Source organism: Lagenorhynchus albirostris, chromosome 21, assembly GCF_949774975.1.
Source record: "Lagenorhynchus albirostris chromosome 21, mLagAlb1.1, whole genome shotgun sequence".
In the NCBI taxonomy this organism is placed as follows: domain Eukaryota; kingdom Metazoa; phylum Chordata; class Mammalia; order Artiodactyla; family Delphinidae; genus Lagenorhynchus; species Lagenorhynchus albirostris.
In genome coordinates, this window is record NC_083115.1 from 8988891 (window position 1) to 9060979 (window position 72089).

A 72089-nucleotide genomic window follows, 5' to 3' on the forward strand; every position below is an offset into this window, starting at 1 on the left:
GCTGTGCAGACAAAAAAAAAAGATAGCAATTAACTAGAGCTCAAGCCTTCATTTATTTGGGGGACTACTTCCAAATAGGGTATTCTTGCTTACTGAGTTTAACTTAGGACGCAATGTAGTTTTTCTTTCTGTCTGTAGTATATGATGTGATTATCCCTTATCCGATAGGGCAAGGCACCACTTTTGCTTTCTCAGAAGCAAAAGGTATAGATGAAAAGTTCATTGCCCTGGGAATCTGCACACCACTCCCAACTTGCTGTTTACTCAATACTACAGTCTTGCGTAAATCCACTGAACACATCTAGCTCACAAATATCGGCAAAATCCCTGCTGTTAGAGACAGCATATCAAAGGAAACTTCCGGCCTCTGATTCTGCAACTTACTAGGAGGGAATCGTAAATTAATCATCTAATACTATCAAGAACTTACCATTTTGTTCAGTATCCTAAAAGGTAAAAATAGAAAACATTTTTAAAGCAAATTGTTGCAGTGGTAATTTCTATATTGTATTCTCCTGAAATGTGTCCACGTTTGGGGGCGGGGAGGGGTGGGGGATGAGGAGGCAGGTATTTTTCTCAGTACAGGTTCCTCTCTGATTCCTAGGGATGCTCTGATTCCTAGGGATTCTCATGTATACAGAAAACCAAGCAGAAAACCTCTGAATTCAGTTGCCAAGTGTTCTGACCCTTCAACAGCAGATCCTGATACTGTATTGGGCCCAAACTAGCACTCAAGCTGCATTTTCTCTTGAACACCCTCCCAGGACTCAGTACAAGTCTTCAAAACCATTGTACTCAAACCTTTGTTTGAACAAGGTTGTCTTTTTCCCTCATTCAGTCCGCAGTACACCGTCGGAGTGAATCCTGCTGTTAGCAAGAGAGGGGTCCCACGAGAGGCCATGTTGGGTTCTGTATGTTTAACTTTTTATCCTTTGTGTCAACCAGTTATGTTTCTAAAATATTTCCAATCCCCTGGCTTTGCAGAAAACAAATAACTCTGCACAGCCCCTCTCTTCCGTCATCTCTCATACATAATCATCAAGGAGGAGGATGGCCATAGAGACAGAGCCTGAATGCTGAAGAGGGTGGTGTGGTCAACTTCAGTTCCACCTCGGAGAATCATCTTGCAGCTGGGCGGTGAGACTTTTCCAGTGTGATGGGAACAATGGCATGGCAGCAATACTGCTGCAAGTCAAGATCCTGACTGTGTCATAGGAAGAGCTCAGGGCTTACCATCCTAGCCCAAACTCTGTGAAATGTTTCATGTATGATTTAGATGAGCTAAGATAATTACCTCTCTGGACCTCAGTATCTTTGTCTATTATGAAGCATGATGGTGGGGCAGTTAAATACATGGCTTTTCAAACCAAATTGCATAGTTTTGAATCTGCGTTTTGCCACTTAATAACCATGTGACTTTGGACAAATCACTTCATTTCTGTATTAGGCAACTTATACTTGTTTATGCTGCACAACAAACAACCCCCCCAGAATCTCAGCAGCTTGTCAAAATGAAGATCTGTTTCTCACTCACGTCACCTTGTCGCTGTGGATCAGCTGTGGTCCTGAGGCTCTGTGGCTCTGTTCCACGTCTTCCTCATCTATGGATACAGGAGGAGATATAGCCTGTGTCTTGGCTTCATAACAGATTATAAGAAAGTGATGAGATTGGACGTGTTCAGGGTGGTATGGCCACAGATTATGGAGAACAGTATGGAGGTTCCTTAACAAACTAAAAATAGAGCTACCATATGATCCAGCAATCCCACTCCTGGGATCCAGAGAGAATCACAACCCAAAAAGATACACGCACCCCAATGTTCATTGCAGCATTATGTACAATAGCCAGGACATGGGAGCAACCTAAATGTCTATCGACAGAAGAATGGATAAAGAAGATGCGGTACATATATACAATGGAATATTACTCAGTCATTAAAAAAATGCAATAGTGCCATTTGTAGCAACATGGATGAACCTAGAGATTATCATACTAAGTGAATTAAGGCAGACAGAGAAAGACAAATATCATATGATATCACTCTTATGTGAAATCTAATTTAATAATGATACAAATGAACAGAAACAGACTTACAGATATCAAAAACAAACTTATGGATACCAAAGGGGAAACACAGTGGGGGGAGGAATAAATCAGGAGCTTGGGATGAACATACACACACTGCTGTATATAAGATGAATAACCAACTAGGACCAACTGTATAGCACAGGGAACTCTACTCAATATTCTGTGCTAATCTATATGAGAAAAGAATCTAAAAAGAATGAATATATGTATAACTGAATCACTTTATTATACACCTGAAACTAATGCAACATTGTTAAATCAACTATACTCCAATAAAATAAAATAAAATAAAAGCAATGACCAGACATGAGATGGCTTTTAAAGAAAATGATTGAAATGAGCCTACGGTCTCTTCCACTGACATTTCATTGGCCTAAGTGATGATATCGTATCAATGTGCAAGGAAGTCGATTCCTACCATAGGGAGGATAAGCAAGTCAAGTAGCAAAGGGCAGGGATCCATAATTTTCCTACTTGGAAGGGGGTAAATAATTGTGTACAAAATATAATCTACCTTCTGCATCTCACTTTCTTCATCTGTAAAATAAAACTGATAATAATAATGCTTACCTTAAAGGCTGTTAGAAAGATTCAATGAGTTTTCATATGAAAAAAGCATTTAAAATGGTACCTGGGACTTCCCTGCTGGCACAGTGGTTAAGAATCCGCTTGCCAGGGGCACGGGTTCGAGCCCTGGTCCGGGAAGATCCCACATGCCGTGGAGGAATTAACCCGTGAGCCACAACTACTGAGCCTGTGCTCTAGAGCCCACAAGCCACAACTACGGAAGCCCGCATGCCTAGAGCCTGTGCTCCACAACAAGAGAAGCCACCGCAATAAGAAACCCACGCACCGCGACAAAGAGTAGCCCCCGCTCGCCACAACTAGAGAAAGCCCGCGCTCAGCAAGACCCAACGCAGCCAAAAATAAAATAAATAATTTTTTTAAATAAATAAAACTGTACCTGGAATAGGGGAAACCCTCACTAAATGTCTGTTATTATGATCCATCCAATAGGAATAATATAACTCTTCCTACCTCACAGAGATGTTTGCGGACCCTGTTATTAGTGGGTTTTTTATAGATACTATGCAAGATAAGATAAGCATATTAAATAGCATATGAAAGTCAGAAACTTTATTACATCAATTGCAGGCAATAATGCAGATGTGTACCCTCTACTCATCTCCATGGAGACGTTCAGTGAGGAGGTTTCAAAAAGGATTATTAACAGCACAGTATCTCTTGGAGACATCATCACCATCAATAGCAGAGTATATCATTCATGGAGCCTCTATTATGCACGAAGGATGATACTCAGCACAAGAGAAGTAAAGGTAAGATCTAGCCCCCATATGCTTACAGCCCAGCTGGAGAGACCTTCTTTATTTATCTGCCTTAACTAAGTATACCACATTAGGGCTACCTGGGTGGTGATGCAGGTCAGAGATGCTACAGGAGGTCCGAGGGGAAATGATCCTGAAGGCTGCAGCTTGGGACAGACTTTTCAGATCGCAAGATACTTGAACTAGCCCTTTAAGAAAAGTAGGATTTGGGTAACCAGACCAGAGAAGGAAAGGAAAAGGAGAAAAGCAAAAAAGAAGGTAAAGACAGTTTCCCCATTTTCAAGAAAAATTTTGTGCAAAAGATGTTGTCAGTTGAAATAGTGGAAAAAAAGGAGAAACTTAACAAAATCAGGTTGGCCCTGGCTCCTGGTACTGGGTCGGATTTTCCCCTGGACCCGTGATTTCTTTAGGAATATTTCATCTTCTGCTCATGTATTTGATTTCTTTCTCTCAAGACCCCATCTTTCTTCCTCCATCTGTCTTTTTGCAAGGTTATGTAACACGTGAAATACATTTTAATGCAGTTACTTTAATAATATTTATCACTTATCAACATCTATTATGTGTCTTTTAGAGACACATAATAATCCTCATGACACTCAGTGAATTATTTAATATAATCCCCAAAGTCACCTACTATGGGGCCAAGCCAGTATCAGACCCAGGTGTTTTGGCCCCAGAACTTGTGCTCTTTTCCATAACATTATACCCTTTGCCTTTAAAAGTGTGTGTATGTGTATGTGTATGTGTGTGCGCACATGTGTGTAGACACATAAGCATGTGCTGGACATGTATACACAGAACTTCACATTTGCCTGCTTTAAGGTGGGCACAGGGCCACAGAGAAAGGCCTTCAGCTGATCACATGATCAAATGCTTGGCAAATGCTGGTGTGTCAAACCCTAGTTCTTAACCTTGTTGATTGATTACAAGTTGGTTGCTGACTCTGAAGAATACAGGCAACTGTAAGTGCAATTTCCTTGTTAGTTTATTTTAAAGCAACTTGTGATTGTGCATCATGGTCACATTTTGGAGGATAATGAGCCTACGTGATCTAGGCAAGGGCAGCGGATTACAGGCAGCCTCCTTGGAAGGTGTAGAGAATCGTTAAGTCTCCAGTGTTTCATCAGAGACAACAGTGAATACCCCAATCATACGTGTGTCAGAGGTTCAATCTCTCTAGTGAGAGCAATTTAGTAACAGCCTAGTGATTCTTGCTGTCACACAGCTGCCTTGTGCTCATACCTGGCCGTTTAACATGAACCCAAGATCAGATGGGAGAAGACCCGAAAGTCATTTTTAATATGATTTCTTTATTCCCCATCTCCTTCACCAAGTTCTCAGTGCACATGGGAGTGTGCACATACACACACACATACGCAAACACAGTCTTCCATAGATTTCTTCACTGTACCAAGACCTCATAAAGTCATTAAGAGCATGACTCTATATTCACCAGATCTTGTCATACAGCACCTGATTTCTAATTGGAACCTAATAGAAATCTGTGAAGGGGAAAAAGCAAAGAGGGAAAAAAGAACTAGCCAGGCTCTAGAATTTGAGAAAAAATTTTAGAACCCAGTGCATGAGCTATGCTGACATTTTTCATGTAATTTCAAACTCCTCTACTTATGCAATTTTCTCTCCCTCCCCCTTAGACCACTGCAAACCTATCCATTTGTTTTCATTTGGATTATCACAAAAGCAGAGCCTGATGCAAGGATGTTTGTATAGGCAGTTTATCTGGTAGGTAAACCAAGAGAGGTAGAGTGAGAACCTGGAGAGAGTGAAACAGAAAAGTTAATATAAGGGTGCTGTATCAAGGTCACTCCTGTGGGCAACGGGAACTTAATTTTGCTGGGACTTTCTGAGAAACATACAATTGTCAGAAGTGTCAACTAGAAACACAATGGAGCTCCATTGTCCCATTGGTTAATGATTGTCCCAAAGGATATTAATTCAGAAGGCAAGTCCAGGTTTTCAGAGGTACCAGAAAGGCTGAATAGGTTCCTTGTAGAATCCGCATGACAGTAGCAGAAAGTCCTAGGGCAGAAAGTAAGAAATCCACAGTGCCGTTGAAGCTTAATTAGGCCATATGAGAAATAAATTTAACAAAGATATCTATCAAAGAAGTCTAACACAGTTTGCCCCTTGAACGACATGGCTGCACTCATGCCCTACATAAATTCTTGCCATCATACAGCCTTCAGGATGGTACTAAGTTCAATCTTTACAAAATACTCAATATGAAATGGTTAGTGAAACAAACTACAGTCTTTGCTGCTGCAACTGGTCCCAAATCCATAACTTACATTCATCGTCTCCTATCTCCACCATCCATTCCAAATATTCCTTACACTCAGCCAGAACATTAATGGATATGTGTGTTCTTTGTTAGGGTATCACAAACCTTTATTCCTGAGAAATTTCAGCCTTTGATCACCTTAGACTTGCCAAGTCATGGTTGCTACACTGTTCATTCATCATTCTCACCAAGTATGAAAACACCAAGAGACACCCCAGTAACCACTGAGTTTCATAGAATATCCTCTCTGCCACCCTATATAGTAATGAAGCTAGGTTCTCTTAAGATTCGGGGTCAATTACAACTCACTGGAAAATTTACTCATCCCCTTGTGTAAATGTTTTCTTCTCTGGGAACCAGGACCTCTAAATAAATAATGTCTAAAGATGCATAGATCAAAAGACAAATTTCACAAGTGGGTCACGGGGAACGATTGTGAGAGGGACCAGTACAACTTTCACCCCATGATTTCTTGACTCAGGTTTCTAATTACTGGGGACATAACATCAGGTGTCAGTTCTTGGTTCAGTGCATAAACTGAATCCTGGAGGAGGGTACTCCAACCCCACACGGTTTGTCCCCCAGCTGTCAACTTAACTGACCTGTTAATAGGCCATTCCATCCTTCCGGGAGGCCATGGTGAGACCAGTGATTTCCATGGTCACGCTCACCTGTCACATTCCTGGGACTGCATAAATGGTTAAAAAGGCACACTGAATCCTAGGAAAATCAAATGTGGTTAGGTTGAGTATAAGAGAAGGCATGAGTTATCCTAAAAATAGATAATAATCAGATGAAACAGATACTATGTCCCTAAAAGTAAAAATTAGATGATAGACTCAGTTAAGGCAAACAACAAAGGTACTTCTGTTTGGGGAATGAAATAAGAGAATAAAAGAGAAATTTTAAATAGGCTTTTCAGAGCACACCTAACACCCACATCTTGGTTTCTAGCTTTACTTGCCAATAAAAGGAACCAGGGCACTTTGGAGCAATGACAAATTTTAAGACTGCAGCAGAAAATTTACAAGATGATCCTGGAGCATCTTGTCATGTAACACACAATGGGATATAACACACAATGATGGAGTTATGTCAAAAGAATCCAGAAAGCAACTGAAAGAACTCCTAATGGCCAGAGAAGAAACTGTACAAGAAAATAAAGTAGTATTGGATTATAACCCAAAGGAGAATAAACATCCTTGAGTCTTTGGTGACATAAATGAATGATTGAACAAAGAAATAAATGGGACAGAATAGACAAATCTCTTGTACAGAAAAAGTCCAAATAATTTATCTAGACACTCTGCCCTCAAGGAATGAGAGCATAAACTCCCCCTTCCTTCCACGTGAGCTGCACATAAGAACTTCCTTCCAAAGAGCAAAGTATGGAAAGTAGGAAAAAGAGTAACTTCATAGTGGAGAAATCTGATAAGGAAGCCTAAGGCATCATTGACCACTAAACATATGTGGTGCCCTGGATGGGATCCTGAAACTCAAAAAGGACATTAGGGAAAAACTAAGGACATCTGAATAAAGTGTGGACTTCAGTTAATAATAATGTACCATTATTGTTTCATTCATTGTAACAAATGCATGATACTAGCATAAGATGTTAATAACGGGGGAATCTGGCTGTGGGGTATATGAGAACTCTCTGTACTACCCTCACAATTTTTCTGTAAATCCAAAGCTGTTCTAAAATAATTTATTTAAAGAAAAAGAATTATTTTTTAAAGAGGTTTTTCACCAGAGAGGATAGAAATAAGAGGAAAAGCACCTGCATTTGACAAAGGATAACGAATGAGGACAAAGACAACTTGGCCAGATTTTCCTCTAAAAGTAGAGTGTGAGACCAAGACTTATATGAGGGCAGTTTATTTGGGAGGCGATTCTGTGGTGCAGGAGCTACGGATGGGGGAGAGGGTAAGGCAGATGCGTAGAAAAAGAAATCTCACCATGATTATTGAGAGAACTTCTCTGGGCAATGGAGTCTTGATTCCAACAAGGACTTAAACACATAAGCTCTCCCCAAAGTGTCTACCTGAGACAGAGAGCAAGGGAGTATTTTCCTTCTGGTTCCCATCTTCTCTTTGTCAAATGTTACCCAATGGGGAGTTAATGTTCCCACACTTCCAGGCGTGCACATGCGTCGGAATGGCCCAGAGAAGCCCCCACAGGTGTTAAACATGGTGGTGGCAAAGGATCTCCAGGGTAAAAAGGAAAACGTAGGAAGTACAGCTGAAGCAAAATCCTGGAAGTCTAGATTTGCAGCATTTGGTTCCTGTAGCAATGACCAGAGAAAAGACATGGGCCACAAAGATATAGTCAGAAGATAAAGAATATCCAACTCACCAGCATCAAAGTTCCAGATAAAATATCTCTCTTGGGTAGTTCAATGTGTGCAGGGAACCAGGACGTTTTTGCCAAGCAGTTCATGGCAACTGGGAAGACAGATGGTGCATTTTCTTGGACTGTATCTCCAAGAGAAAGACGAGAAACCAGTAATCATCAGTGGGCCAGTGAGACCCAGCCTTTATTCTATGTTCCTGTGGGAGGGTTAAGCAGAGACCTGTGGGAAAGAGCCTGAGGTTACTGCTACACTCCCTGTCTCTGGCTAACTTGGGTATGAACCCCGGGCACGATTTTAATCCATAGATATGGACAAACCATAAACTCATCCCTGAGAACCTGGGGAAAGCAAAATTAGAAAATAAGGTGGTAGCCAACATTTTTTGTTCACTGAACTCAGACACCAGCCTGTTCTTAAGACTTGTTCTGTTGGAAGTTTGCCTTCTCCACCTTTGGTTCCAGTTTTCCATCTAGAGCAAATGTCACTACTGCCTATGCAGCTTTGTTGTAGGATGATGTCTTTCCTTCCACTGTTCTCTTCCTCAAGCCAACACTTTCCAAAGACCAGAGGAAAACTCCCTGTCTCTTCTTGTTTCAAAGCATGCCATCTTCTTTGCCTGCCCCCTGAGTTCCTATTCCCCAATAGGGATGTCCTTCATGGAACAGAGATAACCGGTAATCAATGATCTCAAAGAAAAATCTAAGGTTTCACCCCAGCTCTGTTTATCACCCACTTCCCAGGCTTTTTTGGTGGAAACTCAGCACTCACAGGCATCTTTCTCCTTCCTTCTGACTGCTATTTCACGTGAGCAGCATGCTTCCTCACTTTTACAATATTAGAATTACATTTATAAAACTAACAGCCATTCCCAACAAACAGAATAGAAGGTCTTTCTCCCCCAGGACCAAGAGAGAGAGTTGTGGGCAGGGTCCCCAAAGGACCTTGCCTTGGATTGGTCCTCCAAGAATCCTTTAGGTCTTCTTGCTGCAGATTAATGGCCTCTTCAAAATACAGTCTCATTCCAGGAATCACAAACATAATTGGTTTATCTTACTACTTGATGTTTCCAGGCTTGCCAGCTCTGAGACTCTCCATCTTCACTCAACTCACAAATCTTTGGCTTCCTCTACTAGGGTCACGTGACCTCTTCCCGTGGCAGGCCCTCAGCCCAGCAGAGTAACTGCCTTTTGATATCAGCAAGGATCACTTTTGGAGACTCTCACAAGCTTACCTTTGAAAGTTCACTCTTCTTGTAGTTTCTGTAATCATTGTATCAAAAAGACCAGCTGCTCTTTAGTTTGCAGTCTCGACATCATGAAAGCCAAAGACTTCCCAAGTCTGAGGTATGTCAGTCAGGGGTCACTTAGAAACCCAACTTAACAAGATTGCTTTTCTCACGGCATGAGGTATTTAGTTCTTTTTAGCTCTGTTCTGCTGCTGACTGATTGGCAGACAGAATTGTTTCAAGGTTACCTCTGAGGGACTGTATATACCCACGTGCAGCGTGCTTGCTGGAAACCACATGTGAGAGAATTTTGGTTTAGTTCTTTTTTTTTTTGCATGTGCTAGACATGAATGTATATTTATTTATTATTTTTAATTTTTTTAATTTATATTGCAGTTGATTTATAATGTTGTGTTAGCTTCAGGTGTACAGCAAAGTGATTTATTTATACATATTCATATATCTATTCTTTGTCAGATTCTTTTCATTTTTACCCAAGCAGATATGAAAAATGTATCATTATATATCTGCATGTTCTTTTTTTAATTTAGCATCTTATGTTTTATACTTTCCATAATGCTATTAATTATGTACCTCCATTTTTTTCTTTTTTCTCTAGCTGTTTGCACCTTAAATGTTGGAGTTTTGCAAAGTCATATTTCTGTTCTGTTTTCTTTATCCCTTGGCATATTTCCTTTCTCTCTTGACATACTTCCTTTCTCCCTGTAAGTTTCCAGATACTCCCAGGACTTTAAGTACCACAGTGTCTGATGACTTGAAATCGTGATCTCTCATTAGATCTCTCACCTGAGCTATACCGTGGTACCTACCTTCTTATCTGGATTCTGTATACTTATTGTGTCTCAGGGGAACCCCAATTCACCATGAACAATGAACTCATCACCTTTGTATGCCCTCCCAACCCTCTGTACACCAACCTTGAACACCTCTCCCATCACTCTTGTCACCATCCCATCTGCCTGCTTCTCCTGTTCCCCCTGTGGTAGTGGGCACCACTCATAGTCACCAGTATCCAGTTGTCTTGTGGTTCCATGTGTGTGGAAGGTCACATGTCCCTACCCATTTAATAAGTGTGGCCATGCTATGGAAGTATGAGCAGATTAATGTGTGTCTGTCGCTTCCATGAAAACAGATTCAAGTGCTGATGTATAATTCACCACATTCTGTCCCTCTGACTTAGTACCTGCAGGGAAATGTTGAAATAGTGGCATCATAGTAACCTCCCTCAGTCTGGGTCCTAGTGACTACGATGCACAAATCCCCCTGCCAAACTGCCTAACAAGAAACAGACATTTGCTGTTTGAAGCCTCTGTGATGTGGAGCTTTTTGTTTGAAGCCTCTGTGATGTGGAGCTTTTTGTTTCTCTGACTGGTACACCTTTTCTGGTTAATGGGACCCCCTTAGCTAAGTGATCAAGCATCATTAACACTTTCCTTTCCTGGATTTTCTACATCCAGATAGTTGATAACCCCTAATAGTTCTCCTCCTAAATATCCCTTAAATCTATTTTGTCCTTTTTATTCTAATTGCCACTGTCCCTTTTGTAATTATTCACATTTTTACAAAACTTCCTAAATGGGTTTACTGTGTCCCCCCTGTCCCTCAATCTACACAAATATCCTTCACATGTCTTCTGGGGTATTTCAAAATAAAAATCTGATTTATTTACATTTTTAAAAAATTTTCATTGAAGTATAGTTGATTTACAATGTTGTGTTAATTACTGCTGTACAGCAAAGTGACTCAGTTACACATATACATACATTCTTTTTCATACTCTTTTCCATTATGGATATTGATATCTATAGTTCCATTGAGATATATATATCCATAATGATATTGAATATAGTTCCCTGTGCTATACAGAAGGACCTTGTTGTTTATCCCTTCTATACATACCAGTTTGCATGTGCTAATCCCAAATGCCCAATCCATCCTTCTCCCACCCTCCGCCTCCTTGGCAACCACCAGTCTGTTCTCTATGTCCCTGATTCTATTTCTATTTCATAGATAGGTTCATTTGTGTCATATTTTAGATTCCACATATAAGTGATATCATGATATTTGTCTTTCTCTTTCTGACTTGCTTCACTTAGTATGATCATCTCTGGTTGCATCCATGTTGCTGCAAATGGCATTATTTTGTTCTTTTTATGGCTGAGTAGTATTCCACTGTATATATGTACCACATCTTCCTTATTACTCACATTTTTTTAATTCCTGGAAAATCTTTATTTAGGGTTCCTTTCAATAGAGTCATCTATTTTAAGGACTAAGTCTTTGAAAACATCAGCTTTATTTTGTGAACAGACATGGCAGTCTTGGAAATCAAAGCATCTAAAAGCATATCCACAAGAAAAGAAACCTTATAAGAGAAAAGCAACTTCTCCCAGACCAATACTCTGAGAGGTAGAAATGCCCATCCCTAGTATCCCTTCCATCAAGAGAGAGATGGGGTGGGGAGGACAGGAAAAAAGGGAAGCAGGACAAGAAGATGACGGGACAGAAGGTTTCATGCCTCCCCAACTCTTTCAGTATCTAGAATTTATAACAATCTTATTTTCCAGAGTAAGTCTAAAAACCAATCCTTAGACCCAACCATGAAGCTCACTCTATTTTTCTCATCATTCTTCCATCCCTGTAGTTAACCACTCACTGTGAAAGCAACAAAGCAATGCTATTACCCTGATTTTTTTAAATATTTTTTTTAAAAAATGAGACAGAGAATGACCATTTAACTAGACCAGTTCTGCACATTTGTAACCCAGCAAGATCACTTCCCTGGGATTCTGGTTAGAGGTTAATTTCTCCATCCACAGGGACGGACTCTTACTGCTTGCCATTCCTTTTTGGTGTGGCTCTGTGAGTTTAGAGAAAAGCACGGCCAAAAAATAATATTACTAAGCATTATTTTTATTAGTTCTCCTTTTATTCCTAGGAGAGTTTCTCTAGGGAAGCCCATGTTACGTTTGGAAGACAGTAATGTGGAATACGCAAAAAAAGTACGTGAGTAGTGGCTGTACATTCTCCTAGCTGCAAAGCCCCCAGGGGTCTCACCTGGAACTCTATTTAAACTCACATATTTAAGTCTAGAGGATAATTTCTAATGTTGGATGCCCTATGTGATCTACTGACTATTCTATCACTTTAGATATAAATAACCAAGGGACAGGCAAAAGAAAGGAAATTAGCGCTGATACAGACTTTATAAAAACTAGAAATTGCTGAGATTATATTTTCCTAAGGAAAAATTTGATAATAATAAAGTAATATTAACAACTAGTTTATCATGGTTGTAATTCTCCCAAGATTGGAATGCACTTAGGCACCTAAGGATTTCTTTTGCATCCCTTTATTTTAATTGTTGAGTAACAATTGTCCAAAATTGGTAGCCATTGGGATTACATAGATACATTTTTTTCCAAGTGAATATCTTTAAGGGCATAGATTTAAAACGTAAGTCCCCACTGAAAATTTCCTTAAGAAAAAAGAAGTTTTTTCCCCTTAGCTCCCTCCCTCTATACCTCTCTACCTTCCCAACGTGTCCTCCCACAGGACCCTATATCTTGGTATGGGAGTCGTGATTGGGAAGGTATTGGGGGAGGGAGAGAATTTAAAAGATTAAGAGCAAATCACCCAGGAAAAATATCCTCTGGGAAGTGCTCCTCAGATGGGCCTGGTTGCTCTGGGATACTCAGAGTTAATGAGGTCACCTGGAAGGTTGCTACTAAAACCCCAAGAGATGCTCCTGCCCGGGTCCCAGACTCAGATGCATGGAATCAAAGGGCTCTGGCCAGGGAAACACAACCTTAAGTGCCACCAGTGACACAATGCGCTTGAAAATCCTTTGTCATTTGCTTGTATGACAGATTACTATCTGAGTGATGAATTGGGGACAAGCTGGTATTACTGCTAGGAGGAGGGAAAAAAACCTCGTGTCCCTGTCACATGTCTTCCTCTAGTCCATTTTGTCTTTGAGCACTTGGAAAGCGATCACAGCAGCACTGAGACTGACTTCCCTGTGCTTCAGAAAACGCTGCCCTCACATGCTGTACCCGGGGTCCCTTAGCCACCACTAAGAGCTCCTTTCTGAGCATCAAGTACCATCCTACGTGCGGTGTTGGCTCTAGTTACTGGCTCTGGTTGCTACTTTGTTGTCATTCTTTTTTTTTTTATCATAGTGTTGTTTCAGCCAAGGTTGTTTTCAGGTGTATAACTTTGGATAAAATATGAAGGAGGAACAGTGGAAGCTGGCAGCCAACAGAAGATAGAGCTATTTGGAAAATCTGGGCATGAGGAATTCAGAAATAATTATGAAGAAAACAGAGCAGAGGTAAGAGGTGAGCTGGAGACAGGAGTGAATATAAGGAACTTGGGAATCCCGCAGGAGGTAAAACCCAAAGGCTGAACACGGTCCTGATGCAACACGACCAACTCCAGCCTCCCCTCTGCTCATCCCTCCTCCTCTTGGTTACTGGATCGGATCACCTCAGCTTTCTCTCACTTTTTTCAAAATATACCAAGTCTGTCTCACCTCAGTGTCTTTGCACCTGTTGTTCTCTGTGCTTGAAATGCCCTTGTCCTTGCCCCTATATTATCTCATTTTCACCCATCTTTCCGGTCTCAGATTAAAAGCCACTTCTTTCAAGAGACCTCCCCTGAACCCCTAGTCGAAACAAGATCCCCTGCTTACATCCTCTAATGCGTCCTGCACATCTTATGCTCATCACAGCTTAGAGTCCTTCTCCCACAACCATACAATTACACACGAAATCTCTACTTCCTCACTTGGCTATCGACATCATCAGGTGTAGGGAGTCTGTCCCCTTTGCTAAAGAGTGAGGCGCTGTCAAAGCAGAGTGCTGGGCACATGTTAGGGTGAGTCCTGGTGGTTTTTGAAGAAGGGTGAACACTGAAATGAGGAACTAACAGCCTGGAAAAGCATCAGAGGAGATGATATTAACAAGCAAGAGTTAGCAGACAAAGGTTATTTTGGATGAAAGTAATAATAATCCGAGTTATGCGTTTACACCTTCATACTTCTCAACTAGTTTAGCATCCTTTATTTATGAAGACTCCAGTAAGAGAAGAAGCACGGCAAATGGAGGCAGAGAGGAAAGTGGCAGCTTATTGACCCAGCTCTAGAGATGCCTGTTGTGTTTGTGGTAAGGAGTGATTTTTAAGAACAAAACCTTGCATTTTGGTCGCATCTTAGGCTCTCCCACATGCTTTTCTTTGACCTTTTCTGGCATGCTCACACCTGAGACAGTTCCTCTTCTGGTCGCAGTTGGATTCTCAACGTTTCAGCTATAGGTTTTGCAGACTTTTCCAAGATTAATATCCATTCAGCACCAAAATTTTGTCTGCACGTTAGTTGAATCGACTCAAATCGAGTCGTGTCTCTTCTAGCAATACTCATTTTTCTTAACTTTGAAGTGATAGAAACACATGATTTAATTGAAAAGTAAAGGGTGAGCATGTGCATGCCCTATTACACTGACATTAAACATAGGTTTGGTTCTTCTGTAATTCCCCATCTGCTAAATCTTAGCCTTGGTCCTGGTCCTGCTAAGGTCTCATAATTATCCACACCTAATTTCCTCTTTTTATGTTTCTAATATTTCTAGAACCCTCCCCAAAATGTCCATGCACGCCACCACTGCATTTATTTAAGTCCACTTGGTAATATTTAAGACCTTCTGCTTTAGCTGCTATTGATCTTACCTTTTAGCTGTTATCGCTCTTATCATTACTCTTTTCCTTTTCATCCATCTCTGTCTCTTTGCACTTGCACCTCCATGCATTGTATTACAGCATTGCAGGGAAGAGCTGTCTTTCCGTCTAACCACCACACTCTCTGATGTACTGTGTGCACTTGGCACCTGGCATTTTCCTGTGCTGGGCTCAGTTTTCTGGCCCTGTAGTAACTGCTGAGGGATCCCAACCCATGCTTCCTTCAGAGTGCTCATCGCAGCCTTGAGAAGCAGATGATTCTTTTCAGTCTTGTTGGCCACCATGGCTGACAGGCCAGGGGCTATCATTGTACTGCCTGTCCAGGCTTCGTACTGTCACTCTTTCTGGTCTGTAGAGACTTTTGGATTTCAATGATCACTCCAGTTTGGTTGATCCTTGGTTCCCCAAGATTTTTATGATCTGATTTAGGATAAGAAGGAACAACTCATGGGAAAGGCACATTGGGAAGACTACTGTTTTCTCAGAAAAAACAAAAACATATGCTTTTTGTGTGTGTGTGGCTTATATAGTTTTGTCAATATGTAAAACTCTGGGGTATGCTCAAATTGCTGCTGTTCTAGGAGAAAAAGTCCTTTTAATTGTTTATTCTTTTCATTTTAACTCTTTCTGGAAATGCTGTATAATTGCATTTCCAACTAGATTAACATATTTGATATTTATATCCATCCTATGTTTCAAGCACAGCCATTACAGATAAGTATACTGAACTCAGGTTATTTAAAATGTCAGCGGTCATACAGCTAGTCAACAGAACTGAGAAAACCTAGCATACAACTTAGTCCTTCTGATTCTGATCTCAGTGATTTTTTGACAGCATTATGTAATCACAGGTGCTAGAAATAAAATGACTTCCTTTATCAATGCTTTTCTATGCATTTCTTCAGGTACCAGGCACATCTTAGGCTTTGGAAATATGGGTGGGTATACATGGGTGGGAAGAAATTGTCAGGACCCAAGAAGGAACTAGCGGTAAAAAGGTCAAAAAAAAGTGGTGACCATTTAGTAATGGATAGAAACATGGGATCACTACGTGGTGCACTTGTAACTAATATAGTGTTATAGGTCAATTATACTTCAATTAAAAAAATAAATAATAAATAAATTTTCAAGTTAAAAAAAAAAGAGGTAAAGGTAGTGGCTTCTTGCCATCTTGAGAACGGATGAAGCCGGAATTTTCCAATGAGCTAAAAATAGCATACAGCCTTCCAGGACTCTGGTTCTAACTCTGTCACTAGACAATTCTTCCCCTTCTAAGATTTTCTACTTCTAACAAAAAGAAAGGAAAGATTGTTTTTTCCTCCTCAGGAAATGTAGACATTAACGAGATGTTCTGAGCAAAGCTAGCAAGTCTTTAACATCACTGTTAAATCAATGACTTACTACGAAGCCCAACAGCCGTGAAACCATCAAATTATTCAACCCATCTTGTGTTCATCTCAAGAGAACTTATCACATACAATGCCTGTGGTCTTGAAGAGCTTTTCTGTTGAAGTGCCTTGTACTTACTAGCTACTTTTCTCTTTCAAGGCAGTTTCTTGGTAAGAGAAAGGGAATGGCAGTGGGAAAAAGTTGTGTTTGTTTGTTTTACTGTTTTTGAATTATTAGAATGATAGCTGTCACTGAAAAGGTGTGAGAGGGATAGATTGGGGGGGTGATAAACTAAATAAAAAACTAACATAAGACTTTAACACTGCAGTCATCTTGGGTAATATGTTTCTCAAAAGCACTCAAGAGGAGGACAGATCAAGTATTAGCAAACATCAAGGATCACCATCACCTCTCCTCTTGGGAAACACTTTAAAAATAGTCCTGAGGGGCTTCCCTGGTGGCGCAGTGGTTGAGAGTCCGCCTGCCGATGCAGGGGACACGGGTTCGTGCCCTGGTCCGGGAGGAACCCACGTGCCGTGGAGCAGCTGGGCCCGTGAGCCATGGCTGCTGAGCCTGCGCGTCCGGAGCCTGTGCTCCATAACGGGAGAGGCCACAACGGTGAGAGGCCCGCGTACCACCAAAAATAATAATAATAATAATAGTCCTGAGTGTGTGTCGCAAAGGTCAGTAAACATAGATTTACAGGTAGAAATGACACCATCGGTGTTTCTGATTCTTCAGATTTGGGATGAAGGACAAGCCTGCAGGTGTCTGTGGGAAGGTGATCAGAGACATCCCTGGAAGAAGCTGCCCTGGACATACGGCTCCTTTTGAGGAGTTTTACTGCACAGTATCTATTGTCTTGTATCGGCCACAGATTTGATGGTGTTATAAGAAACTTGTCAATGTGGTGTGTGACTCTAAGAAAAATAAGGACCAACTGAGATTTATTAATGTTGATTTCCTGTTCGGTGAGTGAGCCAAGAGGAGGTGTCAACCCGCGTTTGTGTCTGTTCCATGACGGGATCAATGTATGTTACTTTCTATTTACAGAAAACGGCAGTTGGCCTGCTCGTGTGGTGCTGAAATGGGTAAGGATGAATGGTGCAGACAGTTCTGTCAACGGCACTTGAAGCTGTCTAAATGGTTTCTACAAATTCTCACCTATGATGGACAAGGTCAAAAGCATCAAGGAGGTGTCACCTCATTAAGACTGAAATGCACCTGGCTCCAAGCCCCATGCAACCGTCCCTGATGCTAAAATTAGTCCTATAGATGCCTGAGTACTTCTTCTTTCCATCTCATATTTGGTCCCATTAAGCACAGAGGACAGTTAATAAAGGAAGAAAAATTAGTCTAACCGAATTAATTGAGCTCGAGTAGAAGGGAGGGCGAACATTGCCATTCAGTCTAGTTCTGAAAGGACAATGGGGCTTTTTTGGCCCATGAGGCTGAGTGCCTGTATTCTGATTTAATTTTTTCTTAGGCTTGAGGTGCACTATCCCTCCAGGAGAGGAAGTTTAAAAGTATGTCTCTGCTTCAGTTCCTTCCAAAGAAAAGAGTGCTACCTACACCCAAACAAATGAAAACAAACACACACACACAAAAACAATCACATGACTAGAACCAGGATGACTAATTGTTCATAACATGATATCAGTGAACCTTGCATGGTGATTTTCTGTGTAGCGATCTATTAACAGGCCGTTGAATTAATGTTTATGAGCCCCCACCCAAATAGACAGTACTCTCTGAACATATTGTTATTAGAAGACCACGTTTTATCCTCATGCTTAGTTAGGACAAGAATAAACCAACCTTTAGGATTGAAAGAGAAATAGAGACCATTTAGTTCAAATCTTTTTCTGAAAAACCCAGGACCAGTGAGGTTTAAAGACTGTCCAAGTGGCCTGCTGATTCTTGACAGAGCACCGATCAGATTCTAGGTCTTCTGACAGCTGTGACATTGTTCTTTACGCTGGACCTCACTGGCCATATTAGTAGGAGTTCTGCATCATTCCTCTTGAATATAAAAATAGGTTCTATAACCCTAGTGTCCATACTTCAGTAGGCTTAAGGGTCATCCAAGTCTTTCATAAAAATTCAGATTCTAGAGTCTCACCTCCAGATATTCTGATGTAGTGGATGATGCCCTCCCACCTCACCCCCCAAAAAATCTAGTTTACAAATCTATTTTTAACAAGGCCGTGGATGATTCTAATGCAGTTAGACCATGAAACACACTCTGAGAAACAGAGTTCTACGTGACTGAATATAATCCTGATGAATGGGTTGAGAAACAATAAGATTTTTCTTCCGTTTTTTGAAAGGCAATTAAATAACTTCTCCCTGCTTTTACCTCACTACCTAAATAGAAGTATTTTTTATCTTCTCAGTGAAACTATAATTAGAAAGATTTCAAAGGTCTTGTAATCCTATCCTGTCTGTTTCCTTCCAGATTCTATGCCATCAACTCATGCCTAGTTTTTTTCAAGACCATCTTCTTGTGCTAAAATGAGGTTTAAATCAAAATATAACCAAATATAGCTTCATAAGACACCTGTATCTCTTATGACACTAAATACTCTTAACTTTGTGATGGGGCAGCAACAGTACAAATGCATGGACATTCAGAGAGGGGAGAGTACTTTCAGCTCAGGGAAACCCTGCAAAGCATATAACAGACACACTGCGCTGAGAACCAGTCAGGAAGGGCAAAGGGGAAGTAACATTTATTGAATGTGTATAATGTATCAGTTATTTTATTTACATAGTAGAAAAAGGGAAATAAAGATGGCAGCAACATTATACTGGGAAGAAAAAATAGATCTTTGTTTAGCTATACTGTGTAACTGATGGACAATTTAGATACTATGAAAACCATCCATTTGTGTAAGGTCAAGATAAGTCAGGAGTGAGCTGTCAAGAAAAAATGTGAACGACTTTGAAATAGAAAAAAGAAAAAAATCAGGGAGGGGAGTCCTGTCTGGCCTACACTTCCAGGTTACCTTCTTCTTTTATTGTGTTTGAGCTCTTTTAAAACTCTGTCAGTTGCAGAATATTGATAGTAATGAAGTGATTCTTGCCCATAGACATGTAAATTGTGTCCAGAGGAGACAGTTTCTTACGGCCCTGTGAATGTTGACCATTTTTGCCATTATATACGTATGATGCTTTCAGTTTTCCTTTGAACAAGCTGTAACACCTTACCAGTCCTCTCATTAAATAACGAGTTAAATAAAATATTTGTCATGTGTTAATTTTTAAATGTATTTATACATTCCTGATTTTACCCTTAAGAAGATAATAATTCTTAACAAAACCAAAAAAAGAAAATTGGTCTGCATTAAGAAAGTAAGCTTTTTTTTCGTTTCTCCAGGTAGACTGAAAAAAAGGGGGGAGGGGGCTGGAGAACGGAGTGGTAGGTGCAAGGGTCAGTAAATCATGATAAGAGAATAAAGCTTTATGTGAAGGGACCAATGAACTCTTGCAATGGCAGGTGTAACCCAGAGACTTTTAGAATGAGAGCACTAACTCTTGAGCGGCTGTGCTTTTTTCCCCTTCCCCACTCATACTCCCAAACTGTTAATACATTCTCCTGCTCACACAGCATGTGTACTGGTCAGTGCCATTTAATAAGGAACAGAGCAGGTAGATGGAGAAGGCAGAACTGAGGTTGGCAATGCAGCAGCGCCTGAAACTAAAGCTAGTAGAGCCCGAGTCTAAAACAAGAGAATTCTCCAAAACTTGCCAGATATCTGGAGGGATGCTGGACTATCTACCCAATGTGTGATAGAGAGGTGATCCAACTAATATTTATTCATGTTGTTTTTTAAATTAATAAGCTTTTTTTTAATGCAGTCTTAGGTTCACAGCAAAATTAAGCCAAGAGTACAGAGAGTCCCCAGATACCCACTGCACACGCCCCACACACACACACACAACCTCCCTTATGATGGACACCCTACCCCACACTGGTACATTTACTACAGTTCGTGAACCTACATTACACATCAGTATCACCCAAAGTCCGTGGTTTACATTAGGGTTCGTTCTTGGTGTTGTACGTTCTGTAGGTTTTCACGAAGGTATAATGACACACATCTACCATTGCAATATTTAATGTTAAATTTTAAAGGACACATTAATACCAGTTGAATGACTTAGTCATATCCCATTGCCTGACATCCAGGTACCACATTCCACATCTTTCTTTTTTTTTACATCTTTATTGCAGTATAATTGCTTTACAATGGTGTGTTAGTTTCTGCTTTATAACAAAGTGAATCAGTTATACATATACATATGTTCCCATATCTCTTCCCTCTTGCGTCTCCCTCCCTCTCACCCTCCCTATCCCACCCCTCCAGGCTGTCACAAAGCACCGAGCTGATCTCCCTGTGCTATGCGGCTGCTTCCCACTAGTTATCTACCTTACGTTTGGTAGTGTATATATGTCCACATCTTTCTTTAAACAGCCAGACAAAGTAAGTCTTATTAGCTCTCCTTAGTACAAGAGGAAGCTGAGGCTCAGGGAAGTAAATTGACATGTTGGAGCTCAAATAGCAAGTGATGGAGCTGTCTACACTGCCTGACTCCAATATGCCCACTCTTGACCTTATTGTGTGCTACCTCTTAGAGTATCTGCACTTGTGGAAATAGTACCAGGTGAAATATTTTGTTTTGTTTTATTGAGGTACTAAGCAAGTGAAGCTCCAGCCAAAACATTAGCGAAATCAAGAGGACCAGAGAGAAAACACATCACAAGTAGGTAAATCCTCAGTCAGCAGAGTTGAGCCTATAGTGGCACCAAGGGAAGGTACATGAGCACGTTTTAAGCACTTTTTGGAGACTTCCAAGGAAAAGAAATGGGTTTATGATTGCAGTGCTCAAGCTCTGAACTCCTTGAATGCAAAGGATTAAGTCCTCACACCTTTCAGGATGAATGATAATTTACCGGTAAAGAGAGACATATTAGACTTGTCATAGGCAGATTTTGTAATAATCAGGGCTGCATTTGTAAGAGAATCAAGGTTCCACATTGTCAGTTTCAGCTTTTCTTGTTAAATTAACTTCTTCTCCGACAACACATCCTTCGGGGAGGAAAGGAAGGAAGGGTGGGGGAAAGGATACATTCAGATGAAGGAAATCTGCTACTAAATTTATCAGACTTTATTTGTTATGAGTTAGAAAAAAACACTGAGATCAAAATACATCTGCACATATTTGAGAATCCAAGCTCTTCTCTGTGTTTCTTTTGTAAATCACTGCCACTGCTCTCTACCTCTCCAATGCAATGTCACCCTCTTCTGTTCCAAAAGCATTCTCACTCTCCCCTTTATGCTTCTTCCTTTTCCCCCAGAGTACCTGTTCAAACATCAGGTACCACCTCCTCAAAGAAATCTTCCCTAACCACCTAGCTTAACCTTGACCCTCACTTTTTTCCCTCAGCCACTTCTCTTGAGCTGTTCTCTGACTCCTTCTTTATCCATCTTTATTTTTCTTCCAAGTATTTATCACTAACTGAAATTATTTTACGTCTTGATATGTCTATCCCTTGCCCACCCAGCCACAGAAATGTAAGTACCATGAGGGACGTTTTCTGAATGGTTCATTGATATTTTCCCACCATCTAGCATAGTTTCTGGGGCACAGGTAACGCTCCATAAATATTTGTTGAGTCAATAAATGAATAAAATATGTAAGGAGATGGTTAGGGGAAGAAGGAGCCACATGCAGAAGTGCCTCTAATTCTTCCCTGTTTCCCCAGCTCAGCTATCTCCCTGGACAAAGAAGCCAATCTCAAGCCTGCCATCACCACACCAGTCCCTAAAGGGACATATCAAGGTATGTGTTTGTAATGTTGTAATGTCCTATTATGCTGACTGAAGTTTAACAAGACTATTTTGTTTTTTTTTGTTTTTTTTTTTAAATTTATTTATTATTTATTTTTGGTTGCATTGGGTCTTTGTTGCTGTGCACGGGCTTTCTCTAGTTGCGGCAAGCAGGGGCTACTCTTCGTTGCAGCACGTGGGCTTCTCATTGTGGTGGCTTCTCTTATTGTGGAGCACGGGCTCTAGGTGCACGGGCTTCAGTAGTTGTGGCATGTGGGCTCAGTAGTTGTGGCTGGCGCACTCCAGAGCGCAGGCTCAGTAGTTGTGGCGCACGGGCTTTGCTGCTCACGCGGCATGTGGGATCTTCCTGGACCAGGGCTCGAACCTGTATCCCCTGCATTGGCAGGCGGGTTCTTAACCACTGCGCCACCAGGGAAGCCCTATTTTGTTTTTTTTACCCTAAGTTGCTTCTACATTGGACCAGAGAAATTTGCGTGGAAACCCTAGGCCAACAAAGAAAACACAATGGTGTCCCAAAGGGTTTGTGAAATGGATGGGTTTACAAGCCAGGGAAAGTTTTCTTGGTTACAAGCTTTGTAGACTAGAATTCAGAATTACAAAATTGAATTCAGACCAGTCAGGATCGTTCTGGCCACAGTCTATCTTATCTAAGCTCTATTTGTGTTTCCAACCCTTCAAGATTCAGAGAATTTTCTCTCTCTCCCCAAACCTGTTTGCAGCTTTCAGTCAGCATATAGTAACCTGATTAGTCCTGTTCCAGCCCTGGACAGACTTTTGTGGGTTATTGCTGTAGTCTTTACACATTTACAGTGTCTCGGCACCTTAAAACAGGAGGGCTGGGGTGGGGTCTCTTTACAGATATTGGTGAAACCACCTTGACCTTTCCAATAGGTTTCTCTTGCCTGAGGTATCCACCATATTATCTTCCTTAATCCAGTTCTTTCAGTCCCATGTCCAATGCATACAAGCAGGTGAGGGAAGCAACGTTGAAAACAATGGAAATTTCATGTACTTTACCATTACTGTCCAGGAATTAAATCATGACTTTGGAACTTTCTAGATGTGTAGTCGTGAGAAAATTAAATTTTCCAAGTGTAAGGAAATTAAACACCAACATTGAAGTAATGACAATTATATTACAGGATTATCAAAATGCAATGATTTTGATAACAAATTACACACCGTAGTAACTGAATAAATTTTTTTATAATTCCTTTCCACAGGTGGCTGAAGTTGTATGTGCCCATTTGTGAAACCCACCCCTATCCCCAATATTGTTTCTAAGTGAGCATCTTGGTTTCTTCTTCCCACATGCTTGTTTGTGGTAGGTACCATCTTTCCTGAAGCCAGTGGGTGTAAATGGAATTTCCTCGCTCCTCCCCACCACTCTATTCACCCCCAATCGCAGTTTATCTACTATATTGTGCACGAACACTGTGTCATTCATGAATATCGCTCCCTCTCAATGACTTTCCTAAACAGAGATCATTAAAATTTCCTGTAGCAAATGAATGGTCAAGATACACATATCCCTTGGACTTCCCTGGTGGCGCAGTGGTTGAGAGTCCGTCTGCCGATGCAGGGGACACTGGTTCATGCCCTGGTCCGGGAAGATCCCACATGTCGTGGAGCGGCTGGGCCCGTGAGCCATGGCCGCTGAGCCTGCGCGTCCGGAGCCTGTGCTCCGCAATGGGAGAGGCCACAACAGTGAGAGGCCCGCGTACCACAAAAAAAATTAAAATACAAAAAAAAAAGATACATAAATTCCAAATAACCTCACTTTCTTTTTCCTTGACACTTCATATACATTCTGTCATTTAATGCTCACAACAACCCTGAGATGTAATTACACTATTATAACAATTGAGAATTTTGGTAGTACAAATCATTTGACCAACTTGACCCATTAGTAAGTGTCAGAGCTGGCCCCAAAAGAGGTGTGTCTGACACAAAAGCCCGAATTTGAAGCTCTCACTTAGCCTCCTTTGATAACTCATTATTTAATTATTTCCACAAAAGAACAGTCTACATTCTCAAGATAGCTTAATAGGTACAGAACATAATATTTTAAACTTGGGTATTTTGGGGTACTTAGTGTTATATAATGTAAATGAGACTCTCCTATGACAAACAATCTCATTAGAATCATTGATTTAAGAATTAGAGGTGGGGAATTCCCTGGTGGCGCAGTGGTTAAGAATCCACCTGCCAATGCAGGGGACACAGGTTTGAGCCCTGGTCCGGGAAGATCCCACATGCCACAGAGCAACTAAGCCCGTGCACCGCAACAAAGAGTAGCCCCCGCTCGCCACAACTAGAGAAAGCCAACACGTAGCAACGAAACACCCAATGCATCCAAAAATAAATAAATAAATTTATTTAAAAAGAAAAAAGAATTAGAAGTGGTCATAAGATACCACACTAAGACTGAGTGTCCTTTCCTGTCATACAAGCATAGTGTGAAAACCCTAATGAAACATCAGTTGCCTCAAGACAAAACAGGGATTTGACTTACTCATGGTCAACTCATCACACGTGGGTATGAAATATCTTGCTGATAATAAAAGTTCTACCTCCCAGGACATAAAACTGGAACACCTGCCTGACCTCGGAAAATATGCTCAATCATACGTAGCATGCTTAACGGGCCTTCTCGTGCCACTTCTTTTCCAGATGTGCCGAAGCTCTGAAGTACCTCCAGACTTGGTGAATGAACAGGTTAAGGCGCAAGAACATAGCCAAATATCTCTGCTGGTTTTTTTTGGTTTTTTTTTTTTTTTTTGCGGTACGCGGGCCTCTCACTGTTGTGGCCTCTCCCATTGCGGAGCACAGGCTCCGGATGCGCAGGCTCAGCGGCCATGGCTCACGGGCCCAGCCGCTCCGCGGCACGTGAGATCTTCCCGGACTGGGGCACGAACCCGTATCCCCTGCATCGGCGGGCGGACTCTCAACCACTGCGCCACCAGGGAAGCCCTCTGCTGGTTTTTTAATCCTTGGTTTTTTTCATAGACTCAAAGGCTATTCAGAAAAGTCCAAAAGTTGGTATTTAGAAGATACAAGTCACATGGTATGAATTTTTTGGATATTCTCTTGGCTGACCCCAATTTCAGAAGTTAAGTTCTGGGAAAGCTATAACCTATGGGACTTCTATAAACTAACAGGAAAATTTTCCTATTCCTAAACTTCAGAAACTAAAATCTACAAGTCAGACTGCAAACAACTTGCGAGAACTGTAACTTTCACTATAAAGTCACTTAGGTCCATTTAAACTCTATCAGAAAAGATTTTGAATAATTATAATCATTATGCTCTTAGCATTACAGCACACGAGCTAAAATAATTCTCCCAGCGTTTCTAAAATAATGTGATAATATGCCATATATGTGACATAAAAGATAATTAATTTTCAAAATGACAGCTGCAAAAATGTCTTCCTTTTAATTTTGGAGAGTAAAAACATATTTCTCAATTGTGATTCATACTGTTTCCACTCAAATTTCTTCAGAAGTTGTAGAAAGACCAACATTAAGATTTCTAAAAGGTTTTCAAGACAGAGCATGAAACAATGTATTTGGCAATGCTGGTCTTCAACTAGGCAAAGAAGGAATGATAAAATTCAGCAAAAATTTTAGGGTATGAATACTAAACTATGGAAATGCCTATAGCATCCTATTCCAAGGCTTGATTCTAGTCTGAATGTAGGCTAAAAATAGAGTCACCTGGACCCATAGAATTCTCATACTCCCATCCTGCAGAATGTTGCATGTTTACTAAGGCCCCTCAAGGGTTAATTGTCTCTAATTTCATGAGCTATTCACAGGAATTTGCAGAATATTTGTAGAATATGAATTATTTCTTTTGTCCTCCTTGGACTGAAGGCTTGTAATAGTCAAAGACTGTCCCTTTTTTTCACTAAATGTTGGTGGAGATTAACTTTTTTAACTTAGATGTGTGTATAGACTCATAGAGAAGCGAATGTTCCTGTTTCTCCCTCAAGTTTGGAGGGAAGTAATCTTACACATCACTCAATGAGCTTAAATGCTCCCATCCACATCACAAGGTTTAATCTCTCTCTTGAGCACCCGAACAAGTTTTCTGTTTTCCATATGTTTCTAAAACTCTATTCTAATAAAGCTGAACTCTTCATTATCCCTTTCCTGTAAACTGCTTCTCTGCTGAATTTTCTGCCTTGTTTAATAACATTATATCTTAATCACATGTGCAAATTTGGGAGTGATCCCCAACAGCTTTCTCTTCTTCATCCACTGCATACAGGTACTCAATAAATCCTGATGATTCTATTCTCTGTGACACTTCTGCTCTTGACGGTATTCTTGGGTTTTTTGTTTATTTGTTTGTTTTTGTTTCAGCTTAGACTAATTCAATAACTTCGTAATTAGGCTCACAAACTAAACATTTGCCTCCTTTGTTCATCATGTTGTAACCAAGCAGGACCCTATGGGGCCTTCCAGAATCAGACACCCACCACCAAGTCCTCAACCTGCCTCTTGTTTGTAGAAAAGCTGTAGTCTCCCAGGCCTCCTCTAAGTCACAAAAGCCTGGCCCAAGAATAAATGATTGAAAGCATGTGAGCATGTAATGACAAGAATAACAGTTGGGCCAGGAGAACTAGTAAGAATTCAAACAGTGTATCAGTCATATGGCAGTCACAGAATCTTTAGTTCCTCCCTGAAGTACCTAGATAACAGTGTCCGGTGTACATTTCCTGAGTTGGTTTGCAGATGCTAAACCCACCAAATGGAAGAAGTTAACTACCTGATGACCATGCCCCCAGACCTACTGGAGCTTGAGGATTGATAATGATAATCACATGACACTGGCCTGTTACCTCACCATCAACCAATCAGAGAATTGTGCATAAGCTGATCACACACCCTGCACCTCCCCTCCCTCACCTTCCCCTTAAAAACGCTTCCCTGAAACCCATGGGGGAGTTCCAGTCTTTTGAGCACAAGCCACTCTTTCCCCTTGCATGGCCCTTGCAATAAACCTTTCTCTGCCCCAAACTCCAATGTTTCGGTTTGTTTGGCCTCACTGGGCATCAGGCACACGAACCTGGGTTTGACAATACTATCCTTTATCAAGCAAACATATAAATCTGGTTAGTTCATTCCCCTCTTCAAAAATTGCAAAGGTGGGCTTCCCTGGTGGCACAGTGGTTGGGAGTCCGCCTGCCGATGCAGGGGACGCGGGTGCGTGCCCCGGTCCGGGAGGATCCCACATGCCGCGGAGCGGCTGGGCCCGTGAGCTATGGCCGCTGAGCCTGGGCGTCCGGAGCCTGTGCTCCGCAGCAGGAGGGGCCGCAGCGGTGAGAGGCCCGCGTACCGCAAAAAAAAAAAAAAATTGCAAAGGTTTCCCTCACTGCCTCCAAATTCTTATCATGAACTTTAAAATATCTAGTTGCAAATTATCATTCTAGCCTTGTTCCTCTCTGCATAATGCTGTGTGCCCTGTGCTCTAATCAGTTTCAGAACGGGCCCTTAATTTGTGTGTCTTCGTATTTTTGCCCCTGCTGCTCCCTCAGTTCTCAGGTCTTTATTAAAATCCTTCCCATCCTTCAAGACCCAACTCAGTTGCCACTATGCCTCTGGAATATCTAACCCCATGTCAGAAAAACATTGTCTCTTCATTTAGATGCCTCTAGTTCATTTGTACATTTACTTAGCACTTATTTCATCTCCTTCCATGCTATCTCAAAAGGCTACATAAGGGCTTTTACGAGACAGCATGCTAATGACATTAGAAAGACATGGGTTACAATTGCAGCTTAGCCCCTTGCTAGCTGCGTGACCTCGGGCAACAAACTTAGTTTAAACTGTCTCAATCTCTTTTCATCATCTCTAAAATGTGGCTAATGGTAGATATTCCACATAACTATTATGAGGAATAAAGAAATCTATATACTTACAAATATCTGCTATAATTTAAAGAAGAGGTGTCAGAAAGAAATATTTTCTCCAAATAGTTTTTACTAAATAGACTCCTGTGATATTTTCCTTCTCAAGAAACAAAGAGCAGCAACTTCAAAAATCTGAGACAATAACTCAGCAACAACAAAATTGTCTGAATTTTGTAGATGAGTTGGGTTAGTTCCATAGATTGTTTTATCTTTCATCCACCCAGAAGGACATAGGAAATACCCTTCAGGATACAGAGGAGGGCATGAAGCATATCTTCTACTAGAGACTGGCATAATCATCACACTAGTTGTTTTTGTGTTTTTTTTGTTTTTTGTTTTTTTCAGTATGTGGGCCTCTCACTGTTGTGGCCTCTCCCGTTGCGGAGCACAGGCTCCGGACACGCAGGCTCAGCAGCCATGGCTCACGGGCCCAGCCGCTCCACGGCACGTGGGATCTTCCCGGACCAGGGCACGAACCCGTGTCCCCTGCATCGGCAGGCGGACTCTCAACCACTGCGCCACCAGGGAAGCCCACACTAGTTGTTTATATTTCTATTTACTCTTCCACGCTCTTGCCCTCTAGATTCTAAACTCCTTGAGGATATGAATCTCACCTTACTCATTCCTGCATAACCTCAGTGCCTAAATGAAGTATTGAAGTTCATAATGTTGAATTGAGTTGAATTTAATTTAACCAAATTGAAGATAATCAAATCTATGCTAACTAAATGAGTGCGTCAAAAAGAGAAAAATACACTATTGGAGAATCATTTCCGTCCTGCTCTGTTCTATCTCCTTCACCTCTTGCTCTTTGTTTATATCAGCACAAGGAGCTTCTCCCAGCCTCCCTTCTCCTTTTCTTCCATTAGTTTCCATCTGTTGCTTCTGCTGTATTACATCCTTCCTGGGAAGAGTTGCTTTCCGTAAGGATTCACTTTGGTATACTCTCCCCCTTCATGATGGACATGTTATTTGTACAATCTGTACAGTGTTTCATTAGCAGAGATGTGTACGCTAAGAAGTGGGCTTGTTTATTATTCATATTTGTCTTCATGCTGGAGCTGTGATCGTTTTTCTCATTTGGGCTCTTCTGTGCCTCTTCAATTTGTCTTTTGTTTGCTCATCTTGCTTCAAAAACAGCCTGACTGCAGTTATAATTGTTTGGATTTGTAACAGATTAGCTGGGCCTTCTGATGTCTGTATAACTTCACAAGAAAGGGAAAATATGCACAAATGTCTCCAAGCCAGCGGACCTTCAGTTGTTTTCCTCTGCTCCCATCACCAGATAACACCAGGCGTTTCCCAAAATGAGTCCACAGCATGTTTGCTGACCTATTAAACCATCTCCTGAAAGCAATCATTGAACTCATCCATCTGTTCTGTCAGTATGCATGCCTCTGCTTCCCCCAGTGAAATTAAGAAGATTGAAACCAAGGGTAATTGTAATCCTATTATCAATAACAGCTCTTTCATAACATATTACAGTCAAAGTATTATTTCTATCAGCTTGAAAGTTGGTGGTTAGTAGCAGGATTTTAAAAATCATTTGTCTTAAAGCAGTGTCTAAGAATCACCTGAAAAGTCTAATAAGCACATAAAATTCTGATCCCCAACCCCCAGAAATTCTGATTCAGTGGATCTGGAATGGGACCAGGAATCTGCATTTTTAATAGATTCTCCAGGTGATCCAAGGATAGGTAGTCTGCATACACTATACTGAGTAACACTGGTTAGAAGTGTGATAATTATCCACCAGATGTCAAAACAACCATAGCGTTTAGAAAAAAAACAAATCACCTAAATGATCATTAGGGGTAAGGCAATGGGTAAAATGACTGGGTTTTCAACTGGTTGTTCGTTAGATTACGAAAACTAGGTTCAGAGTCTAAAGTTAAGATTGTGTAAATGAGTGTCTGAGACAAATCATCATTTCTGCATTTTGATGCTTCAACCACAACCGGTATTAAACAATGGCCCCAGGTTCAGTATCTATTGCCATGTAACAAACTAACCCAAAATTTAGCGACTTAAAATAACAGCGATTATTTCACAGTTTCTGCGGGTCAGGAATTCAGGAAAGATTAGGGTGACAGACCATTCTAATTTGCCTGGGACTCAGAGGATTCCTGGGACATGGGATTTTCCGTGCTAAAACCAGAAAAGTTCTAGGCAAACCAGGATGATTTGGGCTTAGCTGGGTCGTCTGGCACAGGGTGTCTCAGGGGGATGTAGTCAGATGTCAGTAGGGTCCGCTGTCATCTGATGGCTTGACTGGGGCTAAAGGATCTACCTCCGAGATGGCACGCTTACGTGGCTATGGGCCAGATGCCTTTGTTCCTTGCCAGCTATCGGCAGGAGACTTCAGTTCCTCGCTTACACGGTCCTCTTCACAATACGGAAGCTGACGTCACCCAGACTCAGCAATGCAAGAAAAGGATCAGGGAGGAAGCCGCATGCCTTTTCATGATGTCGCCTCCAAAGTTGCACGTCATTACTTCTGCTTTATTCTATTTGTTAGAGGACAGTCACTAAGTCCAGCCCACTAAAGAGGAAAATCAGGCTTCACCTCTTAAAGGGAGGAATGTCAAAGACCCTGTGGGTATATTTTAAGCTACCACTGCTCCAATGGGAGATGACTTAGTAGCTACTCCTTCCCTCTAACACTGAAAGAACTTCAAGTTAAAATAAAATAATCTCCTCCGGACCTTGGTTTTGGTAGCTGAAATATAGCTGACCTTTCTGGCATTAGGAATTATGTTCTTGTTGCTTTAATAAAAAAGAATAAACTTTAATGCTATTTTACTCAAGTAAAGCTCATATTTCTAAGGTAAATGCCAGTAGGTTTCCTTCATAGCTGAGGTTAAGGTGGAAACTTGGCAAGGTTCGTAATTAACCAGATCAATGTGCTCAATCAAACCAGACATTTGCTGTCCCAAATTTACTGTATCTTGTTTCATTTTCGCTTTATTCTTTGTCAAATTAGTAGCTAAGTAGAGACTGGAAACCAGATTTTAACCAATTAGCTATGTGGGGACTTCCCCGGCCGTCCAGTGGTTAAGACTTTGCACTGCCACTGCAGGGGACACGGGTTCAATCCCCAGTTGGGGAACTAAGATCCCACATGCTGTGTAGCACGGCCACACACACACACACAAAATTACGTATGTCACTGTAGGCAAGTACTGTTTCTAGCTACTTTATATATATGTAATATGAGAAAATTTGTCTAAAATTTCCTTAAGATCATTTCTATTTGTAATATTAGAAGATTATCTGAATCACTAGGAAATTTGCTGGACCTTAAGATGGAATGGACTCAGCCTTTTTCCCTTGCACTTGAACTTGGAAGAGTGGGGTGTATATCGGTGACCTAGTCAATTCAATTGGCAAGCTGGTATAATACTCCAGTAGCTCCTTTGGGTAATATATCATCAAAACTTGTGGCTCTAGAGAAACACACTCAAAAATGCAGACCGTCTTTGAAAACAAAAGGTTCCTGAGAAGTGTGACCCGTTCACATATGCTAGAAACCTTCCAGGCTATCCAAATCCTGAAGGCTACAGAGAAGCACGCAATGTGCCGTCTATGTGGTCTATTTCCCATTTTCCATGCCACATGTTACCAACTGATATGTCCTAGAGATCAACTCAGTTCCTTAATCAACTTCCCTCTGTGTGTTCTGAGTCATAATCTTTTTTTTTTTTTTTTTTTTTTTTTTTTTGCGGTACGCGGGCCTCTCACCGCTGTGGCCTCACCCCTTGCAGAGCACAGGCTCCGGACGCTCAGGCTCAGCGGCCATGGCTCACGGGCCCAGCCGCTCCGCGGCATGTGGGATCCTCCCGGGCCGGGGCACGAACCCCCGTCCCCCGCACTGGCAGGCGGACTCTCAACCACTGCGCCACCAGGGAAGCCCTGAGTCATAATCTTTACTTAACACTGATCACTAACAACCTTAAACATGACTTACATTTCTTTTTCCATGTTTTCTTCCTTATCCTTTGTGTTTATAAAATGTAACTAATTTAGTACAGTCTAATACAATTAGCTGGGTTTCTTTTCCCCTTTGAATGATTCCTCTAAAAATGCAGTGACTTGTTTTCTCTAATATAAAAGAGCTTTTTTTGCATAGAGGTATCAATAAACAGTTCAAAAGAGTATCCTAAAATTATAAAATAAAAAATCTGATATTTATACTAGGAAATCATTACCTTTTAGCACAAAGCCCTTTCCCTCAGATTGCTTTATTTAAATCCTTACAACAAATCTGAAACTGATGAGTCAAATATATTTATCCCCATTTTACAAATAAAGAAATGGAGGCTCAAAGAATTTCTGACGTCTCCAAGGTCACACTATCTAGAGTTAAGGAAATAGGGACACATATTCTAGACCCACACTTGAATATGCAACCCTTCTATGTCTTCAGTTCCTTTCCAAAATGCTATGTATACCCACAGCATTTATATCTGATACATAAACACAATCCTTCATAAAAACAGGGGAACATGACTTCTCTCATGTTCAGGAAGTTCAGAGTAGTCTAATGTAAGAACGGTCCAAGTTGTGAAATATCCTTGGACTCTAATCCGTCCCTACTGTGTGACATTCTTGGCAGTGCATGGTGGCCTAACTCTTCTGCCTTAATCACAGGATAACTCAACATCAGTTAACATCAGTTATCTTCAACATACGCACACGTACAGGTGCCTTATGGCCCAGGTCCAACATGATGACATTCGCTTATACAAATTCAAAATATGCAAGATCAGATAAATATAACATTTTTAAAAATAAACGTGTTTAGAACACATGGTTCTAAAGAACGGCCAACTACTTCAGCTAGTACGAAAGTCAAAGAAACAGACATTTCTTTCAATGCTGGAGGGCAAAACTGGCTGTGCACTGGATCCGCTAGGACAGTGCAATCTGTATAAAATCAGAGAATGTGTTCTTCATGGGGAACTTGAGGGATTCTTCTAGAGTAATTATGACTACATGCCTACATAAACCATGACTTTGGCACCTAACTACAGAGGGAGAAAACAGGTAATGGGGGAAGGGGCAGAAAGTAGTCAATGACAGTGTCTGTCCTCCTAGTAGCTAAGCTTGACTCTAAGAAACAAATCTAACTTGGCCTTGTAAACAACATAGAAGGAACCCAGTATCCCAGATGGGTAATGGCATCCACAATCCCAGTTGGATGAATTCTCAGAAATATCTGACGCTGGCTAATCAACACACACACACACACACACACACGCACACGCACACGCACACGCACACTGCTTTATCTTTTGACACCAAAGCAGATACAGAACTATAGTCAGCTACCTTTCTCTTTACTGGCTAGAGTATAAGAAAGGAGCATATTGAGTTACACAGGAGGACTCCAAAACACTGCAGAGATCAAGGAGTCATGTTTTCAAAGAGTTTCCCATAAAATATCTTGCACAGTCTTCTCTTCTCTGCCCCCCTTCTCCTCCATCTTATTCCCTTTTGCTTGCTTGAAAAGACAATCGTTGCATTAAGTGATTAAGTGCTTCTTTTCTTCTGACTCATAGTTCATAAGACCACGATATGAATTTCAATTAGATTTTCTTCCCGTGCGAAAGGGAAAAAAGAAAAATCAGACCTTGGAGAACAGAGTTTTGGGGAAGCCTTTTCAATGTCTACATGCAGTTTTTTTCACGGGGACAAAACTGCGGTAAGACAACGAACAGACCCAAGATTCAAGTGCTCCTTAAATGAGCAGTTTCTGTACTAATACTCTGTTTGATATCTTCTGTCTGACTGGATAAACATGCCACATGGAAAGATTATTTGTAGTTAGAAATCTTAGTTCCAAGTTCCAGCTACTGACTGTGAAACTGTGGGCAAATCGCAAAGACTTTCTAAAACCCTGTTTCCCCATCTACAAAATAGAAAAATAGTAATACCTGCCTCGGAAGCTGGCTGGCGAGATTAAATGAACTGCATATGTGAAACTGCTTTATACGCCATAAAATACTACATTTGAAAGACAATAGTGCAATGGTAAAGACTGGATTCTAGAGCTGAGTTGCCCGGGTTTGAAATGTCTCTCCACTACTTCCTAGCTGTGTGATTTAGGAATCCTTGACCCCTTGGTGCCTCAGTTTCCCTTCTGTAAAAGGCGGAGGTCATGATACTGTGACAGTTCACTCAATATTTAGACTAGTGTCTGGCTCACTGCAAGTGCAACTTAAATGACAGCTACTCTTATCGATGTTTTTGTTGAGTAATAAGAATGACAGCAATGTGAGTAGAGAGAAGAGAGAAGCCATAGAAAATGATGGTGCCACCCAAAGTCAAGTCTCTCTTAACAAAGGAAATAAACAGAGTGTGTAAATAATCCCGCAGACTCGGAATTTAAAAGTAAGGCCCAGTTATTTATAAGAACTGTTTTGCAGGAAGGAAGGAATGTTCTCCAGTTAGTACACAGCCTAGTTCCTTAACACACCAATTGTTCAGCATCCTTTCCTCAGGGATACATCTCAATACCCACTTTGAGAATTGCCTTGTGTCACCAGGGGGCGCCGGACCATAGGACAATCAGGTTGGGCTGATGAGACCACTGAACAATCAGGTACCTCATGATACTCAGCAAAGGATGTGAGGACTGGAACTTTATTCCTGAGTCGGCAATCTCCAAGAAACAAAACACTACTTAAAAAGGTGAAGGCAAAGGACATAGAGAACAGACTGGGAGTTGCCAAAGGGGAGGGCATTGGGGGAGGGATGGAATGGGAGGCTGCGGTTAGCAGATGTAAGCTTTTATATATAGAATGGCTAAACAACAGGCCCTACCGTATAGCACAGAGAACTATATTCAATATCCTATGATAAACCATAATGGAAAAGAATATTAAAAACAGAATATATATGTATATATATGTAACTGAATCACTTTGCTGTACAGCAGATATGAACACATTGTAAATCAACGATACTTCAATAAAAAAATTTTTTTAATTTTAATTTAAAAATAATAATAGGGCTTCCCTGGTGGCGCAGTGGCTGAGAGTCCGCCTGCCGATGCAGGGGACACGGGTTCGTGCCCCGGTCCGGGAAGATCCCACATGCCGCGGAGCGGCTGGGCCCGTGAGCCATGGCCGCTGAGCCTGCGCGTCCGGAGCCTGTTGCTCCGCAACGGGAGAGGCCACAGCAGTGAGAGGCCCGCATACCGCAAAAAATAAAAAAATAATAATAATAAAACGGTGAAGATGACATGTATATAAACGCTCTCATAGTATTTGTTCAGTAAATACTTCAGACATAGAAATGAGTCACAGTGTTTGTCTTAGGTGATGATGAGTTCAAATTTTCCCACTACTGAAAATAGTACCAAAGGGATGATTTCCCCAGCGATCCCTCTTCTGTCTTTTGGGATCTTCCACTTAATATTAATCCTAAGCCCAAAGGAAGAAAACAGGTGGTGGGAATCAGGACAACGGCAATAACAATAGTTGCAATATTTTCATTTATGGTGCTCCTATGATGCTCCTACACTGTGAGAAGTGTCTTTCTCACACATTATCTCATTTAATCCTCCTAAATATCCCATGGAAATAGGAGTTTAGAAGCAAACTAAGGTTTGTGGAAATAAGCAACTTGTCCAAGGCCATAGAGCTAGAAAACATTGAATCTGGGATCCAAGCCCAGTTCAACCCGAATCCAGAAAAAGTACCTTAAACCCCTGTCTTATATGAAAGACAGGAAAGTCCTATTTCTCACCCAAAAGAGGCTGATGTAGGGGCTGTCCTAGTCAGTGAATCAATAATCCATTTCATACCCAGTATTGCACAAATTTGTCAAATGAGTGAGTACCTATGGGAATTTGCTTTTGTTGTGATGGTTGGTGTTGTTTTTAAGGGATAATATGGGGGGAGATCATAAATAGGGCCCTTTTCTGAGAGAGCTTAAAATCCAGATACAAAGTGAATATTCAAGGAAGAGAAGTTGCAGGAAAAGAAAAACTAAGGCCCCGCTTGCTGCAGGCAAGAGTAATCCAAAACAGGTGGGCTGATCCCAGCGGCACTGGCGTAAGACACTGGTCCCTTCAGCAGTGGCCGAGGCACAGGCTGTGTGGAGGGCCCTGTGCTGGTGCTCCCCGCTGCAATCCACTCTAAGGCAGGAACAGAGCGTCATTAATAATCATTAGCGTGAGGCTTACAGGTGCTACAGCAGATGTTGCCTGGCAGGAAAATTGGCAGCATCTGAGAACATAAACCGGGAGGTAATTTTCATCATGGGACAATGCTCGGAAGATGTCCAACCTAATTCAAAATGTGTTCACTCTCCCAGCCTTCACATGTGATGGGATCTTCGCCTCCTCTGACTCTCCCAGGAGTTAGATTCCCCTCCGATGTGCTTCCAATATCCCACGACTTACCTCCATCAAAACTTCTATCCCACTGTAATGTGTTTGTCTATTTATGTACATTCCTTTCTTACTAGATTGTCACTTCTTTGAGGACAGGAGGCATGTTTCATTCATCTTTGTATCTCTAGCACCCAGTGCATGACTATTGCTCAGTTATTGTTGAATGAATGAGTGAGTAAATGAATGAATGGACCAACAGATCGATGGATGGATGGATGGATGGATGGATGGTTGGATGGGTGAAAAGAGTACCCTACAAGTATAATTTTGTAGTCAACTTTCATCCTCAGACCCAAAACCCTCAAAAATGGGTTCCACTTACTTTCATAAGAATATCAAATTACCTTTGGAAACATTTTATTATTTTGCAGTGTGTTTGCACGCTCATAACCCAATTTAATCCTCCAAATAGTTTTTTACAACATAGAGGGAAAATGTGATTTACCCATTTCAAAAATGAGGGAAACAGCTCACAAAGGATAAATGACTTTCTCAACGCCAAGCAGTAAGTACGTGGTAGAGTTGGATTTTAATCCAAGTTTCCTGATGACTATCATGTGGGCTCTTCCCATCACTATACCACACCCCTACCCAGGCATTCCTTCCCTGCTACCAGAGAAGCAGCTCTCACTCAGGATGGGCCTCTATTCTCTATGACTACCACCCAGGAAGTCAAGTTGAACAGACTTCTGTATAGTTACAGCACAAAACAGACTCTTTAAGCTATGCTGCCTATTTGTTCTCTGCTCCTGTTAGTGGCATTTCTGTTCTCCCAGAACAGGTAAGTAGAGATGAAAGCTGAGGACAAAGAGTCAAGCAGTGTCCCACATTGTACTGAGATTCCTCAGTGGTGGGGCCAGGCTGTTCCTTGTAAGGGAAAGGAAAGAAGGGTTCCATACTCTCCGGAGCCAAGTGCCCTAGTAAAGAATGACTGCGAGGAGAAGACAATGGTACTTGATAACCATTTGCTCATTTACCATAGACACAGAACTTGTTCTTGTGCTCTTTACCAAGTTAAACATGGGAAACTTCATGGAGGGAGATGTCAGGACAAATGTACATCAGTTGTAGTCCCACATTTGACACAGCAGGTAGGAGAGGATTTCCTGAGGGTCAAATGGAAAACTAAAAGGATAGCCAGGTTGTTTTTAATATTTATTTATTTTCTTTAGTTTTTGGCTGCATCAGGTCTTAGTTGCGGTACACAGGATCTTCATTGCATCACGGACTTCTCTCCAGTTGTAGCACGCAGGTTCCACAGCATGTGGGCTCTGTAGTTTGCGGCGTGGGCTCTCTGTTAAGGCGCGCGAGCTCAGTAGTTTTGGTGTGCGCAGGCTTAGTTGCCCGGTGGCATATGGGATCTTAGTTCCCTGAGCAGGGATCAAACCCGCATCCCCTGCATCAGAAGGATGATTCTTTGCCATGGGACCACCAGGGAAGTCCTCAGGATAGCCTGGTTTGAGCCGAGTAGCTGGTACATTGTTCTTAAGGACTCGATATGGGGTAAAAGGACCAGACAACCAGCATTCACTTGGCAGCTCCTCAGAAAGTTAAATGTAGATTTACCATATGATCCATCAATTCCATTCCAAGGTATATACCCCAAAAAACTGAAAACAGAGACTCAGGCAGATACTTGTATACCAATGTTCATTATAGAATTATTCACAAAAATCAAAGTGAAAACAACCCAAGTATCTACAAAGAGATGAATGGATTAACAAAATATGGTATATAAATACAATGTAATATTATTCATCCATAAAAAGGAATGGCATTCTGATACACACTATAGCATAAATGACTCTTTTAAACACTGTGCTAAATGAAATAAGGCAGATGCAAAAGGACAAATATTTTATGATTCCACTTACATGAGATACCCAGAATAAGCAAATTAATAGAGACATAAAATACAGTAGAAATACCAGGGGAGAGTTATTGCTTAATGAATACAGAGTTTCTATATGAAAATGTTTTGAAAATAGTGGTAATGGTTTGGGATAGAACCAATGCCATTGAACTATACACTTAAAAATTGTTAAAATGGTGTATTTTGGGTTAAGTATATTTTGTAACAATAAAATAGAACTTCTTTTAAATTAAAAAAAAAAAAAAGAACTACCACTCCCCTGTGGTCCTGTGCTGGAAAACATTGCAGAGACTTTTGCTCTGCAAGTTAACAGGACCACATCTCAAAATAAGATTCCACTTTCAGAAAAGGGAATGCTCCTACACCACTGGTGGGAATATAAATTGGTGCAGCCACTGTGGAAAACAATATGGAGGTCGGAAAACTAAAAATGGAATTACTGTATGACCCAGCAATCCCACACCTGGGCATAGGTACAGACAAAACTATAATTCAAAAAGATACATGCACCCCTATGTTCATATCAGCACTAATCACAATAGCCAAGACATGGAAACAACCTAAATGTCCATCGACAGATGAATGGATAAAGAAGATGTGGTACATATATACAATGGAATACTACTCAGCCGTGAAAAACGACAAAACAATGCCATTTGCCGCAACATGGATGCAACTAGAGATGATCATTAGTATGTCAGTAAGTCAGAAAGAGAAAGACAAATACCATATGATATCACTTATATTTGTAATCTAAAATATGGCACAAATGAACCTATCTTTGAAACAGAAACAGAATCAGGGACATAGAAAACAGACTGGTGGTTGCCAAGGGGGAGAGGGGTGGGAGGGGGTTGGATTGGGAGTTTGGGATTAGCAGATGGAAGCTGGTGTATATAGAATGGATAAACAACAAGGTCCTACTGTATAGCACAGGGAACTATATTCAATATCCTGTGATGAACCATAATGGAAAAGAATATGAAAAATAATGTGTATATATATATGTATAACTGAGTCACTTTGCTGTAAGCAGTAATTAACACAACATTGTAATTCAACTATACTTCAATAAAAATAAATTTTAAAAAAAGATCCCACTTTTTTAAAAATATAACTAGGCTATAACTAGGGTGAAATCTCAGCATAATCCAGCCAGAATTATACAATCCACCTAAGAAAGGAAAAAGACTGTAGTCCAAAGGAGTTACATAATTAGCCAGCATGTATCAGTAAGAATCAGCAGAGTGCTCATAGGAGTGGATTTTGAGGGTGCTTGATCAAAAAAGTTGAAGTATACAACTGGATAATAAGAGTTGATTGACCTGTGGGCACCCTCTTGGGATAAGGGATTTCACACCCTATCAAGGATGCCTGGAGAAAGCAAAGGTTTGTTCTGAGAAAGACTGAAATCACTGAGTTGCTATGATAGACACTGGAGAAAGATATTAAAAGGTTCAGGGAAGTAGGCATGCTGGAGAGGATATACGCTGTATGGTCAAAATGGTGATTTTGTTCCTTGGAAAGCCCAGAGGACACACCACTCACCAAAGCCATCAGGAGCATGCTGGTGAGAAGGCATGAGCACCACCACATTCAGTGCTGCTCTCATCTGTGGACCAGAGATGGAGGTAGGAAAGGTTGTCATGGAATATTCCTCTGGAATCAATAGAAACCAGGTGGCAGCATTTAACTGCCAGAAGCCAAGGGGGTTGTAATTATTGCAGCAGTCCGCCTGGTCAGAGCAGCAGCTAAAGGTCTTGATCTCAGAGAGTTGTGGAGATGTTCGATAAAGCATCCTACAGGCAAAAGGAGGGGTGGGGAAGCCAACAAGACTACAGCTTGGTACATAAAATCAGAAGAAAGTAAAAATGGATGAGTAGAAGGATGAGGGTGGTCAGCCCAATAAAAAGTCACCATCTCTTGCCCAGATCACATCCCTAACCCAGTTTTCAAAACTAGAACCTATTGCCCGTATACTGGCAACACCATGGCAGGTATATACTCTAATGATTCTCTCAATCCTTTCTCAAAGAGACCTAAGGCCATTTAGTTGGACTGGAGTCAATCTCACTTTGGGTCCTTGACCTTGGAAGTAAAAGCCATTGAGTGTCAAAGGCCAAGTTTGAGCCTCTGAAACTGAGTCCCACCTTCCTGCCTCAGATAGTAAATTATAAACAATGTTGCATCCCAGGGGAAATTCAGAGATTAGATACACCCTTATATATCTAAAAGATGCAGAAATGGCAATCCTTATATCTTTGTTTAATTCACCAGTCAGTCCATGTGGCAACCAGCTGCTGGCTGGGGAATGACTGCACACAGGAGGTTATGTTGTTAATAGAGCAGACGTACATGGAGTCAAATGAACGTATGCAGCCATTGATTTGGTGAAGGCATTCTTTCTCTCCCAAACAGGAAAGAGGAGTTAAAATTGTTCACATAGAATTCACATGGAACTGAAAACATTATACATTAACAGTTTTGTTCAGGGCTCTACAACTCTTCCACTGGCCTCATAATCTATGACTCTGTCCAAATACCCCTTATCATGTCTCATTGAGCCATTATGTTCATGATATGGTTCTAATCCAGCAGACTGAGCAAGAGTAGCTGGTATACTGGAGGCTTAGTTAAGACAAATAATCCAGAGGTCTCATGGACCTGTCACTTCCATTAAGATCTTAGGGGTCCAGTGGTCAGGAGTGTGCTGAGACAGACCCTCTAAAGAAAAAGACAAACTGCTGCAGCTTGCATCCCCTACTGCAGGGATCCCAACAGCCCTCCGCACCCATACTGGTCCGTGGCCTGCTAAGAACCGGGCCGCACAGCAGGAGGTGAGTGGCGGGTGAGCGAGAGAAGCTCCATCTGTATTTACAGCCGCTCCCCATCGCTCGCGTTACCACCTGAGCTCCGCCTCCTGTCAGATCAGCGGTGGCATTAGATTCTCATAGGATCACAAATGCTACCATGAACTGCACACGCAAGGGATCTAGCTTGCGTGCTCCTAATGAGAACCTAATGCCTGATGATCTGAGGAGGATCTGAGGCGGTGATGCTAGTGCTGGGGAGCGGCTGCTAATACAGATTATCATTAGCAGAGAGGTTTGACTGCACAGAGACCATGATAAATCAATTGCTTGCAGTTGTGTATCAAAACCCTATCAGTGGGCTTCCCTGGTGGTGCAGTGGTTGAGAGTATGCCTGCCGATGCAGGGGACACGGGTTCGTGCCCCGATCTGGGAAGATTCCACATGCCGCGGAGCGGCTGGGCCCGTGAGCCATGGCCGCTGAGCCTGTGCGTCCGGAGCCTGTGCTCTGCAACGGGAGAGGCCACAACAGTGAGAGGCCCGCGTACCGCAAGAAAAAAAAAAAAACCCTATCAGTGAGTGGCAAGTGAAAACAAGCTCAGGGCTCCCACTGAGTCTGCATTATGATGAGATGCATAATTACTTCATTATATATTACAATGTAATGATAATAGAAATCAAGTGCACAATAAATGTAATGCGCCTGAATCATCCCGAAACCATCCCCTCCCTGACCCCGGTCCGTGGAAAAGTTGCCTTCCACGAAACCGGTCCCTGGTGCCAAAAGGTTGGGGACCTCTGCCCTACTGTAATAGAACGAAGCACAACACCTAGTTAGCCTCTTGTGAGTTTTAGAGGCAGCATATCCCACACGTATGAATACCACTCCAGCCCGTACACCGGGTGATGGGGAAGACTAACTGCGAGCGGAGCCGGAAGCAGGAAGTGCTCTACGGCAGGTCCAGGCTGCCGTGCATCTAGCCCTATCCCTTGAGGAATACATTCTGGCAAGCACTATGGCATTTGAGGTGCCAGTGATGGCAAAAGATGTGTGTTGACGGCAAGCTCAGGGGGAGAATCAAAATGCAGAACCTGTGGTTCTGGTATTACTTGACTTCTGCAATGGAGAATTATATGCCTTTTGGAAAAAAATGAAACACACAAACAAACAAAGCTCTTGTTATGCTCCTGGGCCCTGATGGAGAGGAAATACTTAACCATGAAACACCAAGTAAATGTGTAGCCAGAACTGCCCATCATAAACTGCGTCTCTGAGCCCCTAAGTAATAAAGTCAAGCTAACACAAAGGCAGTCCAAAGGGACTGAGCACTAGCGGGAACAGAGAGCACCGGCAAGCTGCTTGTGAGCACAAACTCCGAAGACACCGATCATGGTTCACCACCACATCTCTCAGCTCACACGGAGGCCATATGGGAAGTCTCATAAGACAAGCTGAAGAAGGAAGGAAAAACTCAAGACTGATTTGTGGATGGCTGGGCTGGTAAGGGGGTGCAGGCCAAAAATGGATGAGAGCTGCTTTGCAATCTCACTCAAAGGTAGCCTTGAACTACAGTGGAGAGAAAATGTCTTCCAGTGGGTGGCTGGTTTGGGTAGTACACTGATCGTCTACTTTGAATGAAAGAAAAAGAAGCTTGAGGTTAATTCATCTATCTATCTACCTATCTATCTATTCATCTTCCTGTATCTATTTTGGTCAGATTCCATTATTTCCCAGATAATTTTAGTTATTAAAAGATTATCCATTTTGAACTTGACTCTCCTATCTCATTCAAAGGTTTCCTTGCTATCATTATATGTCAGGCTTATAACCAGGGTGATAGAAAGTGGGGAAGCAGAACATTACAATACTATATCAAGCCAGCCGGCTGCTCCAGGAAGGTTCAATATGTGATACAACCAGGGAATACCATGGCCACGGGAGCACCCCAGACCTCTTTCATAGTGAAGTGGGTCCTTTGGTTAAATGTTACCCTGTGTGTGATTGTATGACTCTATGATTCTACTGGCCTCTGGATGATGGTGATAGATATATTATGGGCAATGGCCAATGTCTTGGGTACTGGTCAGGGCCAAGAAAGTCAAAGTTCAGTGAGACAAGGAGCTCTGGGGTAGAAGTATGTGGATGGCAATACAGGCACAAGTGCAGCATTATCCTTTAAGAGCCATCAGAAAGCATCCACCACAGAAGAGGCAGAAAATTACCAATGAGATCAAGTGAACCAGTCAGTTGATATTAACCAGTGACTGTCAGTTGCCATCCCAAGTGCTGGAAAATGGGCTCCTGAACAAAGCGGCAGAGGTAGAACCATGCATGGGACCAACAGCAGAGACTCCCACTTACCAAGGCTGATCTAGCCACTGTCACCTCTGAATGTCTAACCTGTAAGCAACAGAGACCAAAACAGGATTGGCGCTATTCCTTGAGGAAACCAACTGGCCACAGGGTGGCAAGTTGGCTACAATGGGTCCCTTTCAATCTCAAAGAGTCCGTGATACATTCTTGCAAAAACGGATACTTATTCTGGATATGGGTTTGCCTTTCCTGCTGGCAGAGCTTCAGCCAGCACCACCACCCAGAGGCCAGTAGAATCTCAGAGTCATGCATAGAATCACACACAAGGTAGCACTTCACCAAAGGACCCACTTCACTGTGAAGGAGGTTCTGGGATGTGCTCATGACCATGGGATTCCCTGGCTGTATCGCATACTGAACCATCCAGAAGCAGTCGTCTTCACATAGTATTGGAATATTCTTCCTCCCCACTTCTCATCTCCCTGGTTGTAAGCCTGACATATAATGATAGCAAGGAAATCTTTGAATGACATATGAGAGTCAAGTTCAAAATGGACAATCTTTTAATAAATGAAAGTAGCTGGGAAATTGTGGAATCTGTCCAAAATGTATTAAGGGATGTACTCCCCAGGGGGAAGGAAGATTTGACATAGAAGAGTTGGGACCAGTAATCATAGAAAAATTAAAACTGTTTCATGTTTGTCCCTTTCTTAATTGAGAGTGCTTAACAAACAGTTTGCATTTGTTGTTTTCCACCCGTTATCAGCGAGGCTCATTCTGGGAAGGCACAGATGTTGCACCCATACTGTACAATTTCGTGTCCATGGACTGACATTCTCCAGAGGTTTCCTTTTCTCTAATGGCTGCTGAATTATTCATATTCCCAGGTGCTTTCTGAGCCTGGATTGTAATTATTGAAAGTCCTTTCTGCAACACCCGTCCTCTCTCCCTCCATAAAAGAACTTTCTTCCCTATTGTCTTCCTCATTTGCAATTCATTCTCCTAATCATCACAGCTTTGTCTGGACTAAAGAGTACCCTGGGCTCTTCCTATATAATTCTCTCTCGCTTCAATTGCGCGACAGAAGCAGCAGCTGACTCACTTCAGAGATTCATCCTTAAAAAAAAAAAAAACTCATTGTTTCCTGATTGAAAAACACTTTAAATAAAGTGTCCTAAATATACTTAACTGCTCTTTCATTTTAATTTAATACTGGGAGCTCCAAGCTCCAGAAAAAAAAAGAAACAACTAATTGAGCTTTAACAGTATGCCTTTGAAAGGTTGGAAATTTTTAAGTAATTCTATATTGCTAAAGAGTTTGTAAATCTCACTGAAGAATTCATTTGTCCATTGTTGTTTTCCACCTTACAGAGAATATCACTATATATGTATACATATGTATATATATGTATGTATATATATTGAATATATTCCAAATGGACAATCTTTGCATTGTATTATATAGGCACATACATGTTTATTTGTAATACGCAAACACACTTCACGGAAACAAACAAATTTTGAGCAAATAATACAAATAGTCTTTGAGCAATCTTTGACCAAGGAATCCTAGAAGAATCAGTACACATATATTTTGTCTTCCCTCCTGTTACTATGAATGAGGTAGAAGGTAGAATGCTTCTATCCTTCCACATTTGCACAGGATCCTATCTCTCCTCTCCTACAAGGACATACAACCTGTCTCTTACATTGTCCATTTTCACCTCTGTTGTATTTTTCCTATCAGCATAAACATCTTATTGCTTCTCCAGCTTAAGAGATAATGATAATAATAAATATTTTCTTAGTCCCTCTTTCCCCCGTAGCTGCAGTCCCACTTCTCAGCTCCCCTTTACATTAAAACTCCTTGAAAAAATTAGTTCTGGGCTTCCCTAGTGGCACAGTGGTTAAGAATCCGCCTGCCAATGCAGGGGACACGGGTTCAAGCCCTGGTCCGGGAAGATCCCACATGCCGCAGAGCAACTAAGCCCGTGTGCCACAACTACTGAGCCCACGTGCCACAACTACTGAAGCCCACGCACCTAGAGCTCGTGTTCCACAACAAGAGAAGCCACCACAGTGAGAAGCCCGCACACCACACTGAAGAGTAGCGCTCGCCCGCCACAATTAGAGAAAGCCCACATGCAGCAATGAAGACCCAATGCAACCAAAAATAAATAAATTAAATAAATAAATAAATTTATTTTAAAAAGAGTTAGTTATATCTTCAATTTCTCTCACTCCACTCTTTCCTAAACTCATTCCACTTAGGCTTTTGCCACCAAAACTCCACTGATACCACTCTTGTCAAGGTCACTGGCGACCTCCATATCATTAGACCCTGGGTCAGTGATCAGTTCTCATCTTAATTGACTTTCCAGTAGCATTTAACCCAGTTGTTCATTACTTCCCCCTTCCCCTTTTATTTTTAATTTTCTTACAGGACACCATATAGTTCTGATTTTTCTCCAGACTCTGACCACACTTGGTTAATATTCTTTGTAAATTTCTGTTTTCTTCCCTAACTTTGGGCCGGAAGGGTTGAGTCCTTGCATTCCTTCTCTCTTTGTTTTCCTCCAAACTCTGGGCTTTAAGTTCCATCCAGATGCTGGTCACTCCCAATTACTTTAAAAAACCTCTAACTCAGTCATCTCCTCTAAACATCGTATTCCTATATCCAGCGGCTGAATAAATGCGTACCGGACGACTCAAACTTAACATGCGTAGAATTGAAATCTTGGTCTTCCCCCAAAACTTGCTCCGTTAGCAGTCTTCCCAGCTCAGGTTATGGCAATCCCAACCTTCCATTTTTGGGCATCAGTTTTGACTCCTGCCTTTCAAACTCCATCGACTATTTCTACCTCCCTGGTCCCGGCTACAATCATTACCTGCCTGGATCGTTACCATGGCTTCCTGATTGGTCTTCCTACTTCCAAGCCTTTCCTCTTTAGAAGCTGCACTCAACACAGTGATCCTTTTAAGGTATAAGTCAGATCACGGATGCTCAGCTCCAAACCCTCCAGTGGCTTTTCATTGCATCAGAGTAAGAGTCATAGTCTTTACAAAGCCCTACAAGATGCACATCTCCCGACTCTCTGACTCATCTCCTACCCTCCCACTTGCTTATCCTGCTCCAGCCACAGTGGCCTCCTTGCTCATCCACCTCTGGGCCTTCCCATTGCCCACAACAGTCTTCCCTGCATGACCACACGGCTCATGCCTTTACTCTTTCAAGTCTCTACCCAAATACCAAAGTTTTTGTTTTTGTTTCTTATAATAGATCTTTATTGGAGTATAATTGCGTCACAACACTGTGTAAGTTTCTATTGTACAACAAAGTGAATCAACCATACGCATACATATGTCCCCATATCCCCTTCCTCTTGAGCCTCCCTCCCACCCTCCCTATCCCACCATACAACCACTATGGAAAACAGTATGGAGGTTCCTTAAAAAACTAAAAATATAACTACCATATGACCCTGCAATCCCACTCCTGGGCATATACCCTGAGAAAACCACAAATTCAAAAGGAGACTTGTACCAAATACCAGAGTTTTATTGAACCCCCCTCCTCTAATTTTCCTTCTGCTTCATCCTACCTTACTTTCTTGTAGCAATTATCATCTTCTAATATATAAAATAATTTACTCATTAATTACATTCTTTGTCTCTTTCTAATAGAATATGAGGTCTCTGAGAAGAAGAATTTTTTCTGTATTTTTGTTTGTTTTTCTACTATCCTGTCTCCAGTGCCTAGAAAAGAATCTATCACTTAATAAATGTTTTATGAAAACATGTTGAGTAAATTAAAGATTAAGTTCAACGATCCTTTACTGAGCACTTACTTTGTGCAAAGCACATGCCAGGCACTGATGAGAAGATACTGGGGTGAACAGAACAAGATCTCTGCCCTCAAAGAGCTTCTTGTAGTCAAGTATTAATAGAGTTAACCATGCAAAGACTGCCCATGAGGCATGACTGTTGGAACGTTAAAGAGATGTCTTTTTCTCCAACTTACCCCATGTATAAATTCACTGATGCTTGAAATTTCATAATTAAAATCAATCACTCTGAAGCTCTGTGACCTTGAGCAAATTATTTAAGATTTCTAAGTCTCAGACTTTTCATTTGTAAAGTGGGATAATAGTGCCCATCTCATAGGGTCATTATGAGGACGAAATGAGATAGTCCTTATAAAAAGGCCTGGTTTAGTCCCTTTGCAGTAAGCATGAATGGATGTTAGCTATGACATACATTCCCTTGACTCAAAATCCTTATCCTTGTTATAAAGCAAAACTGCCTCATAGAAGTCCTGAAAATCAGTTCTGAAAACCAAATAGAACAATTGCTAAAGCCACGATATGAGTTGTCTTTCAGGTAAGAAGAGGGAGAAATAATCATATGCATCACGCATATACATCACCATCCAAAAATGGGAGGACCAAGTTTCATGACTAAGTTTCATATCAAAAATTCACCACGGTCTAGAATAGGAACAAGAAAAGGAAAATCAGAGAAAGAAAGGATCCAGCCTCCCTACGTAGAAGCAATGGCAACTTTCGTATATGTCCTCAGTGACTGCTCTTTCCTACTTCTTTCTCTCAAATTAAGATTAAACAGAAGTAAATAAATATGATAGACATGACATTACTTTCCAAAAATGAAAGATTCTAAAAACATTTTTTGAGCCACTAACATGTGCTAGCTTCTCTCACATCTTTTTTTTTTTTTTTTTTTTTGGTACACAGGCCTCTCACCGTTGTGGCCTCTTCCGTTGCGGAGCACAGCCTCCGGACACGCAGGCTCAGCGGCCACAGCTCATGGGCCCAGCTGCTCCACAGCATGTGGGATCTTCCCGGACCGGGGCACAAACCCGTATCCCCTGCATGGGCAGGCGGACTCTCAACCACTGAGCCACCAGGGAAGCCCCTCTCACATCTTTTATACGATTTCATTCTCAGAACACCTCTGAGAGAGATATATTATCCTTATTTTTATAATCAAGGAAACAAAGTCTCAGCGATGTTAAATTGTCCAAAACCATAAAGTTTGTAAGTAATGGGGAGATCCAGGATTCAAAGTAAAGTTTCTCAGACTAACTCTTAATACTACTCTATCTTACTTCCAGGAAAATCAGAGCGCTATAAAGAAAAATGCAGAATCCACACTGGACAGATCCCCTAAAAAGGGCCAGGAAAAGCCTCATAGTGGCTCACAGGAGCTGATTATATGAATCTCTTTCCAAGTCCAAGTTCAGTGCCTTTACGTTGGTAGCTTGAACTCAGCCATCACGGGAACAGTTACAATACTGAACTCAGCAAAATTACAAATCAGGGCTTTTTTTTCTCAGAGGGCCAGTTTACCAGCACCCATGACAGAACCCTTGGGCACTCATCCTTGGAATCTGAGAATGCCTGATAGCAATGTCTGAGAGCCATTCACAGATTTTAAATGCCCTGACGGAGCCACACAACCGACGTTCAAGGTATGCCAGTCTCCTACAGCCCAGGGAAGATTCCTGTCAACATTATCCCACCAAGAGCAAATCCTTCAGATCCCTTCCTGAGATCTGGTCTCAACAGGGAGAGGGTACAGAACTGAGGATGCTGACTTACTGAAAGATGAATGCAGGGAGACCCACCTGGGTGGTAAATAGCCTCTAAGGGCAGACCCTGGGATCCACTTCGCCTGCCTCAGTGCTGCCCATGGCTGGCTCAGGTTGGACAATGTCAGCATAGGTAGGCGCAGCCTATGTGACTCGAGAGGGGAGACCAGGGCTCATGCCTTACACCCTATTCCTTCATCCAGTTATGCCTTCCATCATGCATTTTTGTCTCCTTGTATTTCATCAGTAGAAAAACCAAAGGATGAATAAGCATATTCACCAAGGTCAATTTAAACATACACAGATTGAAAATAGATAACCGACCAGGACCTACTATCTAGCACAGGGAACGAGCCTCAATATCTTGTAATAACCTATAATGGAAAAGGATCTGAAAAAGAATATATATATATATATACACATACACATATATATATATACACACATACACATATATATATATATATCTGAATCACTTTGCTGTACACCTGAAACTAACACAACATTGTAAATCAACTATATTTCAATAAAAATTAAAAAAAAAAACCCACACAAACAGATCAAGATTTAGTCAAAAACTGTGATGTGGTGTTCCCTAAACTTTGAAGTTTCTTGCAAAATGGATCCCCTTTCTCTTCTGGTAAATAGAGGAAATGCCTCCCCAACCTAGTAGAAACTTCCTGGCTTTCGTTGGATAAATGAAAACAGAATTTTCCAGAGAGACTATTCAATCCAGCCTGAAGATATAAACCGAACTAAGGGGAAGGAGAGTATCAAAAGAGTTTGGTTGGTTAAAACTGTCTGGGGACGTATTTCTTCCTGACACCTAGTATTATTCAAATGACAGCAGATATGACTGAAAGCATTTATCACACTCCCTGACTCGCTTTAATCTCCGGCAAAGGGAAGCTGAGCTCAGCTCATGGGGCAGGGGACATAATGAGGGAGGAGACCAGGCTGCTGGAGTGCGGCATTGATTTTATGTGCTGAAAATAGAACCTGCTTCAGTTTCCAGCCGGCTGCCCTGTGTCTAGAAGTGGATTATCAGCTGAACAGCAAGAGCACGGGGAGATGTTTCCAGGCAATCAGATTGGCTTATACACAGGGCATCCTTTCTCCAGAATTATGCCATGTTGACTAATCAAAATGGCTTTGTCTTTAAATTAAGCCTGTGGTCTCTAAGGCAGCATTCACACTTTCAGAGAGCAATAATGACCTCTGTTTGCAGGGCATGTTCCAGAAATTAGCACCTGGCTCGGGTTAATGGTATAAAACACAGCTTCTCCTAACTGGTCATTAATCCCAAGTAAATACCCAGCAACTCGATTTCTGTGGCTTTAGGATAAACCTGAAATCAAACCGACTAGTCAGACCAAGCAGATTTAGTGCCGGAAAAGCTAATGACCACAACAGCCTCCCGCTCTGGGTACAGTGGGGGAGAAGCTAATCTAAAAAGCATTTTTCCTTTCATGATGTTCAAAATGCTGATTTCCAAGTAAGAGCTTGTCTCCCTTACTACATGGAGATAAGTCACCCACCCACAGTCAGTGAGGAATGAGCTGTGAGCTGTTTTTCTAGTTAGTGATGATGGATTTTGAACTGATTCATTCACACTCTCAAATGACATGTGTCTAGAGGGTGGTGAGTTCTGCTTAGGCTGCTGTCTGTGGCTAAGCAGTCAGGTTTAGCAGGGGTGGGGTCTGGCTGGGCTCTCACTGTGTTAATAAGGCCGGCACAGCTACCCACTGAAGTTCAGACAAGCTTGATCTTTAAGGAAGGCATTCTTTTAAGCTCTATAACTCTGCAGTCATCACACCTGATAATTTTCAAACTGTCTTCTGTGACCTTTAGGGTTTCCGAGAGGTGCATATTGGACTTTGAACGGGTGTGAGGACAGAGCATCGGTGATCCGACTCCAGGTTTATGCTTCAAGGAATCTATGCTTTTGCCTGTTTATAGATTGAAGGTCTTTGTAAATGTGCATTAATAAAAATAGTTCTGCTATTAAAACTACTGTTCCATAACATCTGATTCTAGTCAACTTTCTCATCTTACACTTGAGGAAATGGCTTCCCCACACTCCATAGTTTGGGCAGCGCTCCAAGCATGTTAATTTCAGCCAGACCCCTTCCCCTCAGTTCCCATTATGTTTATTACCTGTTCCTCTCCCTTGGAAATTTATAGCACTGCTTTATTTTGCTAATTACCATTTTCTCCAAAAAGCCATATCCTCCTCAAGGGCAGGATAATAATGAACATTTCTTATCCTTTTTAATACCTAGCACAATATTTTATACAGAATCAATGTCAATTTCTCAGGGAAATGATGAATGACAACAGTATTGAAGGTGTTGGTCAAAGAAATATAAGATCTAGCTAAGAGTAGCTAGTTTGGTTTCGGTTTTTGTTGGCTTGAGGGTTTGTTTTCATTCATTTTCTTTTCTTTCTTTTTTTTAACATTATCACAAAGTATTGAGAAGCTGCTGGCATTTGTTAAATGATTCAGTGACATCAGAATTCATCTCTACTTAACGATCTCAAGGTGGATACCATTACTCCAGACTTCGTATCCAGGCTTGTGATAGGCAGGAGGGAGGTAGAGAAGTGAGAAGTTGTGCCTAAATCTGTTCCTTTTTTTAAGATAATTTTCCCCCCAAAACCTCCTATTATAACTTCTTGTAAATCTCTGTCAAGAACTGGAAAGGCCTGGGAATTTACCCCTCTTACAAGCTAACACATTAACCTGCCAGTGTTCCTGGATGTTGGCAGAAAACATGAAACTCTCAGTTCAGAGATAAAGGACTTCATTAGCCAAGGTAAATCAAGCAGGATGAGTATCAGCATATTTGTGTCAGACCCTGTCGTTCCCAAGTCCCACAGGGATGACATCAGGAGGCCCATATGCCTATACAGGGAGTCAGTTGTATTACAAGAGAGGAATCCAGAGCTTAGGGGACCCCAAACTTTTCTAATGGGCAGTAGACATGCCTGCCATTTGCTCCAGAAGGAGACACCATCTCTACCTTCCAAGGAGAATCACAATACATTCTTGAAAAAACAATCCAGAAAAAAAAGGCAATCAGTACCTCTCTTCCTAAGACATACAGAACCATGAGAAATCCATGAAATATCGTCTCTCAACAAAGTCTCAAAAGCCAAGACCAGGACCTATGGCTATATCTGTCTTTATTTAAACTTGATGATAGAATAATTATCCTTTGATGACACAGGGGCAATGATATTACATCCAAAAAGAAATAAATACTGAGTTCACTAGGTGGTTTGAAGTAAATATTAATTTGCATAATTATAATAATGTAAATTCTGTTCACTTGTTTTCAACTTTTATGATTAACCCATAGAAAAATCATGGAAGACTTCAGTGTGGTTACTGGAAAGACAGTAAGTATCATCAACCAGGATACTTCTGGAATGGTATACTAGGCTGATGTAGAGATATACATGTACCATTGGTTCAAACAACTTGAGAAATTTTAATAAAATATAACAATTAACATTTTTTAACAAAAATTAACAAACCTGACACCAAGAAAGGAAAACCCTTTGGTGCTAGAAACAAAAGGAGCTGGAAGTCACAATAGTGAGTATGAACTGAAACCAAGACACCTCACAGTATTTTGGAAACTAAAACAGGCTGTAACAACTAGGGAATGGGATACTGTCTGACTCTTACAGAGAGGGGAGTCCAGTCTATAACCTTCAAGAGCACAGGGATTCAGAGCTGCGCTATTTGCATGAAGCTAAGTCACAAAGACAGATCCTATCTGTAAAATAGGGGCTACAAGAACTTGACACTGAAGGACATAACAAGGAAAACTTCCATCCATTCGGGCCCATGTTCAGAAAAAGAGTCTGAATCCAGGCCAATGCTATTTTCAGGACTGGCATTTGAATTCACACACTGAAAGGATACATGAATTCCAAAACAAGAAATTCACATTAAAAACTGATCCAGATTTTATCAGATACCTGTGTAAAACCACGTTGTAAAGATGCTTCTATAGACAAGATTTACAGTTATCAGTTCCAAGGAAAATGTGGCCATGGCTAAATCTGGGTTCATAACCAAATATTATAAGTAGCATGAAGAAATGAAGAATAATCAGGAGTGATTAGGAATGCAAGTAGATGGAAGAAAGTGCAGCCTAAAAATTAAAAATAGAAAAACAATATGAAAGTAACAGTGAAAGTATTATGTTTAAAATGTTTAAAGAGAGACTAGAAACCAAAGGCAAGTATAGGACAGTATGAAAAAAATGGCAGAGTTTTAAGAATCCAAGGGAATTCCATAAACAAACAATACAGTCAGTGAAATTAAAATATCATGGAAGGATTTAGCAGTACAGACAAAGGTAATATTAATGAATTGAAAGAAAATCCTGAGAAAGTCATCCATAATTCAGCACATAGAAAGAGAGATACAAAATTATAATGATAACAAAGAGACTTGTAGGCTAGAGGGGAAAAAAAAGATGCAGTACACATCAAATAAGCATTCCAAATAGGAAAAAAATAGAGATAAAGGGAGGATTTTTATGCAAAGAGCTAGTTAAAAAGAATTTCCAGAATTTAAGAAAGACACATTAGAAGAAGCCCACCAAATCCTCTACAGAATAAATAAAAATATATCTACACCTAGCCAAATTATAGTGAAACTTTGAAGAACACAAAGAAAAATTGTAAAAACACTGCATTTATTTTAAAATAGGGTTGGCTTCAAAATAAATAAAGAAAAATGCAATGGCTTTAAAAAGATTGGAATTCATTTTCTTTTCTCATGTAATGGTCTAAAGCACCTCTCCCAAAAGAAATAAAATGCAAGCCACATATGTAATTTTAAATATCCTAATAACCACATTTTAAAAAGTAATGAAAGTTACATTAACTTTAATAGTTTGCTTTAGTTGGTGCACTATAGCTAAACATTATTTCGATATGTAATCAAGATAAAATTATAATTAGACATTTCACATTTTTTTACTAAATTGTTGAAATTCTTTTTTGTTTTGTTTTGGGGTTTTTTTTTTTTGGTTTTTTGTTTGTTTGTTTAATTTTGGCTGCCTTGGGTCTTCGTTGCTGTGTACAGGCTTTCTCTACTTGCAGCGAGCAGGGTCTACTCTTCGTTGTGGTGCACGGGCTTCTCATCGCGGTGGCTTCTCTTGTTGCAGAATACAGGCTCTAGGCACGCGGGCTTCAGTAGTTGTGGCACGTGGGCTCAGTAGTTGTGGCTCATAGGCTCTAGAGTGCAGGCTCAGTAGTTGTGGCACATGGGCTTAGTTTTTCCACGGCATGTGGGATCTTCCCAGACCAGAGTTCAAACCCGTGTCCCCTGCATTGGCAGGCGTATTCTTAACCACTGTGCCACCAGAGAAGTCCCTAAATCGTTGAAATTCTTTACATGTACAGAAGATCTCAATTTGGGCTTTACACTTTCATACTTAACCTGTATTTAGATTTTATAAAATTTGCTGTCAAAAAAGTAGAATCATACACTCAAATTGTTCCAAACATTTTTTAGAAGTTCCAAGTCCTAAATCAAATATCAATGTTTAAATTTGTTACAATTAAACAAAATGTAAAATTCATTTCCTAAGATGCACTGACCACATTTCAATTACTCATGGTCATATCTCGCTAGTGGATACCATTTTGGACAGTACAGCTGTAGGTAAGTGTTTTAGGTCTAGTTGCAAATCTGGTCCTGGAAAACTTCTGTAATTCTTCACATACCTGCAAGTGAGAAAGGGAAAGTGACCAGGGATCTGTGTACACTTCTTCAGAGCCTCTACTGGAAGGGGTTTACTCAAATCCTTATGGCCAGTCCCTAGAAGAGTGTCTGACACATAGTAAGTACAAATATTACTTACTAAAAAGTAATATTTGTTCAGAGAAAGAATATTATATAGACATCATCTCACCCAACACTAAATTACAGTCAGATTAAAAAAATTATGTTTTCAAATGTATGGACACCAAGGGGGAGAAGTGGGGAGGTGGGAGGTTGGTGGTGGGATTAAAAAAAAAAAAAAGGAAAAAAAATTCTGTTTTCTCATCTATAAAACTAAGGAATTTACTGGACTACCTAATACCTAATAGGGTTAAACAATTTCCTTCTCTGTTCAAAACCCATAATGGTTCCCTTAGGCAAACAAAGTATGAATTCCTTAATATATCTTTTATTTTTAAATTTTTATATTTTATTGGATTAGAGTTGATTTACAATGTTGTATTAGTTTCAGGTGTATAGCGAAGTGATTCAGTTATACATATACATATATTCATTCTTTTTCAGATTCTTTTCTCATACAGGTTATCACAGAATACTGAGTAGAGTTCCCTGTGCTATACAGTAGGTCCTTGTTGGTTATCTATCTTATGTATAGTAGCATGTGTATGTTCATTTATCCCTCCCCCACTATGTTTCCCCTTTGATAACCATAAGTTTGTTTTTGATATCTTATATCTTTTAAAACCATCAACAATACACCCTGTAACTATTTTCTGTAACAGGAAAGAGCCTGCACTCTGATTTATCCAGATGTTTGGGGAAGGTGTTCATTTAAAGAGGTAGGAAATGCCCTCCTTTAATAAGAAAAGTCCAAATAGTAGTTTCATAGGTAGACTTTTCATACTAAATGCTGTTGTCAACAGCAGAAGCATCATGCACTCCAGGAATCAAAATTTCATACAAATAATTCCAAATAGCTCTGTTGGGTATCATGGATTTGATTGTTAGACTGAGACAGCATCACGGATTGTGCCGACTCAAATCCACACATAGTCTGGTTATATACATTGAATAGCAGTTTTATCTGACTAAAAATAAAATATAAAACAAGCCAAAAGTTTCCACAATTCTTTTCACTTTTCCTCCAGTTTCTCCCTCCTCCACTGGCCACAAACCCTCCTTCTGAAGTTCAGCTTCCAGATATTATTCTAAACAAGTTGCATGCTTTCCCAAGTACATATATACTCTTGCCAACCTATCTGTCTAAAATTTTCTCTCTTGATTGATTGGACCAAATTCTATCTTTTTCTTTTAGTAGTCAGCCCAATTATTTTCTCCTTCCTAAAGTCTTGTTGTGTGGTTTATCAAATCCAAAGTAATTGCTATCTAATCTATGCTGCACAGCACTATTTTATGCATTTTTATTGAGGTATAATTGATATATAACATTATGTTAGCTTCATGTGTGCAATATAATAATTCAGTATTTGTATATATTCCAAAATGATCACCACAATATGTCCAGTTAACACCCATCGCCGTACATAGTTACAAAAGATTTTTTTCTTATGCTGAGAACTTTTAAAATCTATTCTTGGGCTTCCCTGGTGGCGCAGTGGTTGAGAGTCCGCCTGCCGATGCAGGGGACACAGGTTCGTGCCCCTGTCCGGGAAGATCCCACAAGCTGCGGAGCGGGTAGGCCCGTTAGCCATGGCCACTGAGCCTGCGCGTCTGGAGCCTATGCTCCGCAATGGGAGGGGCCACAACAGTGAGAGGCCTGTATACGGCAAAAAAAAAAAAGGTGTATTCTTTTAGAAGCTTTCAAATATGCACATTTTTAAAACTTGTCTTTTTCTCATAGTTTATCATTTGTATGTCAGCCTTCCTATCTAGATTATAAATTCTAGTAGTGTAAGTAGGACATCTTAGCCACCTCTAGGCCTATAAAGTGCAGGCAATAATGCCCATAGTATCTATACCTTAGAAAATAATAAGGATCAAGAGGGTATGTAGATTTAAGTATGTTTGATAAACTGCAAAGTGTTCTAAAAATGTGGATCAGATTATTATTAATATAAAATATTATATTAATATTGTGTGCAAGGTATTACTCCAAGAGGGTCTTTGGCTAGACTTGGTCTGAGCAAAATGGTGGGGGGCAGAAATTGCTAGTTACCCTGGAGAAGTAACTAGCAATTTCTAGTTACTAGAAAGGAGGAGGGAGTGGTTTTGTGTGGTGTCAGAAAGGTGTTTTTCACCTTTCATTTTTCGTTTACTTTAAAAAAAAAATCAACTTACATAGGTGTACTTTTGTTTATAATGAGAAAAGAGACAAAATGTTGACTCCATTGGTGAGTATTGAACCGATGGAGCCAGAAGCATCGAGGGGAGAGGAAATGGAGACAAATACGGTTGTCATGGTTTCTTTGAGATGCAGTAAACGAAGGGACCCAAATGGACAAGGGAAGCCCTCGTTGGGAAAACCCACCTGTTGCTCCTTGCACGTTGCTTCATGGGATCTCTCCTTGTGACCCTCTCTCCTTGTACTCAGCCCTCATATTGTCGACAAAATTACTAAATAAGTGAAATAGGAAGTGAGATGTTGGGGACAGGGACTGTGGAGTCCAAGGTGATGGAATACTTTGTCCAGATCTGAAAAGCAAGGGGATTCCTACAGGACCCTTTGGCTGCCTTAAAGTTGGTTTCAACAGCAGCCGTGACGGTAGTGGTACCTGCTAGGAAACCAGCTCAGTTTACATAACAGATTCATATTTTATTAGTCATTCAATTAGAAATATGGAGAAATTCCTGAACAAAGTGGTTTCACTAATGCAGTCCTTTTCCAATCTTCTTAGCTGTGAAGCTCTTTACAAATAAAATCTCTGCTGATCCCCATTATATAAAAAGTTACAAATAATGGACAGCTCCCTCTGAGAGATTAAATCTTTATGGTCTGATGGATATCAATTCATTGTTTGTGCAATAGAATGTTAATACTGAAGTTTCAACAAAAGCATTACTGTGAGCATCACTTTTTATGAGGGATGATTGAGACAAGGTTCCATAAATCGTGGATCCTTCAAAAGGATCAAAGGATATAAGCAGAGTCAGAAAGTAGAGAAAGAAAAAGGATTTGTGACATTTGCTTTAGGGAGAGCTGTTGAACTGCTGAGTCCTTCCCTACAAAGCGGGGAGGAGGGGAGTTGGTGTGAGAGAGATGCTAACATTTAACCCAAGAACTATAAGTAAGATGGAGCTTTAAATGATCTTTCTGTGCAATCATGATAAAGCTAAAGTAACTCTTATGGCAGCAGGAAAAAATGGCTTCATCAGGATCCCTCTATACCATCGTGGTCTTTCAAGAAAAAAGGTAACAGTATGTGTCCTTGAGCCAAATACAGACTGTTCACAAGAAAGAGATCTGGGCCATAACCCTTTAAAATCTCACCCAAAAGGTCTCAGTGGGAACACAAGACGACAGCAATTGGGGTAAAACACCAGAGAATCAGGTGCTAAAGAGTGTGTGGCAGCCTGAGAAATAGAATACATCACCTATGTTTGAGGAGTTGCCGATAACTGCAATCTCACTGAAGAACAAAGAGAGAGGCAACTCTAAATGTTGGCCAGGCACAGAGAGCTTGCTAGAGCCCAGCCACGTAAGGCTTTCCTTATCCTTTCATCTCTGAGTTCCCTAGTCCCCCAACCAGGGGTCCAAAATAGTATAAGTTGCTAGATTGTGAAGGAGGTGAGTGAGAGAGAAAAGGAACCAACCCTGAAGGTAGACTGCAACCAACTACACACCCAAGGAAAGGAAAGAAGGGCTTTGAATGGAAGACTGAAGAAGATTGGTTAATATCTCGAATCGGATGCTTTCCAGTTACCAAGAAAAAGCAGCGTTTGTGTTTTTTGACTCATGACCATGTGACTGTGTGACTTAAGAATGAGCAGAAAAATTATGGGATGTGCCAAATTTTCCATCCAGGGACAAAGAAAAATAACTCGCCCATGGGGAAAAAAAATGTTAATGGGTCAGTGTTGGTAAAAAAATAGAATTGCAGTAAGAGGGAAGAGATATGGGAACATATGTATATGTATAACTGATTCACTTTGTTATAAAGCAGAAACTAACACACCACTGTAAAGCAATTATACCCCAATAAAGATGTTAAAAAAAAATAGAATTGCATTTTGATTACATCCTGGGAGTTCTACATTCACCGTACCAGGTACATTTGCAAAAGCCCTAGGTCCATCTCTTTAAAGCCCATAGAAGTTTAGAATCCAGAATACCAGTGTTTCAATTGAGGCTATTCAATAGTCATCACTGATTCAGTAACTGCTGTCTACTTTGGGCTGAGCACTGTATTAGAAGCTTTCACCTACGTTATGTCTTATCCTCATGGCAGTACACATTCTCCAGTGACATAAGAGGTCAAGAGCATTTCACAGGCTCAGTCTCACTTAATCCCTCAAATACACTGTGATATAGTTAGGGCAGTGTTGTTATGTTCAATTTTCTCCAAGGAAAATAAAGCTAGAGGAGTTAGACAAACTTACCAAAGACCATAGCACTAGTGAATGTTGGAGCTGCCCTTCCTCATCAGGGCACGTGACTCTCTCTCCTGGGTTCTGTCCAAAACACTCAACTCTTTTGTCGGCCCCATTGTAACCAAGGAGGACCCTGTGGGGCACGAAGCCTTTTTTGTCCCCGTTTCTTGCCGGCAAGACTCCAGCCTCCATGACCTCCCCTGAGTCCCAAAGAGCAGACTCGAACAGTTGAGAATCAAGGGAGGAGCAGGCAAGAGACCACCTGAGGCGAGATTCAAGGGACCAGAGAAGCTCATCAAGTTTAGGAGACTGACCACCTGAGACCCTGCACACACCCTAACCTTGTCAACGACCCCACCCTTGAACCGTTGTTATAAAGCCCTCCTCAAATCCTCCTGGATTGGGACACAGTTTTCGAGGCAGGAGCCCACTGTGTCCCCCTTTGCCTGGCAAAGCAATAAAGCTGTCCTTTTCTACTTCCCCCAAAACTCCGTCTCTGAGATTTGATTTTGGCACCAATGCAGAGAGGCTGAGCTTTCGGCATCACCTTCACATGCTTTTTGCAAACTGTCTGTGTAATATATATTTATAACTGACCACATTTGTTTTATTCTACTTTGATGAATCTTCATTTATAAACTTCACCCCTCTTTCTCTTTGGGGCCTATTTGATTAGCATTAATGCAGAAGTTTTGGCCTTCATCGGAAAAGTAATTTTGATAAAAAGAAAAGTTTGAGGAGACTATATTTTCGCTTCATTTTGTTATAGAAGTGGTTTCTTTTTTTTTTCCTAACCCATATTTGGATATTAACTATTTCAAAGGACTCCTTTAAGAGGAGGCAGGCAGCTAACACAATGCAAATTCTTAGAAAGTAATCATTTCAATTCTAGGATGTGTCAGTCACCTTTGAGCTAGTAAACCACTCCTGCATTTTCCAGTAGATTATCTGAAACAGATAAGGCATTAGCTGCTTGGGTTGCCTTAACATAAAATCATAGACTGGGTGGCTTAAACAGTAGAAATGTATTTTCTCAGAGTTCTGAAGGCTGGAAGTCCAAGGTTAAGGTGTTGCTGTCAAAGTTAGTTTTTGGTGGGGCCTTTCATCCTGGCCTGTAGGTGGCCGCCTTCTTGCTATGTCCTCCCATGGCCTTTCTTCTGTGCACGTGCAGAGAGCGCGTGCAGAGAGAGCAACAAAGGTCAAAAAAGAGACTTCTTTCATGTCTCTGCCTCTTCTATAAAGGTCAATAGTCTTATCTGATTAAGGTCCCACCATTATGACCTTATTTAACCTTTACTACCTCCTTAAGGGCTTTATCTCCAAATGCAGTCACATTAGGAGTTAAGACTTCAATACATGAATTTGACAGGGAAACAATTCAGTCCATAACAGGTAGCAACTGATCTCCAGTGCTGTCCCTAATATATAGTAAAACCAAGCAAATGTCCCTACTCCCCAAGCCTCTACTCAGAAAAGGAGCTCATCAAGGAGAAAAGAGAGATCTCTTGCATCTGTTTTCAGATACAAGAAACAGAGAGAGAAAGACAAGACCTAAGTCCTTTGGATACAATCTCCCCATAACTCTGTCACACTTCAAATCTCCTCCACCATTGTCACTAAAGCAGAACATCTGGAAAGAGTCTTTCTTCCCTCTGAACCTCTCCAACCCAAATAGCCTCCATTAAAAGACAGTATATAGGGCTTCCCTGGTGGCACAGTGGTTGAGAGTCTGCCTGCCGATGCAGGGGACATGGGTTCGTGCCCCGGTCCGGGAAGATCCCACATGCCGCGGAGCGGCTGGGCCCATGAGCCATGGCCGCTGGGCCTGCGCGTCCGGAGCCTGTGCTCTGCAACGGGAGAGGCCACAACAGTGAGAGGCCCGTGTACCGCAAAAAAATAAAATAAAAAAGACATATACAACCTCATAGATAAATAGGTAAGCTCTGGATACAGACTTATTATCTTCAAGTTGTAGTGTACCAAGTACTGGCTACGTAACTGAGACAAGTCATGTAACATCTCTCAGCTCAGTTGTTATTCCAGATCAAGAACGGATCCTGGTTTTCTGGGGCCTGAAACTTTTATAAATTTGAAGGCCCCCTTTAAGAAAAAGAACAAAAAATTAAGGGACACAAATATATGGGAAAAGAAATCATAACAAATGATAAAATTTTAAAAGCTGGTAAATGCCACAAACATCACAAAAATCCAGAAAATAATATAATATTTTTATTAATTAACCTTGTGACACACATCTATAATATTTCCCCATGGTTTTGACTGCTTACCTTCTGATCACCTCTTCATATAATAAGAATGTGACAAAAATAATTTTCTGGGGCTTCCCTGGTGGCGCAGTGGTTGAGAGTCCGCCTGCCGATGCAGGGGACACGGGTTCGTGCCCCGGTCTGGGAAGATCCCACATGCCGCGGAGCGGCTGGGCCCATGAGCCATGGCCGCTGGGCCTGCGCGTCCGGAGCCTGTGCTCCGCAATGGGAGAGGCCACAACAGTGAGAGGCCTGCGTACCGCAAAAAATAAAAAATAAAAAATAATTTTCTGTAAAGAGAATAGAAAAAAAACTGAATCTTTCATTTAGCTTTGGTTGCACAAAATTTCCTTTGATTATCAATTGTTTAGAAAGGCTTCAGTGTCACAACTCAATATTGGTGATGTCATGCAGAGTTTTAGGATTGCCAAGTGTGGGAAAAACTCTATAGAGCTTCTTTCACATTGAATTTGTAAGATTTCAGGACATTTAAAATTTTCTTTTGTAGCGGCTAACTTAAATTCTCTTTTAAGTGACAACCCTCTAATTAACCAGCTTGCCCTGTAGGCAGCACAGAAGGTGGGAGTGTTCCTGGAATCCAAGCTGGCAGTAACTTAACTATGTATGGAAGGGACAGATAGTCACATAAATGGAGCTCATTAAACCCAAACTAAATATGTCCTCAACTCAACTTTCCTCAGAGAGATCCTTAAAACGCCCAAAGGTCATTGGAGTCAGTGGGTCATTGGGAAAATTGGAATGGAAAAATGCCAAGTGCGGTTTAAAATATCTTACTTTTGCAAATTTTACAGAGCATATAACTATGTGAACACATTGCTGGGACCTCTATCAGGGCTTTGGCTTCACTAGCCCCGTGGCATATCTTCCTCAAAGTCAGAATTCAGGGCAATGTTTTTATGAAGACAGAATAATGTGGATGTGTGTTTCTGTGTGGTCAAGGGACTGAAGGTGGGATAGGGACCCGCTTGCAAGGGAATATCTTTATATTCTTTTAAATATCCAGGTCTACATTTTTTTTTCTCCCTATTCATAATCCCTCCCAAACTCTTCCCTGTGGAGTCTTTTAAAATCCTTCCTTACTCTTTTTCACCTTTTTTAAAAATTTTTTTGGCTCTGTTGAGTCTGCGTTGCTGCGCTCGGCGTTTCTCTAGCTGTGGTGAGCAGGGGCTACTCTTTGTTGTGGTGCGCAGGCTTCTCATTGCGGTGGCTTCTCTTGTTGCGGAGCACGGGCTTTAGGTGCGAGGGCTTCAGGAGTTGTGGCACGTGGGCTCAGTAGTTGTGGCTCACCAGCTCTAGAGCGCAGGCTCAGTAGCTGTGGCACACAGGATTAGTTGCTCCGCGGCATGTGGGATCTTCCCAGACCAGGGATCGAACCCGTGTCCCCTGCATTGGCAGGAGATTCTTAACCACTGCGCCACCAAGGAAGCCCTGTTTTACCTTTATTAGAGGCAAGCAATTAGTTTGGTTTTAAAATGCAGACTGTTGATTTCCAGCTGAGTGGGGAAAAAAGAAAAGAAAAGGTCAAAGAATCCCTCAGGTGAGTCACAAAGCTTTTTATGTATTTTTTAAACTCCATGTCTAAGAATTGGCGGAAAAGTGACAATTCATAATGGTTGAGTGGGAGGGAATGAAAAAATCGCAATTCTGTGACGACTTGGGCTTCACACCCTGCCTGTTAATGATTTTCCGAATTAAATAGCAACACGGAGCATGAGAAATTAGCAAACCCTGGCACTGAAAAAGGCAAGACTGCAGTCGTGACGGGAAGTGACAAACAGGACCAGTGAGGTGGAGGGATTCTCAATTCTAGATCACGATCCCACAGGTGGGGTCACTGGATGACCTGCAGGAGAAAAAAGGGGAAGAAAAAGGCCAAGTTGGCACCCTCCATGGTGGGAGCCAACCGGAAGGAACTAACTCCTGGCACAAGAACAAGCAAAGACTGCGCCCTCACTTCCACGTGAGAGAGATGCTTCTAATAGGGATGGCATAGGATAGATATGCAGGTAGTTGTAGAAGTCCCAGTAGGGGCTTACAGATAGAGAGGGAAACCTAGGGAACTCTGGGAGACCACTGTAAGTTAATGATCGCTCGAGAAAGCTATCGGAACGTAGTGGAATGAAGCAGGCTTGCTTAACTATAAAGCCATAAATAAAAGCGTGAGATATGACCCAGGTCATTAAGTGAAAGAAAAAAATGAGGCCTGTATTCCACTGGTCGAGTTCAGCAAGATAATTATCCTTAAGACCAAGGACAGGAATTTAAGGGAAAGGTGACATTCCAAAGTAGGAGACCCTCATTATAAGGAAATGTGAGATGATTCAACATATTTTAATATATGTAACTACCCTTCTGCTGATTTGAATAAGTGCTATGACGGTCCTAGTTTGACCTCATAGGGTCAGAAACTCACCTGCTTGATATGAAGGAGAAGCTAGTGATGTAAGCCTGACGTCTACTCGAAGAAGGCAGTCTTTTCCCGTCCCCCACTTTCCTTCGATTATAAAAATGTAGCCCGCTTAATCCTCGGGGCAGAGCCCCCTCACCTGCCCACTTGCATCTCTCACAGCGCCCTATATTAATAAATCGACTTCTTGCCTATCACTTTGCCTCTCTGAATTCCTTCTGTGCTGAGACACAAAGAACCTGAGCCTCAATAAGTTCAGACACCAGGTGAGTGACTCTAATTAAAAGACCGTGGGTTCAGGTCCCAATCTGAGTTACATGGTTTCACTTCAGTGGGGAAAAGAGAGGCAGCAAACAAGAGAACAATCTCTTTTCAAGAGTGACTACATTAGCATCCTGGCACAGAACAAGGACCCTTGCCACTAAAAATAGAATAATTAAAATCCAATCTCCATCCTTTCACTGTTACATTCTTCTCAGGCTTGGTAAATAAACTCACCTTCCCCAACCTCTGTTTTAATAAATGCTTAATAGCCTTAAGGAGGTCTGAACTCATACATGTGGATCTCAGAGATATTGTGGGTTTGGTTGCACAATAAAGCAAATGTTGCAATAAATCGAGTCACGTGAATTTTTTTGGTTACCCGATACATATAAAAGTTGTGTTTACACCCTACTGTAGTCTATTAAGTGTGCAATAGCATTTGTCTAAAAAAAATACTATGTACATACCTTAATTTAAAAATATTTTATTGTTAAAAAATGCTAAGCATCTTCTGAGCCTTCAGGAAATAGTAATCTTGTTGCTGGTGGAGGGTTTGAAATATTGCAAGAATGACCTGAAGGTGACGCGGAAACGCAAAGTAAGCAAATGTTTTTGGAAAAATGGCACTGAGAGACTTGCTCTGAACAGGGTTATCACCCACCTTCAACTTGTAAAAAATGCAGTATCAGCAAAGCGCAAGGAAACGAGGTCTGCCTGTACTCAGCAGAGGCTCCCCAGAGATATCCAACCTATAATTTAGAAAAGATATTTCAGTAGTTAGAAAGACAAGAAGATTGAAATGTGGTGGTTACAGGTGTATGTTTGTTTGTTTTCCTTTCCTCCAAGCTTTGTTAGAAGTATGAAGATTCACTTTCCAAAGAGAGAATTGTTTCATGGGATAATTTTCAGGGTTGTAACCTGAAAGGTAAATTTACTTAAGGAGGCTGATTTCAGCATAGTTATAACCTGCTAGAGAAGGCAATTCAGGTGTCCCAGTCACCAAATGCCACGCTGACCCAGATTCAGAGTGGAGGAAGCGCCTAAGTGTCACCAGGCAGTTTGAATGCTGATTGAACAGGGATTCTATTTTCATTTTTTTAAAATGCCATTTCTTTAAAAAAAAAAAAAAAAAGCCCCAGGGCATGCAAAAAGTAAAATATACCCATCATTAAAATATTTAAATTCACCAGCAGAAGTGATTAATAAAACATCCAAATGAAACAGTTTACAAAAAGTGGTCTCAACCTGTCTGGTCTAAAATAGAATACTCAACCCAGCCAGCTCATTTTCTCCAATCATCACCCTCCAAAAGTTTCCTGCAATTCAACAGTAACATACTAAGCACCTATTCCAGAAAAGGCACTCTGCAGTTGGAAAGATGATCACATGTCATTCTCACTCTCAGTGTATTTATAATTAATAATCGAGATATTATATTCTGACCTGATTTATTCATCCCCAGAGTCTACGGGGTAAGGTCATAAAGCAGGATTATCAGCTAAACACAGCCTTCAGGCAGAGTTTTGTTTAACCCACTCAGTTTTTCAAAAATATTTGAATTATTTATTTGCCAATATTTTTAAAACCAAGTAATCACACACACACACACACACACACACACACACGCACACGATTGGGCTCATTTTATGCCCAGAACTGAGTAATGGCTACCTATTAGGTAAAGAGCTCAGGGGCTTGCCACAATTTTCATAGCTCTCATTATTTTATACTCAGAAACCTCCTTTATTTAGGATACTGGGCTGGTTCATGCACATAAGTTTGCAACCTGTGCTATAAAGATGCAAACAGAGTTCAGTGGCAATACACAGAATGGACGGGCAGTTAGCGGGCAGCAGGAGATGGGGGCCATGTGGGCAAAGGCATCGTATGAGTCAGATACTGACAGACAGGCAGGATTGTACAGGTGGAAACAGAGGAAAAGGGCATCCTAAAGGGATGAATCACATCGGTGACATGACAGAGATAAGAAAGGGCAAAGACTGTCCAGTAGTCGGGTATGACTGTATGACCCATATATATGATGGGAAATAAAGAGGCTGGAATGGTAGACATCCGCCAGAGAGAAGAAGGCCTAGGCCACAGTTTGTTAATCTAAGTTTTAAAGTAGAGAAGCTATGAAATCAGAGCTGTGCTTTAGGATAACTTTCCTATTAAACTCTCATAACCTATAAGAATCCCTTGGGCTTCCCTGGTGGCACAGTGGTTGAGAGTCCGCCTGCCGATGCAGGAGACATGGGTTCGTGCCCCGGTCTGGGAAGATCCCACATGCCGCGGAGCGGCTGGGCCCGTGAGCCATGGCCGCTGAGCCTGCGCGTCCGGAGCCTGTGCTCCGCAGCGGGAGAGGCCACAGCAGTGAGAGGCCTGAGTACCGCAAAAAAAAAAAAAAAAAAAAGAATCGCTTGAGTTACTGTGACAACTATCCCCAAACAGCAGACTCCTTGTCCTTAACTGTATTCTATGTCCCTTCTGAAGTATGAGCTCATCAATATCACATTCAACCGACAGTTTAGAACGCAAGAACTCACTTTCTTCCAGGGTTTGGATGGAATACAGATGTAGTGGGGAGGATATTGAACTTCCTGTCAAAAACCAGGGCTCTCTTATCAAAACTCCACCACTTACTCTGTGCTCTTGGGCAAGTGGTCAACATTCCGTGACACTTCCTGTAAAATGTTGATAATAATAACCTTCTTCATAAGGCTGTTGTTAAAATTAAATGTAACACAGAGTATAGTATTTGAAAGCACAATGTAATGCAAGTAAGTTATATTATTATTGTAGACACTGGGTTGTTCAGGTTCTAATCTTTTCCTTGTCTTTAACGTTCCCCAAGAAGACTGTCTATCTCTTATGCTTTCTGTCCAAGCCTTGACCCCTTTATTTTATTAATATGGCCTTTGATGGGTCCTACTGAGTTAGTTCTCTTGATGATATCCCAGGGTTTGAACCAACCACTGGTCTCAGTTGATTTCCAGTAACTTAAGCCCATTGTCCTTCTTCCCAATGACCTACATATATATTCAAATTCATTCTTTATAAGCTCTTAGCATAATTTAAAATGCAAAGCTCTCCTGTTCTTGATTCTGGCTTTATCAACATAACTCTTATCATTGTTAATAATACTCCAATTTCTCTAACTTAGTTTCACACACCTAAGATAAAGTGCTGAATAAAAACTATTCCAATAAATAAATAAACAAAAACACCAAAGATCTGAAAAACAGTTTTTGGAAAAGAGGGTAAACAGAGAGATAAGGTGAATATCAGGTTGCCAGAGCTGCCTTTGTCCGGAGGGAAGTTACTTATGCCACAAACTTTGTGCTTAAGTGAGTAGTGTTGGTCATGGGGGTCTAGAGATGTAGAGCTTGGGGGGCTTTGAGGAGATGCCCCTCATACACAGCTGGGGCCCCAGATTGTACCCTAACCAGTTAAGCGTGAAGTAGACCTAAACAGTTCCTCTCTTCCCCCAACCAATGTCAATCCAGAGAGGACTGCCTTGGGGGTGGGCCTGAAGGGGAGAGGAAAGTAAAAGGCAAAAGAAAAGGAAGACATCCCAATGGCTGCCCAGTGGCCCTTGGGAAGCATACGATGATGCTGGGTGTCATACACATGGGATGGAGATGCAGAGCTGCCCCAACCCTAAACCTGGTCCACAGAAGTTCAATCTGGAGGCTCCTCAGCACCTGGGAGGAACAAAACAAAGCCTCTCTCCTCCCACAAATAACTTTTCAAGAATAAGAAGTAGCAAGCGGTCACATATTATCATTCACACAGGAAAATAAGACCGCACAAGCATGAACGAAACCGCAACAGAAGAAACAGCTCTAACAACGATTCTGTGTATTTGAACTATCAGTCTAGTTGGGGGTGACATGTACAGACATAACTAAAATCCAAAGCAGAGGAACTTTCAAATTGAGAGAAGTACAGAATGTCACTTAGGATGGGAGAACGTTGCCTTCTGTGCAATGAGGCTTTGCATGAAAATCACAGCTCCGCCATCTGCGTTGTTCCAGGACAGAGGATGCTAAGAGGTCAAGTGACGATAGACAGATGATTGAGCCAGGCGGAGCCACGGGGAAGGGTTACACCCTGCTACTTGCTAGTGCTACTAATGTTTCCAAATCTTAGTTTCCTCTTCTATAAAAGGAACAATGACTATTTCAAGGGGGTTTTGAAAACCCCCTTGAGTTGGCTTCAAGTGACATAATTATACTGAAATATAAGTGCTTAATAATGCCACCTGCTTTTATTAGAATTTTTCAGGCAAGAGTAAAGGCACATATCTTAGTGCTGTTATATAGGATGCTGTTTTAAAAAGTGGGGTGAAATAAATCTCCTTGCACCAACTGTAAAATATTACCCAATTCCTGGAACCCCAAAAAGGACACACTCAAATGGCAACCAAGTTATGCAGAAACACCAAAGAACACACTTAAGCTTATAAATTCACATCCTAGAAATTATGAAGAAACCAATTTCCTGCTGGATCGCTCTATACCCAAAGACAATGCTTGCATTAAGAAAAATCAGAAACAATCTCAGAAAGACCAAAGTCTCTTGTAATTTTAAGTGGCCAGGAAATTACCAGAGCACTGAGAGAAGAGTAAACCAAACCGATCATCCCAGAGGCCTCTTTTGCACTGGAGACCAAGCCTTCATCCCCACTGTAGTAACCAATCAAGGGAGGACAGAGCCATGCGATTGCAGGGCTTCCTCTACCAGTGATGGCCGTCATGGTCTGCAGGAGGAGAAAGGGAGAGCAGCCGTCAAGATAACACAGCCTGAGTCATTTCTAGCTGGTGCCCTTAGAAATAGGCTTCAGTTGTCCAGAATAATTGCTTCCAATAAAGGCCAAACATACAATTCTCAGGGATGTCCTTATGAGTTTATGCTGCTTGCACACCTGTCAGAACTGATGCCTCCTTCTATTTCCATCTTTAGACCAAGCTAACAAGTCAGGTTATTTTTCAGGAAATCATTCCATGTGTTCCACTCAAAGCCCAGTTTGAAAGCTCAACGAGCCCCCACGGAGCAATGGTTTTAATTAAGCTGGCTTCACCTTTTTCTATCAACAAGGTAGGAATTCCGTCTCTTCCACCCCTCTCTCTCATCCATACCCACCCCTCCTTTTGTATTCCCTATCTTGGTAAAAAGCCACCACTATTTACCTGGTAGAGGTGGAACCTAAGAGTCATCCTCTAATATTCTCTGTTCTGAAACATCTACAAATTAACTGGTTACCTCTCCTGCCAACGCTATCTTCTCAAGATCTTGAATCTGTGACTATATCACAATTTGCATGGTCACTGCCCATTTGGACCCTCAGCACTTCACACCTGGGCTAAATACAAGTCTCCTCACCCCTTTAGAACTGCCTTCCCCAAAGACTGATTATTAGAAAACAGAGATTTGACCAATTCACCGTCTTCCTTAAAATCATTCACTGGATCCCATCACCTCCAAGAAAAGACACAAGATTTTTGGCAATTTACCCAAGACCTTTCACTGCACCACTTCTGCCCACATAGATCCTACAGGTGCTCTGGGCTGTATAGAAATATCTGCAGATCGGTCATGATGCCAGGATCTGTCACTCTCCAAGTCTGTGTGGTTCCTCTCCCTGGAAAGCTTTTCCTCCCTCGCCTTCTCCACCAATCCAGCTGGTTCACTTCTACTCATCCTTCATGACTCAAATTAACCATCAAATCATTCAGAGATCTTTTGCCACTTTCCCTCTACACTCCTGTAGAATTAGTGTGAAAGCTAGATGAGCCTCCAGGGACCTGTGGTTTCAATTAGGCTGACTTCATGTTTTTGTTGTTCCTCAACCTCAGACTGTTGACATTTTGTGCCGGATAAGTCTTTGCCGTGGGGGCCGTCCTGTACATTGTAGAATATTTACCACCATCTTTGGCCTCTATCCACTAGATACCAGTAGTGCCCTCCCCCCAAGGTGTAACAAGCAAAAATATCTCCAGACATTGCCAAATATCCCTTGGGGGCAAAATCATTTCCATTGAGAACCACTGCTATAGTATTATATAAACATCATTCCTCTGCTTTGTTGGAATTGAAGCTTATTTGACCATTCTTCCCACTGAAAACCTTCTTGTTGGCAGAAACTACCTTTTTATCATCTGTTGTAACCCCAGTGCCTTGACATTGTCCATCCCATAATAGGTGCTTGATAAATATCTGCAATGAATGAAAATAAATGAATAAGCAAATATTAAACGATCCTCAGATGGTACTGCCCTACATCCTCAGATATACCCCCAAGATATCCCAAGATAGAAAGCATGCAGTCATGGGCCAAAGAAACTGAGAATTCTGAGCTCTTGGAATCATAGACAGAATGAAAATGGATTTTAGGGGTCAATTAGCTCTATCACCAATTTCTTTGATTTGAGAGAACAGAAGCACAAACAGATTAAAGCGGCTCTGTGTCTGCCACATACAGTATATGCATAAGAAACTCATCTTGAGTGTCCCACTGACCTTGGCAAAGCTTCTTGCTTCTCTATTCATACAAACGGGATAACTTGTCATACAAACTTCATCTGGCCAATGTATACAAACAATTCTTTAGCAGGTCTCTTTGAATCCATCCTGACAGCGTAGCTGAGATTTCTTTCTGTGATAATTCTGAGATGTATTTGAAGCCTTGAGTAAAACTTTAGCTGCTTTGGAGCTGATCACTTTGCAGTGGTGACCATATAAACTATTTATGGTATTCCCATTTCTCTTTTTTTTTTTTTTTTTTGCCTGTGTTGGGTCTTCATTGCTGTGTGTGGGCTTTCTCTAGTTGTGGCGAGCTGGGGCTACTCTTCGTTGCAGAGCATGGGCTTCTCATTGAGGTGCCTTCTCTTGGGTGGAGCACGGGCTCTAGATGTGTGGGCTTCAGTAGTCGTGGCATGCAGGCTCAGTAGTTGTGGCTCACAGGCTCAGTAGTTGTGGCATATGGGCTCAGTAGTTGTGGCGCATGGGCTTAGTTGCTCCGCGGCATGTGGGATCTTACCGGACAAGGGATCGAACCCGTGTCTGCTGCACTGGCAGGTGGATTCTTAACCACTGCCCCACCAGGGAAGCCCCATATGGTATTCCCATTTCAAACCATCTGGTTCTGAGTTCTTCACCCCAACAGCACATCCTAGTTTAAGCACACTACTCTAGGATCCTGAAGGTGAGAGGCAAGCATTGAATATGACGCTTCTCAAGACACGAATGCTCAGGCAAAAGAAAACAAACCAATCTAAACAAAGCCGTAAAATGCCCAGTAGACTGGAGATTTCCACCCTCACATCCATAGCGATGATAGTCTGCCTTGAGCAGTTCACTTATCACTACAAGCTGTGAGAACAGCTCAGTTTCTACCCTTCCAGTACCCAACACTGCAGACCAAAGCCAAACTGCAAGAGTAATATATTTTTAAACTTAAAATGGAGAAGTAGCACCGTTAGGCATTTTCAAAGCCATACAATTCATATTCTGGTAGCCATGGGGATGAGGTAACCTTAGCATTCATAAAGTGCTGAGAACAGAGTTGCTTAACCCAGAGATCGGTCCA